This window comes from Cupressus sempervirens, chromosome 4, assembly GCF_028749045.1.
Source record: "Cupressus sempervirens isolate cs-2001-9-10 chromosome 4, ASM2874904v1, whole genome shotgun sequence".
Taxonomy (NCBI): domain Eukaryota; kingdom Viridiplantae; phylum Streptophyta; class Pinopsida; order Cupressales; family Cupressaceae; genus Cupressus; species Cupressus sempervirens.
The window spans coordinates 756,256,279-756,328,367 of NC_143121.1; the positions used below are offsets into that span (position 1 = coordinate 756,256,279).

General features: G+C 32.0%; 2 protein-coding genes and 1 pseudogene across 2 annotated transcripts; all 3 read right to left on the reverse strand.

Moving 5' to 3' along the window:
- Window positions 1-7,129: 7,129 nt before the first annotated feature.
- Window positions 7,130-8,482, reverse strand: LOC149563568 (protein VACUOLELESS GAMETOPHYTES-like). Its single transcript, XM_089826774.1, has 2 exons — window positions 8,194-8,482; window positions 7,130-8,110 (listed from the first exon to the last, which is right to left on the reverse strand). Exons 1-2 carry the CDS (start codon window positions 8,334-8,336, stop codon window positions 7,522-7,524), a joined length of 732 nt encoding a protein of 243 aa, XP_089682900.1. The 5' UTR covers window positions 8,337-8,482; the 3' UTR covers window positions 7,130-7,521.
- Window positions 8,483-8,617: 135 nt separating this feature from the next.
- Window positions 8,618-33,589, reverse strand: LOC149563569 (NAC domain-containing protein 71-like; annotated as a pseudogene).
- Window positions 33,590-45,010: 11,421 nt separating this feature from the next.
- Window positions 45,011-46,046, reverse strand: LOC149563570 (protein VACUOLELESS GAMETOPHYTES-like). The gene is made up of 2 exons (XM_089824029.1): window positions 45,753-46,046; window positions 45,011-45,668 (listed from the first exon to the last, which is right to left on the reverse strand). Exons 1-2 carry the CDS (start codon window positions 45,911-45,913, stop codon window positions 45,092-45,094), a joined length of 738 nt encoding a protein of 245 aa, XP_089680155.1. The 5' UTR covers window positions 45,914-46,046; the 3' UTR covers window positions 45,011-45,091.
- Window positions 46,047-72,089: the final 26,043 nt, after the last annotated feature.

The window sequence follows — 72,089 nt, forward strand, 5'->3', positions numbered from 1 at the left end:
CATTGACAAAATTAGGGCTAGGATCTCTACTTGGAAAGCTAGATGGTTATCTTTGTCAAGCTGTATTTTGCTAGTTAAAGCTATCCTAACAGCTATCCCAAACTATTACTTGTCAATTCTTAATGCTCCCTCTTCTATAATCTTGCAAATTCAAAAGATTATCAAAGACTTTATATGGAAAGGAAATTTGTCAGATAAAAAGAAGCTTCCTCTTGTTTCTTTGCTTGAAATGTCTCATGATAAGGCATCTGGGGGTGTGGGGTTGCATGATATTGCTACTATAAATAAGGCTTTTGGGGGAAATCTTGTATGGAAAATGTATACAAAATCTCATGCAAAATGGTGTTCATTCATGTAAGAAAAATATTTAGATTCTCCAAGTCCTTCTAGAATTTTTACTGTGTCTAATCCTCCTTTAGGTTCAACCATATGGAGCTTTATGATGTCTTCAAAGGATATTGCTTGTAATTATGTTACTTGGGAAATTCATAGTGGAGAGAAAGTGAAGTTTTGGGAAGACTCATGGAATGGATTTCCCCCTCTATGTAGACAAGAAAAGTTGGATGAAGCATGCCAAGTCCTAAAACCTGAGTGGGGTTCCTCTTTTTGGGACTATGTTTGGCTATTGAAATTCATTCAAGAAGGGTTCTCTAGAAAGAACCTCCAACACATCTTCTTAGTCAGCCAAGTCTCCTTTCCTTGAGGGGCTCTCTTGCTGAAAGAATTGTTTTTCTTTCTAATAGGGAAGATATAGTTATATGGGCCCCAACCAAATGTGGTGATTATTCAATCAAGGAAGGTTATTATGGTCTACAATAAACATATAATTCAAGCAGGAATTGTAGAGTTTTTTCCTTTTGTTGGAACTCCACTATGTTGCCCAAGGCTAGATGTTTTACTTGACTAGCCCTTAGAAAAAGAATACTCACTGGCAAATGGTTGTCTAGGCTAGGTATTGCTAAATCTTTTATTTGCAAATTATGCAACAAGGAGCTAGAATCTACAGATCACCTCCTTCTCCAGTGTCCCTTTGCTTATAAGTGTTGGATTTTTGTGTTGAACAAGCTTCAAATGTCTTTACCTCTACCAAATAGTCTTTGGGACCTATTTCAATCTTGGCCAGTTGTATTCTCAAGATCTCTATTTGCTAGTATTTGGAAGTGCATCCTAGCTACTGTGGTGTGGGCCATCTGGTGGGAACATAACAAGATCATTTTTCGTAATGAAAAATCAAACCTAGAATTTGTTCTAGATGAGATTGAGAATGCAATTTCAGAAAGAGTAAATGCAAATATATTCAATTGTATGAATAGTATTTCAATATCTTCTTGGGATTATCTTCTTCTAAAACTCTGGAAACATATTAAGTTACCTCCAAGTTTCTCTGCAAACTGGAATTCTAATCATCAATATGATCGACTTCATATAAAATGGTCTCCCCCCTTTAGAAATTTTCTAAATTTAAACTTTGATGGTTACTCTCGTGGGAACCCTAGCAAGTTAGAATTGGGTGCTTCTATTAGGAATTGGCAAGGTGAACTAGTTGCAATCAAAGTAGATGTTTTACCAGTAGGTACTAGCACCCTTGCAGAAGCTCAAGCCCTATTGGTAGGTCTAATTTTGGCAATGAAATGTAATGTTTCCACCATCCATATTGAAGGTGATTCTCAGGTAATTATAAACTCTTGTCTCTCATGATCTTCTCATACCTGGAAACTAGCCTATATCCTTCAACAATGCTGGGATTTAATTGATTCTTTTCAAGCTACTTGTTTCTCTCATATTCTGAGGGAGGGAAATAAACTAGCTGATTGTCTAGCTAATGTTGGTTGTGAAGGCTCCATATTTGAATCTTTCCATTTAGAGATTATTATTTTGAAATTTCCATGCTTAGTAGAGTGCCATATTTGGGACACAAATAAGATGAATAAAGCTTAATAGAAACTAGTACTATAATTGATCGACATATGGCTATTAGTTTGCACATTCTTTGTGCATGTTCACAAATGTTCCAATTATATAGGAGATTCAAAGCTCTCTTGATTTTAGTTAAATCTTTTAGAAGGAGAGGTTCATTAGCATAATTGGACCCTTATCATTGTTGAGTATTGATATATATCATATTTTTGGTACTCTTGCTTAGTGCAGAGAAATTGTATTTTTTTTTTAGGTATGCCTGATATGACATATCAACTTTTAACACCTTTGTACTTCGACAAAGATTTAGAGTTTTCTTGCTAGTTCTTTCTCTGATGAGCCCTTGAACTAGTTTATTAATAAATATATTATATAAGTGCTATGTCACTTTGTGATTAAAAATAAATAAAAAAATTTGGTCCTTTATTTTGTAATATTACATATGAATTACATGTTGCTACATTAGATGTTGGATATAACAATGATAAGCCTCAAGGTGTTTTGTTCAAGTAGGAAACACTCGATTCATGGAAAATTAGATGGCATTTTTATTGTCATAATCAAGTAAAGTAGGTCATGGGTGATGTTGTTTGAGGACTAATAGAATAGATGGTAGCCCATTGATTTATGTTGTTGCTTCATTTGCTACAGTTTATTTAGCTTCTTTAGTGGATAAAGAAATGGTGTAATTTTTTTTACTGTACCAAGAAATAAGACCTGCATCAAGATAGAAAAAATAACCTATAGTGGACTCACAATCATCTTCACATCCTGTCCAATCAAAATCTCAATAACTAGTAAGTGAAAGATCTCCATGAGATAAATAATAGATTATCATTGTCAAAGTCTCTTTAACATATCTTAGTATTCTTTTGGCTACTATCCCTATGTAACCTTAGCGGAACTCAAAAATCTAGAAGTCACACTAACTACAATAGAAATATCTAGGCGAGTGTGTGTCAAATATGCAAGATTACCAACCAATTTCCTATATAGGGTAGGATCAATATCTTCATCTTCTATGTACTTATTTAACATTAACCTAGAATAACTTGAGTAGAAACACACTTAAAATCTTCAAATCTAAGCTTTCTAAATAACTCTAGGCCATACTTTATTTGAGAAAGATAAGTACCATCATTCTTTTACCGCACTTGTATGCTAAGAAAATAGTGTAGAAATCCAAGATCTATCATGTTAGATGTATCTTACAAGCTTAACTTTATGTTTCTAATTTGATCCATGTTATGTCCTATAATAATAAGATGATCAACATAAAGAACAATAATAAAGATTCCACCATAATCACATTCCTTCACATATAAATTTGGTACAAGAGGACTATTATGGAATCCTTGAAATAGAAAATATTCATCAATTTTAGCATACCAAGCTCTTAGAGCTTGTTTTAGACCATATAAAGACTTCATTAATTTGTAAACCATGTGTTCTTGTCCTGTAATTTTAAATCCTTGTGGCTGAGTCATATAGATTTAATCAATTTTACCATTCAAAGAGACCACTTTAAATGAGGTGGCAATGCTATAATAGCTCCAATAGTAATCATGTTTTTTATTAGGGCATAAGTTTTTGTATAGTCAATTCTCTCTTTTTGTGAATACACTTTGGCTACTAGTCTTGCCTTATGTTTTTCAATACTCCCATCTCACTTGAACTTATTTTTATAAACGTACTTATTTTTAATCACATTCTTACCATTTGGCAACTCTACCAATTCCAAAGTTCATTTTTTATCAAAGAATCATACTCATATTTTATAGCTTGTTCATATTCATGTTTTCCTTTAACCTTTTTCATATATTTGAGGATCATTAGTCTTCATTATGCTTATCATTAAGGCATAGTTAATTTGATGAGATATTTGATAAATATTTTGAATACTCTTGGTCTTTGGAGGAGAACTCAATTCTTCAACCATATCAAAGGGTTCCTTAGAATTTTTACCAATTTCAAAATCATATGAAGCTTCATGATTCTCTTTGGTCATTTGTGGAACATGAGCAAATTTTGACACATCATGAAATGCCACATTAAACTTAACATCCCTACTTGTAAACACATTTTACACATTAGGATCATATAACCAATATCCTTTCCTTTGGTCATCATACCCGACAACGATGCACTTGATATGTTTGTTATCAAATTTCTTTTGTCTAATCTCATCTGGTGCATGAGCATAGGCTTCCCATTCAAACACTCTAAAACACTTAACATTGGGTTTTCTCCCACTCCAAGATTCTTCAAGAGTTATGTTTTCTAAAACACTTGTGGGAGATCTATTCAAAACATGAGATACAGTATTAATAGCTTCAGCCCATTGAAACAAAGCAAGATTTTTGGATTGTAGTATACAATGTCCATTTCCACTGAAGTCATATTTTTCCTTTTAGAAATATCATTTTTTTGAGGAGTATACATAATAGTCATTTATCTCTTGATCCCATAATACTCACAAAATGATTTTAACTTATTGTTTGCATATTCTCCACCATTATCAGTTCTTATTCTCTTGATCTTATTCTCATGTTCATTTTCCACAAGAGCTTTAAATATTTCAAATATGTTAAACGCTTCATCCTTTTCTTTCAAGAAGTAAAACCAAAATATCCTTGAAAATTCATCAATACATATTAGAATATATCTTGCTCCTCCTTTTGATGATTGATTCATACAACCACACAAATTAGTATGGGCAAGTTCTAGACTTTTTCTTAATCTCGATGTAGACCTCTGAAAAGTATCTCTATGATGTTTACCAACCATGCACCCTTTACACACATTTTTATTTATTTTATCCATGATAATCCATCAACCATATTCATGTTTGAAAGAACAGCCAAAATTTGTTGGTTTAAATGACTGCCTTTGATTCCATTACTCACTTACAGGTGATCATGTAATGATATAAGCCTTCTTATGAACACTTCCTAGATATTTATATATTACATCATTCTCAACTCCTCTTGCCACTATTTTGTATTCATCATTAATATTCTTGATTAAAAACTCACCTAAGTAAAATTCCAACTTATAACCATGTTGAGTTATTTGACTCACTAAAGGAATATTCTTGGTCAACCTAGGGACAAAGTTCATATTATCTACTTGCAAATTCTTATCATTATTAGCTTTCATTGAAATAGTACCTATTCCTTCGATGTCGTCTAATCTATCATCACCAAGCAATATTTTTGCACCTTTTGTTTCTTCTAAAGAGCTGAACATGTTTTTTTGTGTGATTCATATGTTCTCTAGCTGTTAAATCAATATACCATATATTACTTGAATCACGTTGAGTAGCCAAAGAAGCTATTGTTATATCATGATTTCCCTCTTCTTGAACAAAATTTGATTACCTTCTTTGGTTAAATCTCCTTGGCCATTTCTTATAACATTGATCACTTTTATGCCCTTCTTGTCCATACTAAAAATATTTGATAGTACTTTCTCCTTTATTATTATAATTTATCCATTTATTTTGTGGCCTATGATAATTTTTCCTATTTTTATTATCCCTTTTTTGAGTCCATTGTCTTTAAGTATTTCTATATTGACACTCTTGATTAGTTCTTTGATTTTGATATGATCTTCCTCGATTTTAGTTCTTGCCTTTTCCCCTAGCTACAAATGATTGAGTCTTTTTAGACTCACTTGTAAACCTTTTAAGATTTTCTTCTTCATTTAACAAAGCACCACATACTTCTTTCAGTGTTATATTATCAAATTTGTCAATCGTGTCTAAAGTATAGATGAAATTATTATACTTCTTTGGAATAGTTTCAATTAAAAACTCTATGATTTCATCATCTTCATACTCAACCTTCATCATTTCAACTTGATTTCTTAAATTTTCTAATTTAGCAATATGATCTTTCATGCTATCTCCTTCTTTCATTTTCAAATGAGTTAATTGCCTCTTAATATACATCACTTTTAACTTACTAGTTCTTTCATGCATTATTTGCAAAGTTTCCCATATTTTCTTTTTTTTCAAACTTTGAACATGAGGCCTAATTCCTTCACTATTTTTTCATAAAAGTGTAGCACATGCATTCATATACATTTGATCTCATTTATCACGTTGACTTCAACCTATTGATTTTTCTTTTGTTACTACTTCCCATAAACCATTCATTTGTAAAATTAACTCCATCTCACATTTCCAATTAGTATAATTAGTACCATCAAATTTTAACTAACCACAAGATTAGACATCTCATTGGTAGCCATAATTAAATATCAATCAAATATTAACACACATACGCATAATCACATAAGCATCAAGTATTTAAATAGTATGCCTCGATGTAGACCTTCTTATGAACCAAGCAAACAAAGACTTCAAAAAATTATAGCTTAGAAAAATTAAGATATCTTTATCATACTCTTCATTTCAAAAATTACCATATCAACTTGCCACTCAAATCCTTCAAATTTCTCTTAAAGAATAATGACTTTGACATACACTTTATTACCATACTACCAATCAATTCTCACAATCTCATGTACAAAATCCCTCTGCATAAATTTGGAATAAGAATATGATCATTAACAACTTTAGAATTAGAATGACACTATTAAATGCTTATTTCAATAAGACAATAGAACAGAGAGCTCAGTATTAAAACAGCAAGCAATATTGCAATTTATGCAGCGATTGTTTTAACAATAGTGATTGTAATTTATGTTGCTGAAGCATTTTTTGGAAAAGTATGTTTGTTAGGGGTAGTATGGTTGATAATGATATTTTGAAGTATCCTATTGCAATGTTAACCATTCGTTAGATAATAAAGGATAACTACTGGCTGGTCTCCAACCTTTTGTACTACAGGGTCAGCTCCCCTATTTTGACCACTATCTAATTCATCAAAAACAAACAATATTGCTCCACACAGCACTATGTTCTTTTATCCTTCAATACTTATCTCTTACAAACTCAAATTTGATTTCTAACAAACAAACAACAATTTTCTGCTCCTTGCAACAGTAGCTGCAACAAAAAATTTTGCACCAATAATCTTTCACCTCACAATAGCAGCCAACTCCAACAGCAATTTCCCTGGTGCAGCTCTCCCTCAACTCATGTAGCTAAAAAGAACATTCACCAATCCTCAGTCATGGCTCTCATACCATGAAAAACGCAGAAATAAAATCACCAAAGTACTCCAAACTTAAGTGCTGCTGTACGAGGCCCAAAATATTCTATTTATAATATTAAAAAAAAAGTAATGTACAAGCACTGTAGGAAGGGAAGCTGATACAATATTTATGAGATTGGATGGGAAATGTTGCTGGGCGGCTACACAAACTGCTACACATGTTTTCTGTATATTTCTCGATGTTTCTTTGGTCTATGCCGACCAAACTAGGGGGGTAATTAATTTAGTTCAACACTTGAGACCATAGAAGAAATGTAATTATACAACCAAGACTCAAATACTAAGTAACGCACAAGTCTTCTAAAGTTGAAAACTTATAGGAGCAATAATAAGGCAATACTAAAAAGCAACAATATACAAAGTTTTATATCTTTATAGCACAGCTCTCAGAGACCATTTCGAAAAGCAGCATGGAAAAAATTTAACGTGGCCCAAGTTTAGCATCACCATCCGAGACGGGAAGAGCCACCTCACGAGTCACAGTATCAAGAATAACATCCCCAACATCTTGACCAAGTCCTTCGACAAGTCCCCCCACAAACATACTCACAACACGAGAAGCATAACGAGCAGCCCTTGCAACCTTGTGCATCTTAGTGGGTGCACTCATCCCATTTATAACACTTTTTGCACAGAGAGCGTGGAGATAGAATTCACAGGGAAGGCAATAATATACCCACGTTGTGCCCTTTTTGTTGCATGCATTGCAAGTGTAAGGCGAGTTGTTGGGTAACGGGGAGGAAGATAAGAGCTTCAGGGAGTGCTGAGGATGCTCCTTCACGGTGAGCTCGGAGGGGAGTTGCAAGCAGCACGGATGAATGCAGAAAGAGCACGTTGGGCAGCGGAAGGAGCAACCATTGGTTGCTTTTCCACAAACCCCACATTTGGGCTTTTTCATTCCGGGTGCTTTGTTGTTGAAGACCAGCTGGTGTTGACTGTGGTATGGGTGGATGGCCGTGGGTGGAGCCTTCGCACAGAACTCGTGCATGTGGAAGTTGCAGTTGGTGCACCTGAGCCAAATAAACAAGAGTGTTAAACCCTCCAGTGTTTGGAAAAACGAGAAAAGGAACCTAAAGAAATGATAAAAGCAAACCTGTATCTAAGTCCTGCTCCATATTCCTTGCACCCGTTGCACATGTAGAGTGATTGCGCAAACAAGAAATTCAAAGCGTGTTGTGGATGACTAGAATGATGAATCTCCTCCCCTACTTTAGACACCATTTGCAGAGTTGCCATCAATCTCAGAAAACGAAAAACTTATTTCAAACTTTATAATATACTATTCTCAGCTTAAGCCTTTGTATTAGCTCGACAATTCTTCCAGTGCTCACAACTCGTACTTACATTCAGCCCTTTATCATGAAAATTTACAATTCTAGGGTTTTACCAGTAGTAATATCAAAACCGCCTGTTTAAAAATATCAGCATTGGGTTGTTGACGATTCTTCGTCACATGTCATATAGCAAGTGACATGTTTAGTGGGTAACAATCAATTTTATATTTTTTGAAGATGACTTCAGGTTATCTGTAGATTAATAAGTTTGAAATGACGCGAATCTTTTCGAATGCGGCATGGACAGGAATTTGCCAGCTGTTCTACTCCGCGAATCAAATTAAGTATTTCCTGCGTTGATCGCTAATTATTATCTTATTCGATGCAGCTTCAAATGTTCACAAGCCAACATTTGTGTAATCTTAAGTCCGTCAAGAGGTTGTATGTTTTCCAGCTATTATTTGATGTATCAAAGATTACATCCACAAAAACAAAATGTTTATTTTTGATAATCATAAATGGTATATTTTTCATATCTATTTAGTGCTATACAGATAGATATCTAGATGTAGAAAACAGTTATTGATTACACATGTCTTATTACGTGTAAACCCTAATGTCGAATTACAGCTAAAACTACGACGCATTATCAAAAACTTTTTGACAAGGTTAAGTGAGCATATGTTATAGTTTGCCGTATTCGAACTGTCATCTATGGTGGCAATTATTTTGCGTGGATTCTTTGAGCAAATCGGAATAAACTGACGGATGTTTTGCAATGTGTAGAGAGCATCCGTGAAGATTTCAGCAAGTATGCAATAGCATCTCTTAAGTGGTCCCCTTGTTAAAAGTATGGCGACTTTGTAATCTGAAGACGAGTCTATAAGACATATTTCTCTCAAACTGTTAAATATTGTAAACGTTGCTTTAAAGTATAGCTTTAGTATTTGTATCTATTTTATTTTATTTTGTGTTTACTCTATTTTATTTTATTTTGTGTTTACAGATGAACTATCCGTGTGAATTTGACAAACAACTAAGAATGGATAACCGGCATGACCAGTTGCAAATGCATGTTTCCATGTATTGTAACATCAAACCCGTTTCAGAATACTATGGATTATAAGCATTTAAATTAATAATAAGCCAAAGGTCTAAAGTTGGTTAAAATATCTCCAAAAGGCAAGCTTTATAAGTACTAAGACATTCTAATAGTGTCTAAAGATGACTAAAATATCAAGTAAAGGTTATATTTGTAAAATATAAAATAAAAAGAGTTATTAAATTATTTATTAATATGAATAAACATTTAAAATATACTGCTTTAAATCATAGACAATTATGTTAGTAGGTTATTATAATTTTATTTTAAAAATTATGTTATTTTATAATATGATATATATAAAATTATATTAATGTTAAAAAATGTTTACTTTTATCATATATTTAGATTTTTTGGTAAAAATTTGTAATTACTTAATATTTTTATTTTATAGATTTATTTGATGATATATATTGTTTATAAACATTTTTTGATAATTTACAAGGTAAATTTCTTATGAGAAATTTATTTCTTATTAATATTCTAGTATTAGAATACACATTTGAATATGGTGACCTCCTACTAAGCACAAGTAAGAAATAAAATTAATTTATATCAATCAAGTGTGAAAAATATAGTATGGATAGGCACTTGAACCTCTATGAAACCCTTATATAATTTCATAAAAGTGTATTGATTTTTTTTCTAAATTACATAAATTTGTCTTAACACATTTTTTTATCTACCTATATTTTTCAATGGCTACCTCAGTAGTGTGAAATTTTAAGTCCTTTTACATAATGTTTAGTTATCACCTTGAAACCTTCTTTCCTATAATATGTTTTCTTTACAAACACGACTTTAGTCTATGTTACGAATTAAATTCTATATACCCTTTTATATCACTAGTTTTGAGTGTTTCTTTGAATTTCCATTGATACAATTGTTTTATTAATCATTTCTTCCTAGTGCACTATCTTACTGAAAGTGAAATTTAAATAGTAGGTATTCAATAAATTGTAAAGTTATTGAAAATAATGAATCACTATTTTAAAAATTGTCATTATAATTAATTTGTGAGTAATCACCTTGAGATATCAAATGTATGTATTAAAGTCAAGATAAAATTATTATGTTTAAAATTCTCCACAATTTCATTCATTAAGAAGTTTCTAGTGTTTTATTGTGATATGGACTACCATAAAATGAAACCGTTTAGATTTGGATAATGAATTACTATTTTAAACATATGTATTATAATTAAAACAAAATTGTTGTTTTTAAGATTTTCCACATTTTTCTTTCATTAGGAAGTTTATAATGTTTTATTATGATATGGACTACCATAAAATGAACACATTTAGATTTGGATAATGACTCACTATTTTAAATATTTTCTTGATAATTAATATGTGAGTAATAACCCTAAAATATCTAACGTATGTATTATAGCCGAAATAAAATTTTTGTTTTTAAAATTGTCCACATTTTTCATTCATTAGGAAGTTTCTAGTGTTTTATTGTGATATGGACTAGGATAAAATGAACCCATTTAGATTTGGCTACTTTTCTAAATGCGTAATTAAATAAATCCAATACTCAGTCTTGTAATTCTAAAACTAAATAGAAGATTCTTTCCTATTAGATATCATATTACTCTTTGGTATTATCAAGTGGTGACTTTTAGTATCTCTATTAAATGTAATTTATTCTCCACTATTTATGACACTTTATAATGAGCACTATTTTATTTTTATCCCAAAAAGTTTAACTCTAATTTGTTTCTCTTTTTTGTTTGTGCAATAATAAATTATTAATAAGTTACCCTAAATATATTGTTAATATATTTATTAAGCTATTATATTTTAATTTTAATATTTCAAACACTTTTTATGGTACTTTGTTTGTACCTTAATGCATTAAACATGTTTAAATGATAATGAATTATGATAATTCTAATAGTGTAACATGAACCTAAATAAAAAGTAAGACTAACGTGATATGAAGATGCTTCAATTAATCATAAATTGCTTTGGCACAATGTTAAAATGAGCCTTTTATTATAGCCAATGTGATGAGCTAGGGTTACAACTATCATTGACACAATTGATAAATGTGTGATGTAATATAATAAATTACTATAGAGAACACATATTATGGTGCTAACATTTATATTGTAATATTCCACCTAGTTTGGCTAACATATACCAAGTAATTTTTTTTGTTAAGGATTAAATAGGTCTTGAAGGGACACAAAATCTCTTTTACAATAAATTGTATACTATAAATAACCTCTCTCTCTCTCTCTCTCTCTCTCTCTCTCTCTCTCTCTCTCTCTCTCTCTCTCTCTCTCTCTCTCTCTCTCTCTCTCTCTCTACTTTGTATGTATGGTCTACTTAAATTCATTAAAGTTAAAGCTATACTTATTTCAATAAATAAAAAATACAAACAAAAAGTACATGGGGTTGTTATCATCATTTGCTAGTTTTTTCAAGAATTTTTCAATGTTTCATTCTATTCATATGATGATGGATTAATTTCCTTAAATATCATACCATTATCCATTCTAAGAAAAATACCATCGATTAGAACATTTTATCAAAAAAAAAGTTCATGAATATTCCATTCAAGAATCTCCCTTCAAAGACTGAGATCTTGAAGGATAATGTTGATCCTTCTTCTAAATTAATGTATCTCTTCCACAAAGACATTCAAGAGACAAATCCTTTACCACACTTTCTTTCTTATTTTCTCACTCATAAGGATTAAGTTTTAATGAAATATAAATATGAATCTTTTAGAGATATTACTCTATGTGTTGATTCGTTTGTTTGGGATGAACCAATGGATAAGGATGTTGATTATTCACTTCCTCATAATTCACCCTTGAAACAAAAATATGATATTTTAGCTGAAATTTCTCCTAAAGATAAAATATTCATTTATTATGGTGATCCTTATCCTAAAGTATATTGCTTTATGAAGATACTTAAGAAAAACAAAAGGATAATAAATTGGTTATACTAATAGCACCTTATGCTCATTTGATAATCATTTTGAAGATGAAGCATTAAATGATATCACACATCCATCTTCAATGGATATCTTGCACAAAGAGATTCATATTATTCATAATTAGCTTCACACTCTCCCTTTTAGTGATGAACCAATAGAGAATCATGACTTCGATAAAAAAAATGTGAGCTAAAGCTAGAATAGCTAGTAAAAATGTAATGAGTATTAGTGGTTGTAATCAATTGAATCCATCTCAAAAAATTAATAATTCTAGAATTTTTTTAAAGGTTTTTCCTCTTAAACTTTTACTACACTTGAAAAAATGGTCAAAGCATATAATCAACAAGGTTCATTTTAAATACACAAAAAGAGAATTACACCTAAGAAAAGAAAAAAAATGATCCTTTTAGAGTATATAAAGGAATATAATTTCCCAAGGAATAATACTTAATAGGTACAAACTAATTTTCTTCTAATATTAGAAAACTATGCTTCACACTCTACCACCTAGTCAACAAAACAACAATTCCTTGTTTCGATCCATCCATGCTATGCATGTCTGAACTAAAATTATGTTTACTCAAGAGGATTTACATTTTAAAGAGGTTCAACACCAACATGATACCCTTATGATGTATATTGTTATAAATATAAATCATATTCCTAACAACATACTTGATACTAGTTCAATATTCAATTTTAGTGGCAATAACATATTTTATAAAATCAAGGCTTATCTTTTAATTATCAAATTTGATCATTTTCATATTCATGACATTTATCATGTTACCGATAAATATCTTGGTGCTATCTTTTTTCCTATATAGCTAGGCCTTGATATTTTACCTACACCTATTAAGGTCATGTACACACCTCTTATCTATTACCTTCTTCTAGCACTCTCATGGTTACATGTCATGCATGTTGTTCCTTCAACTCTTCATTGCAAAGTTATGTTTATCTATAACAACATAATACGAACACTTCCTTTTGATGATAGAATTAATACTTATTAGTGAACTTAATATGGTTCCTATTATATATCTAAAAGTTCTCCTTTAGATGTTTACTAAATTAGTATCCTCTAGAACTTTGATATCCTCTCAAATCTGATTAGCTCTTTATAATTTAATCCACTCCATAAACATGTACATACATTATTTTGATAATGAGAAAAAGTAAATATGCCTAATATACTTTTACATATGCATGTAAACCTAAATAAATCATCAAAACACACAACATAGTGAATTGGTCATGCAAAAACCCTTGCTTAGAGGAAAAAATGTGTTGGGGATGATACCCAAAAATCGTTCACTACTACAACAAAAGGTTGTCTTTTTAGGGCTAAAATATTGTGTCACTTCTTGTGACTTAATCTATTAGGAGTAATACAATAAGATCAGTAAAGATATATATTTCTAAAATATTTTATAACATAATTAAAATGTGTGAACTCTATTAAGAGATTTACAATCAAATTATTAAGTCTACCCTATGAAAGAATTTAACTTCTACATTGAAAAGAAAATAGCAGCAAAACTAATATGTGTATTAGAAAATTGCATTGCTTGTTTAGATCCTTTTTCATCTTAATGATTTATCACCTATAGTGACTGATGTATCAAATCATTTCTTATGCTTCTTGAATCTATGATCTAGAATAGAACTACCTTCTCAATCTTCTAGTGCATCCTTCTCTATGTAGCTTCACAATAGAAAACAACATCATTAGCAAGAATATTCATTATAGCAACAATACTAACCTATTCCTTGCAAGTCATTAAATAAGAATATTTTTCCTTTTTCAGCCCTTGATATAATTAAGGTTTAATAATATTTTATAATTTACTCTTGATCTATATCAAAAATCTAGAATCACCCTTTTTTCTTTCTTTTCCTTTCTTTTACTTCATTACCCTTCATTTTTCCTTGGAATCATGATAAAATAATTTACATTTACCAATGAATCTCACCAAATCCTTTCCTTGATATGTACAAATCTCTTTTCCCATTTAGTGGAATTGTTACATATAAGATTATGTGCCTTGATGTTCAAAAAAATTATATGCTTGCTACATAACTTTGTGTAGACTTTGTTCATGCTTAGTGGATTAAATGTTGTAACACTTCCTATTGAACATAGACTTAACACTTATTGATGATAGACTTAATACTTACTAATGATATAATTAATACTTATTTGTGAACTAAATATAGTTCCTATAATGTATCTAAAAATTACCGTTTATTTGTTTATTAGCCTAGGTCATCTCTTATGGGTGAATAAAATATTCTGAATGACATTGGATATTCCATAGAACATGGTATTTCATTCATTCTCCCCAACTCTCTAAACATTTTAATTCATACTTTAAAAAATCATTTAGGGTATGTACAAATAATTTATTGACAATAGTGAGAAACATTTTGAATCATATTGTTTTGCTTCTAATTCCTTGTCAAAATATTATCCTTTATATATGTCTACATTTAATCAAGACATCATTTTTTCTAAACTTCTTCATGCTAAGACACTTATTTAGCCTAAACACAAAATGATACATATACAAAATCTTTAGAATCTTAGATTTTGCATGTATCATTGATATCACGATGAATCTACTAATAAATTTTATGCTTTACAAAATATATTTGAACAACTCATTGATTACAATTTAATACACATATCTTGTCAAATGAGTTATATTTTAATCTTACATTTTCAAGATAGTATTAAGATACCTACCATTTCTATTTTGAAATGCTACAGGTTTCAAATTACCTCGATGAGAAAAGGACACATCTAGGGGTAGCCAACTCCCATCCTCAACACGTCTTTTCAGACACTATGCCAACTATAAGGCTAGACCCTTCTTCTACTTCATGCTTTGCAAAATCTAGGCAGGTGGACCTCAGATTCAATTAATATGGTACCAGTGCTAAAACATATTCCTTAATCTATTAAAGTAGATAAAACCCTTAATCTCCTATTGACTTATGTAATAACATAGATCTATGATAGCTGAATGTAAATCTATAAAATTCACAAGCTGAGTGAGGGCATCCTTTTTAGCTCTTCAGCATGCAAGGGAAAGAAATTTGATTAATGATATTGATTTCAGAAAAACCTCAAATATGCAGCAGTAGAAATAAGTGATCCTATAATAGATCAGTGCCTTATCTATTGGGCAATTTCACGAATTCAATACATACATCTGTGATATCAAGAATATATTTCATATGTACCCAGACATTAGATCTATCCTATCACTTTCTGAATCAAACGTTAGTGTTCATAAAGACCTCATTCTCATTAAATATCCTTCTCAAATAACCAACAACCCTATCAAACATATCAAACATTTACTTGGTCCTTTATTCCAACAAAAAAATATATCTGACATACAACCTTAAAGGGATGCAAATGAGTCTCAATTTTTTGCCCTTAAACCACATAAGACTATAGATTACTAAGATAGGAGATGAGGATCAGAATGAAACTAATGAAATTCTTGCTCATTTGTATTCATTTCTTTGAAACTATACATTTAGATGCATGAAATAAAAATATGAAAAATGCCTAATAGATTTGAACATTCTGTATTATCTTTCATACTACTTTCATACAAGAGAAAATATGCTGAAGAATGAAGCTAGAATCATAGTTCTGGATCCAACAAAGTGGTCTCACAGAAAGGCTGAAATTTTCCAACCAACAATGGTCGCATAGTGAAAAAATTGGAACCAACCAGTTTCACAGTGAAAATTGGAACCATTACAATGGATGAAAGAAAGAAAGATATAGAAGAGGATAAATTCCCAATCTAATCTAAAGATGACATCTGTCCACTTGAAATTCCATCCCTTGTAGTTTTGAAGCCTCTTTCATCTTTCTACCCATATGATCTAATTTAGTTTTCATCACTTTCTTGCAACAAATTTGAAATATCTCCTATTTAATGATGAAAACCATTATGTTTGCCAAAAATATGAAAGCCTCATAAAATGTTGGTAAAAATATGAATTTAAATTGAATGAAGGTGACCAAATTGACTTTTACTACATTTTTACCATGTTTTACAAAGCTTGTAGCTACATTTTCAATTTTTTCCCATTTCAGTGAGAAGGCCCCAAATTTTACATTTTAGCCTAAAACATGAGGCAATGACTTCATGTGTAAAAGAAAATTCAACAATTGAAAAGTTTGCCTTCTCCCAGTTCTGGGGATATATAATATGCCTATATTTGCCTCTCAAAAACTCCCAAAATCTTAGTTTGAAAAACATACCACCTTGCGAAAGGCTCTGGTTTACATTTTAAATTTTCAAAAATTTAAAATATCCTAAAGTCTAAACTATAGGATATATCAAATTTAACTTTAAAATATGTACTTGCATTTTTTTGAAAAATGATTTAAAAATATTATTTCTTTTTATCATTTTCAAGTTTTCCCACCCTTCAAACTCGGGTCAAACTTGGTGGTTTGCCTCACAATAGGTGTATCATAGTTTGCATGCTCTGGGCCATGTTTAGGAATAATATATTCAACGTGAGGACTATTTTTTGAACTATGAGGTGCATTTAATCTTGTCAACCCAGGGACATATACTTGAAATGGTCGGCATAATATGTGCACTAGGCCTTTAATGAGTCACTAAGCTTATGCTGCAGGAAAGTAAAATGCAAGGAAAAGAACTTACACTATTGATGTAGGAAAGTAACACACTTAACTCTATGAATACTGGAAATACAATGAAAGGCTAACAAATATTCCAACTCAGTTCATACAATATAGTTGTTCTCACATATTCTACAGGAATGTTCACAAAGTGCAATGCTACAGGAAGGAACTTACAACTTCTACTTACAACACTAAGAATGCTTTGAAATAAATCTATTCTATCCTAATATAATCCACCTTCCAAGTGGGTTCCCTTGGTTGGCTTCAACTAAACTAATAACATAGGATAGAAGCCAAAAACTTAATTCATTACATTTAAAAAATTCATTACATAACACAGACCTATAAAGACACAACTCGATGTAAAAGCTAACAGTTTGTTCTCATAAACTATTTCTTCTAACTAGCTAAACTAACACACTTGGGCCAATTCTTATATGTAGGAGATCGATACTTATTCCATAATAGAAAAGTAAATAACCTAGCTATAAATCTGCAGGAGAGAAAGAAGGAAAATAACAACTCAAGGCACGAAGAAGAGATAACGGTTTAAGGTGGGAATAATAAAATTTGAACATCCGCTCACCATAGGAATAAATATAGAGAAGGCAATAAGTCTTCACAGCTCCTCCATACTCATTACCATGTCCTTTGGAACCATTACAACTTTCCTCCACCATGGCTACACCTTGGCATTCTTTTCTCCTTAAATGCTATTGTTGCTCATCTTTGAATTCTTCCAATCATCTTTCAGCTTCATTGCTAATAGGTTAGTTATTATGTAGAGACATGTTTGCAAATAACCATTTATCAAATTAAATTCAAATATAACAATAGACATTTTGATAATTTTATGAAATACTACATAATATATATAATACTGGCAAAAGATGGCATAGTATCTACCCATAGGTTTATCATAGGTTCTGGTAAATGTAGGTCCACAAATATTTTGACAAAGATAAAATAGAGTATCAACAAAGTGTTTTAAAAACTATCATTAAATAAAGGCAATATTTGGGCTCATCACTTGGTTTAATCAAGTTCCCATGTGGCAGTGCCTGATTAGCTTGCCCATTGTCTAGTCAGGTACGCAACCATTTGGACACACCTGCCACATGGCGTGTAGGTGCTTAGATGCTTTACTTATCTACCTTACATCTTCATAATGCAAGAATGTGCCAATAGTCCATTTCACCACATGGCACAATCTGATGCATATGATTGTTAGAGCTTCTATTGATCTTGTCACTGCCACTTGTTAGTCTCAAGTTCGCTCAACAAATGCCACGTGTCACTCTTCTATTTTCTCTTAGGTCCACCTCGTGCTAGTGACAAGATCTGCTATCTCACCACCAGCCTAGACCCGCTGCCACATGGCACCTAGGTGCTTTCCTACATTATTTATCATCCTAGCAACTTCATAATGCAGGCAAGCACCCATTGTTTGATTTGGCCATGTGTCATCATCTTAGCATTTGATCTTTGACATTAGTAGATGCTTTTTGGTTAAAAATTTCCATCAATGCTTGAATTTCGAGGTTTGTCAGCCAACCACGGGTCCCATGCATGCATGTCTAGGCTTCTAAAAGTCATTGTTTTGTGGACACTATATTATTGAAGAATCTTGTATTTAAAGGTGAAGAAATCTACCACACCATGCATGTGGGATAAATGTTTTATTGTTTTCCTCCTACTTCCTTGCGATTTCAATCTCTGACCTGCGGCTCCTTTTACAAATTCCTTCCAAGCATTTACATTATGAGCACTTTCTACCATAGCCTCAACATGAAGTTGATCATTAATCTCCAACATATCAATTGCAAGTTCTTGATCCTATTTTTGTCTTTCTCTGCACTTTTCAACACTCTCTTTCTCCTCTTTATGTGTATTTGGAGGGAAGCGCAAAGCCTTAACAGCTTCATTGTGCATGTTGAGACGAAAATCTATTCATGAATTAAAGGAAAATTGACGCTCATTTGAGGAGTAGATATCACCAGTCTCTTTAGAGAGTATCCATCCATTAGCATGGTCATTGGTTGCATCAATAGCACCATCATGAATTTCTTTTGAAACAATGCTCTTGGCATTTTCTACAGGAGTGTCTAAGTTCAGCCTCAACTTGGCAGCAACATCAACAAGATAAATTTGAGAGTATGAGATACTAATATTGCAAAGTCTAGTTCTTATCACATTGTGGTACAATTGAACAATCAAATTACGTGTTCTATTAGGATTGATGTTTTCGAATACTTATCCACAACCCTGCGAAAAAGTTCTAAATTGCCTATACAAACAACATTTGTAAGTTCAAAATAGGGCCTCAAAGCTATCTTCATTCCATCATGTTCAACTTGTGCATATATTTTATGCGAATTCCTTTCTTAGTCGTTGCCTCTTCTTGCTTAGCGCTGAGCCTCCCCCTTTTTTTGGTGCTTGTGGGTTTTCTATGAGTTTGTCTTCATATACGCTCATCATCAAACTTAAACCACTAGTCTGAGAGTGTAGGTCTGATATATGCATAGTAATGACCACCATGCACCCCTTAGAACACTATGAAGTGTGTACAAATTCCACACACTTCTACCTACATCCAGAGATAGGTACTTCCAATTTTTTGTATCAAGATTAAGTTGTAGAGGGAAGTCATAATGATCATTTATCTTAACCATTGTATCCCACATGAAATCATATTCAAAGTGCTTTAGCAAAAGTTGTAGCATAGGAGGAAAGTCAATGAACAAAACACCCTTCTTTGCATCCTGTAAACCATGTTAAGCTCAACAATTCAAGCTCAACATGCCTCCAAATTCCTTTACTTCATTGTGAATAATGCTTCTCCTAATAAATTTTCTTCAGTATTTGGTATAAGATCATCAAGAACATTCGTATCTCATCATCAGGGGTTGTGAATCTTCTTAGCATTTGTGAGTATCCTATTAGGATTAAACCATGGACAGAAATAACAATTACATGCAAATATAACCAATAACATAAAATAATAGATCACACAGAAAATAACACAAGGCACCAAGATTTAATGTGGTTCACCCAATCTCTAGGCTATGTCCGCCAAACAACAAGTCCAATATTTTTATAATCTAGTGATTACAACCTAATTACAATCAGTAATCCCTTATAGCTCAATATTGCTGCAAGAACCAATTTCGTATCACACCTTATGAAACAATCCCTAACCCTAAGCCCTTTTATATAAGTATTTTAACCGCTTTAGGGTTATAATTATTAATTACATGTCAGCCCAAAATCACGATTAAATAGGGCCCAATTTTTTTTTCAAGGTGATGCCCTAAAATCCAAAGAATTTATGAACTATGTATAGTACTTTCCTAATTAATCACCACAATCTAACAATCTCCCTCTTTAGGACTAATCAGGCTCCACACTAAACAACAATCTCCCACTTGGAGACTGATCCTATAGCAATACCACTACCACATGGGGCTCCCACTAGATCAAATCACTTTTGTCTCTACTATTCTTTTATTCATATTTAGTATAGAAGGCCAACCAAAGCTAAAGAGAAGTTCAGCTTCTCCCTTGTTACTACCTTTGTCAACATATCTGCTAGATTATCATTAGTATGGACCTTCTCTAGCTTTAACTATCTATCCTCCAAAACTAACCAAATGAAACGGTACCACAACTGTATGTGTTTGGTCTTTGAATGTAGAGCTAAATTCTTTACAAGATGAATGGCACTCTAACTATCTATGAACAAATAATTATCCTTCTGAGGATGTCCCAATTCTTACAACAAGAATTGAAGCCATATCATCTCCTTGGCTGCCTCTATAGCAGCTACATACTCTGTCTCTATAGTGGATAAAGCATTAACCTTTTGTAAGCTAGAAACCTAGCTCATGGCTGCCCCACCAACAATAAAGATGTAACATATAGTACTCTTCCTGGTATCAATATCCCCTACCAAATTTGAGTCAACATAGCCCTGTAAATCAGTAGTAGAGCCCCCAAAGTGTAAACACTTATTGGTTGTTCCTCTCAAATATCTAAGAATCCATTTGACTACATTCCAATGCTCAATTCTTGGATGACTTATATACCTGCTAACAACTCCCACTACATGTGCAATATCTGGCCTAGTACATACCATAGCTTACATCAAGCTTCCTATAGTTGAAGCATAGGGTACCTTCAAAATCTTATCCTCCTCTTCCTGTGTCTTGGGACACATCTCCTTATTCAACTTCAAATGACTAGGTAAAGGTGTGTTGACAACTTTAGCATTCTGCATAGAGAAACGTTGCAACACCTTCTCAACATAATCAGCTTGAGATAGCATCAATGTTATGTGTTTCCTATCTCTGCAAATCTTCATACCAAGGATTTGTTTTGCTGCCCCCAAATCCTTCATAGCAAATGTATGTGCTAATTGTCTTTTTATCCCCTTAATATGATTCATGTTAGACCCAGCTACAAGCATATCATGAACATATAAACATAAAATAATGTAGCTATCATCATCCAACCTCTTAAAGTAGACATAATGATCTGAATGAAACCTACTATAACCATGCTCACACATAAAATTGTCAAATTTTAGATAGCACTCTCGAGGTGCTTGCTTCAAGCCATATAAACTTTTCTTCAATTTGCACACTAAGTTCTCCTTATCTTTGACCACAAATCCTTGTGGCTGAGTCATATATATCTCTTCATCTAAATCACCATGAAGAAAGGCTATTTTAACATCTAGCTACTCTAAATGCAAATCTCCAGTAGCCACTAGACTTAAAATTGTACGAATAGAAGTCATTTTAACAACAGGAGAAAATATCTCATCAAAATCAATTCCCTTTTTCTGTGAAAATCCTTTTACAACTAACCTAGCTTTAAATCTTTTCTTACCTCCATCCTCTTCTTTTAAGCTATAAACCTACTTATTCTATAAAGCCTTTTTACCTGCAATCAACTTGCACAAATCCCATATCTTATTCTTTAGCAAAGAGTCCATTTCATCTTTCATTGCAGACTCTCACTGAATCTTGGTATCCACCTACATAGCTTCATCATAACTTTTAGGTTCACTGGTATCAGTAAGTAAAATAGAATACAAAGAGGGAGAAAATCTTTGTGGAGGTCTAATTTGCCTTGTTGACTGTCTAACATTCATAGGTGTGTGTGGTGTTTGTTGTTGCAGTTGTTGCACATCATGAGGAATGGCTGGAACATCATCTTTTTGAGTATCATCCAGCACTACATAATCATCTTCTTTCTTATCATGTTGCTGCAATAGATCTTTGTACAACACTTTCTCATTGAATATGACATCCCTGCTTCTTACAATTTTATGATTTTCAAAATCCCAAAGCCTATAACCAAACTCATTAACTCCATATCCAAAAAATACACATTTCTTTGACTTAACTTCTTGCTTGGTTCTATTTTCAGAATCTATGTGAGCAAATGCTTCACAACTGAAGGTTTGGAGAAAAGAATAACTCACCCTCTTACTAGTCCATGCCTCCTCTGAAATACTATAGCCCAAAGGAGTAGAGGGACCTCTATTAATCAAATATATAGTAGTATTGATAGCCTCCACCCACATGTGTAAGGGAAATCCAACATACAACTTCATGCTCCTTGCACGTTCCATTATAGTCTTGTTCATGCGTTCAACCACTCCATTTTCCTGTGGAATCCTTGGAACAATTTTTTGTCTATGAATACCATTAGTGGAGAAATAATCATCAAATTCATGACTACAATACTCACCACAATTATCAGATCTAAGACATTTTAATTTTTTTCAGTGTCATTTTCAACCAAGCATTTCCATTTCTTAAAAGTTTGAAATACATCAGATTTTTGTCTAAGGAAATAAACCCATACTTTACTAGTTGTGTCATCAATAAATGTAACAACATAATGAGAGCCACCAAGGGAAGATACCTGAGCCGGTCCCCATACATCAGTATAAACAAACTCTAATTTGTCCCTTTTATTTTCCTTCCCAATCTTTGCAAAATTCACTCTCTTTTGTTTTCCATACACACAACTTTCATAGAAATCCATATTAACACATTTCAAACTTGGTAAAACTTTCTTTGAATGAATTACTTTCATACCTTTCTCACTCATGTGCCCAAGTCTGTTGTGCCACAGTGCTGTATCAGAATCTACTACAACTATTTGTTCTCCCTACTCAACTGTAGCAATTGTTCTTGAACATTCATTTTTCTTTAAAATAATTAAAGTAGAAGGAACAATATGACCTGTACAAAGATATACGGTTCCTACTTTCACACCTTTTGCTACTACAAGGGAACCTTTTGAAACCTTCCAATTTTTATCATTAAAAGTAACTATACAACCCTCATCACCGAGTTGCCCTACTGAAATTAGATTCTTGCTTAGCTTTGGAACATGTCTTACCTCATGTAGTAGCCAATGATTCCCATTCTACAACTTAATCTTAATTTTCCCTTTCGAAAAGTCTGATAGGGTTCATTATCCCCCAAATAAACAAGCTCAAAATCCCCTTGGACATAATCAATGAAATAACCTCTATGAGATGTAGCATGAAATGTAGCACTAGAATCTACAATCTAGGAATCATCAACACTTTCTAAAGATAGAAGCAAAGCATCCTCTTCAGATTTGTTACTTACCACATTTGCCTCCTTGTCTCCATCTGATTTATCTCCTTCATTTTTATTTCAATAGCAACAATCTTTCTTTTTGTGCCCTAGTTTCCCATAGTACCAACAGTCGTTTGATCCTCTCGATTGAGACCTCCTCCCCTTTGACTTTCCTCTTGATTTCCCATGATTTCCATAATTACTTCCTCTCTCAGTCATTTTTCCCCTACTTTGTGCAGTGAAAGAACTTCCTAATGTGGATCCACTTGAGGTTTTCCTATGAGTTTCCTTACTCAAAATAACACTGATCACATCATCATATTTTAGTGTAATAGATCTAGGAACAGAATTAATCACAACCATTACCAAGCCATTCCAACTATCAGGAAAAGAACACAAAATCAAGAGAGCCCAATTTCTTCTTCAAAATTGACACCCATAGAAGATAACTAACTAGTAATAGTATTAAACTCATTTAAATGATCTATGATAGATCCACCTTCTGCCATTTTCATAGTAAATAATTGCTTCATGAGAAATACCTAGTTTGAAGTAGAGGGCTTTTCATACATGTTGCTAGGGCTTTCATCAATTCTTCTGTCATCTTTAATTTTGTAATATTAAATGCCACTGATGGTGCTAGGCATAATCGAATGCTTCCAAGTGCCTTTCTGACCAAAAGATCTCATTCATCATTTGACATAGATCCTTGATTCTTGGCTTTGCCTTCCAACAGCTTCGATAAATCCTTTTGATATAGATAGTCTTCCATTTGCATCTTCCATAACTGGAATTTTTGCCCATTAAACCTATTAACCCTCAGCTTACCCTCATTTTCCATTGCTCCCACTCAACCATGAGACTCCCACTCAACTGTGAAACTTTCTTATAGAGGATAACTAAAAAACAACTAGGCTCTAATACCACTTGTTAAGATTAAACCACAGATAGAAATAACAATTACATCCAAATATAACCAATAAAATAAAATAATAGATCACATAGAAAAGAACACAAAGCACCAAGATTTAACATGGTTCACCCAATCCTTGGGCTATGTCCACCAAATAGCAAGTCCAATATTTTTATTATCCAATAATTACAACGTAATTACAATCTGTAATCCCTTACAGCTCAATACTGCCGCAAGAACCAATTTTGCATCACACCTTATGAAAAAATCCCTAACCCTAAGCCCTTTTATATAAGTATTTTAACTGCTTTAGGGTTATAATTAATAATTACATGTCAGCCCAAAATCTTGAATTTATGAAGTATGTACAGTATTTTCCTAATTAGTCACCACAATCTAACATATCCTCCACTAGAGTCTTCTCTTGATGAGAATTGTAATCAAAATTGGGATTGAGGACATCCATAGGCTATGTAGTAAGAGGATAACTTTCCACACCCAAAGATGACCTTGGTCCAACCTCTATACTAATAGCTTCACTCGTAGACCCTTCATCACTTTTGGGTGTAACCTTTTGGAAAACTTTACACAGAACAAATGAATCCTACAAGGGCTTTGAATCATCATGTTCAAGGATATACTCATGCATCCTCCAACTGGTTTTTCCTCCATACTTTATGTAGAAAATCTTAGTCTTCTTAATTGCCCGTAGACTAAAATATGCAGAGATAGTTTGATCTCTTCCTATGGTAGTCCAGTAGCTTACTTCTATGGGCCAAACTAACCTATTCCCCTTGGTGTAACATCCATTAGTAGGGCTAAAGAAATACAACTTTAAGCCTCTCCTTCATATACAAGATTTACCAGGCAACTCCCAAGGCTCGCATTTGTATGGATCCGCTCAGTCTCATAATACTTGTTTCATATATTGAGAGTTTATAATAATTAGAATCATTATGATCATTCTTTTCAATACATCTTAAATCCTTATTAGCTTTCGCAAATTTGATGAATTTAGCCCCGCCGCAAAGTGAGTTTGGCTAATTTTATTTTTGTTTTCAAACACCTGATCATTTAAACTGATCCATTCATCATTTGATACTGATTGGAAACAAATTCAAGTACTACTCTATCATTAAAACTCATTTATGATTAATCTGTAAACTAGTCAACTTTGTGCTAGGAGGTCGTTTGACTGGCTTTAAAATTTGATCTGAACCTCTAACCGATCTCTAAAATCAAACACATTGATTCTTTGTTCAGAAATCTCTTACCCTATCAAATCTCATCTCATGAAGAATTCTCAATCAAAAGATATTGAATTTTGAAGTTGCCCTTTTAGAACTACTTGCAAGAAAACAAGCTAGAAAACCAGAAAACATGTTCAGATTTGCCTTTGAAAACTAGGCAAATTGACATTTGGGAAAATGAAAACTAGGACATTGGTTCATATCATGAGGATATTATAAATACCCAATTTGGGATCATGATGAATAATAGGACACAAATGGCAAGCGGTCAAAGTGGGCTACTAGGAATTGCAGATTGGAAACACTATTAGAAAGCATTTTTTGGCAAATGGAATGGACCTAGGAAAGTGTGCAAATGGATTCGTCAAAACTTGCAAACTGGTAGACTTAAAGTATTTTTAGAGGAGAAAATAGTGGTATAAGTCATTTGATTTCACCTATCACAAATTTCAAGTTATAACATCAGGAATAGCTGTACCAACAAATTTGCATGTGCTGACACCAATAAAACTTTATAAATTGCATTTGAAAACTAATCAAACCGATTCACCATAAGCTCAAATTTGAAATGTAGCGAGTCTCTAACCTTTAGAATGTAGTGCAAAAGTAATTTTCCTATTTTGGTCGATTGGGTCAAAGTTATAACAAGTCAAATAGGGCTTCCCAAAATTCAAAATAATTTACATCAGCATGACATCAATAATTGACCAACTTTGAGGGATTCAAAACTTAGTCAAATGAATTCAAAATGACTTGAAATTTGAAACATAGGCTCTCAAATATGGACACTAAACACTCCCAAAGTAGTGAGTCATAAAATATCACTGGGTGCAAGATATTCTGTTGCAAATAGAGCCTCTTGTTGCTATTTGACACTTAGGGAAAAATGCAAATTTGGAAATTGTTCAAAACGAGACTTCACAGAATGGCTTAGAATGGCAATTTATCATTGTAGGATGAGTGGACATATTGAATAGAAGGTGTTAGAAACATTGAACACATCTTAGGCATAAAATGGAACGCTGTGTACACGTGCATCAAAAGGAATTTATAGGGCTTGATTTTTCAATGGTACTCAAAATCAGGGCTTAGATTTTCAGTCCCAACACCTACTATGTTGTTGTGAAATGCATAAAATTCATGGTCTATTCATTGAGAGATCATTTCTTAAATGGCCCACTTTGTGTGTGGTATAATAATTCCCCTCTTCCATTGTTCCTACATTTGGAAGGGAAGCATGTATCATATCAATATCTCTTATTTCATTAAAGGATATACTTTTCCCTTGGTTAAGCATTATTTATTTATCACGTGGCATCTAATCATACATTAAGGATGGAAATCATTGTTTGTAAGCTTGTCATTTTTGAAATTGGGCTACCACACTAGATAAACCCTTTATATTGTACCCTAAATAGTGTGTCATCCATTACTATATTTTTATTTCACACTTCCTATATACTATCTCATTTAATTCTTTCATTTTATGGCCTTATACGAGTTATGACCCCTTTTTCTTGAACTGCATGTTTCTTCCAAATATTATATTAATGTTGAATTTTACTTATACTTGTACTAATTTAACAGTAGAATTTTGGAAAATAAATTACTACATTAATAAAACCTTTAGTCACACAACTAAATATTTCGGTGATGTGACTAAAAGGAATCAAATTGTAGTAATGTTTTTCAATTTTTAAGTATAAGTGACTAAATAAATGAATAAGTTGCTCCTTGGGTGAAATAACAAGGTTATACAAAGACAAATTACAAAATAAATGATCAAATAAATGACTAATTGGTCACTAATATTTAGTCACCCTAACAAATGACTAGATGAATGATTTATGATTTTTTTACATATAAATAAATTTTTTTCACCTTTTTATATAAATTTAATTACTCACTAATTAATTGTTTTCCTATCAATACATCATTATAAGTTAGCTTTCTTAAATATCCTCTCCATTAATATCAAGCTATAAAGTAACTCAAAATGACCCCTATTTGCACTCAAACTACTCAAAATCTATCTATAAACTTTTGAAGAAAATTAAAACCCTCTATGCACTCAAAATAAAATACCACATCTATATGTACATATCAATCACAGAAGAAAATAATCTGTATAATGCATAGTACTATCCAATCTACCACACACTCCTATTAAGAATATTTAGAAGAACTTTTTATTAATTTTATTTCTTCTCTTTAAAATTATAAACTTTTTATAGTTAGTAAAATTACAATAATTGGTTGAAATGACATAGGCAAGTTCTTAAAAAAAATAAAACATTAATACTTACCATAATACCCTCTCCACTAATATCTACTTATAAAATAACTCAAAATCACCCCTATCTACACTCAAACTCCTCAAAATCTATCTATAAACTTTTGAAGAAAACAAATACCCTCTTTGCACTCAAAAAAGAAAACACCAAGTTTATCTGTTCATATCCATTGTAGAAAAAAATAATATATGTAATCGATAGTACTATCCTATCTGCCACACACTCCAAAGAATATTTAGAAGAAATTTTTATAATTAGTAAAATTACATTAAATAATAAAAATGACATAGGGATGTTCATAAAAAAATTAATTTTTAATACTAAACATAATATTATTAAAACATAGAACTGAGATAAGTTATGAGCTCTATAAAAGTTAGACTTTGTTTAGGGTTAAATTTGATGTTTCTTTTAAATTAAAAATCTTGAAATACATGTAGGGTGAATATTATTATGATATGGAATATTTATATTTTAAAGGTTTTATAATTTTTTATATGAAATAAATTATCTATCATGATAAATGAAATGGTTAAATCCATAAAACTTAATTTTAAGAACTCATGACTTTATTCAGAATGCAATGTAAATGACTAATATTTTTCTACATGGATCACAAAAAGAACATGTTATTTCAACCATACATATCTTAACAGTGGTTGATATATTATATATTTTTTCTATAACTATTATTGAATTAAATAAGATTTTTAAAAAAAACTTATATAATATATTCTTAAATCATTTCATTATATATTATATAGGTTATAATATAATTATTATTAGAATAAAGAATAATTTTATAAAATTAAACATATAAACTATTATTAAAACCTTTAAATATATATTTAACTATTAAAATATACTATGATACTTATATTTTGGAAAAAATATAAGTAAAATAGATGGATACATATAATAGAGTAAATATATTCTAAATTTAAAATCTAGTAAATTTAATTGAAAATCAATTTTTCTTTAATTATAATAATATTTTCAATTAAAATGAATCATTAATAATAGTAATAATATTATACAATTCTAATATAAATAATACACTTATCTAATTTAGTACTTAATGTAACATATTTTACTTGTACGTATTGTAAGTAAAAAACACTTATTTAAAATATTAAATGATAAACCATATCGACCCTAATGAATTCATAATTTTTGAGTCTTTGGATTTTGTTCCAGAAGGATATGGATCAAACCATAAAAAAATGAAAATTTTCATTTTCTCAATTGACTTTATTCTTCTATAGATCTATGCTTGTTGATTGTGATGAAATGAGAGATAGGGTTTTCATATTTGTGTATGCCATTACAAAAGGATGATTTTATGCTTTTGGTAAATAATAGAAGAGTGTGTTGCTGGAAATTTATTCAACATATCTATTAGTATGTCATCCTAGAGCTTCATTTTTACAGAAAAATGATAGAATAAAATTACCCATTTTTGTTTGTGCATAAATGTGCACGTATCATGTTTGTTAATCCCCTTTGATACATCCCTTTATATAAAATGTTGAAGATGTTTTTTTCTCTTTGGAATGGGTCATTTTTGCAAATCTTAATAGTGGATATGTATTTTTTAAATCATTGTTTGATACTATTATTATAGATATTTATTATCCTAAAATGGGTGCTACCTATAACTTTGTATAGTGACCATGTGGGACTTTGAGTATGTCTTGAATAAATATAGTTCTCTCTTTGATTAGGATTTGGGTACTATATGTTCCTTCTACTATGTATATAGATAATGACTCTAACCCTCCTATTAGGTTTGTTTAAAATTACTCTTCACTCTACTTATCATTGTGAATTTATACAAAATGTTATCCTATAAACAAAAAGTAAGGGATTTTATTTTTATATGGTGCTAGTATCAAATGGTTACTCTATAATTTTATTTATAAAAAAATTAGGTCTCATTTTATTTGTAAAGAAAATTTTTATTTCTTCCTTTGTGATGTGGATGCATTCTACTTTTTGAAAGAAGTTTCCTTTGTTAAATGGATCTAAATGATCATATCAATTTCGCTAAAAAATCTCTATAATCTATTTCTAATTAGTCCACCTTGAGAAAAAAAGGCACAATTACATCTATCCTTTTTATTTGGATAGGGGGGGCTCTGATAATGTAAATTTATTACCAACGATGTCATGAATTGTTCTCTAGTGATCTCCTGTAATAAAACTTTAATATATTTGTTTCTTATCAAACCAATAACTTTTTATGCTATATTTTTTCATGGTAATCATAAAACAACAATCAATACTTTAAAAATTTGTGCTATTCTTTATAACTTTATATACTATGACTATTGGGTTGTAATCTCCTTGGTCTTATTATCTCTTATTCTCTAGTTGATTACATACTTTATTTCTATTGCTTGTTGGTACATGTTCATGTAGGCTTTCCTATGAATAATACCATTAACATCTACTAGTTAAAAATAATTATAGCTTTATATCTCTGTTAGGTGGGACATTGACTCCAAATGAGGGCTTTCATTCAATAAAAAAGTAAAATATTTGATGAGAAAATAACCCATAGATCTAGTGGAACATTTGCATACAAAAACCTATCAAAGAGAAGAAAAAGATAAGAGAAGTCAAGGGTTTGGCTCTAAAAATATGCATGAATACATTATTAGACTAAAAAAATGAATAGAAATATAAAATTGATCAATCCTTATAGAAGGAGATTGTAAGACCTAAAAGAGAAACACTAGAAGGTAAATGATATTTAATTATTATATGGGAATTTATGTGCATAAAGGTAAATCTTAAGAAGGGAGTAAAGGTAATTTAATAAAATAAAATGAAATTAACCCTTTCCTATGATACCCTCACTTAAGATGAGCAACAATGGAGCTATAAATAATGCATGAAAAAGAAAGGAAACTAAAATGCTGAAAGCATAAATGGGTCCCAACAACATGGCCTAATGAGGCACCTAGCACAAAACAAAAACTGTAATAAATAGAGAAATAGGGAAAACAATGTGGCAAAAATCTTAGTCCAAAAAGAAATAGAAAAATGCTAAAAAAAAAATAAAGAAGGAAGAACACATCATTGAGACCCCCAAAGGACAAATTCCTTAACCAAAAGAATAGAACATAGTTGAAGATACCACATGGATGCAAAATGTTTAGAGAAGATATATGCAACCTGCTCAGTAGTGGGAATATACTTGCAGCTAAGAAATCCATCCTAAATAAAATGCTTGATAAAGTGCATATGAAGCTCCATGTACTTGGTGATGCTCAAATGGGTTGCAAAAAAGTGTATAGCACTCTGATTGTCAAACCAAAGAAAGGTGGAACTATAGGGGGGAAATCCAAACTCTATTATCAATTCTCAAATCCATAAAACCTCCTAACTAGCTAGTGAAATTGCTTTGTATTCTACCTCTATAGATGATAATGCATGTGCATTCTTTTTATTTTAAGACCATGTGATAGAACTAGAACCAAGACAAAAAAACAAAACCAGAAGTAGACTTATGATCATCAATATCACTAGCCTAATCTAAGTTTGTATAACCAACAATGTGAGGATGCTCTAATTTATATTGAATTCCATAACATGTAGTACATTGAATGTACTTAAAAGTATATTTGGTAGGTTACCAATGACTCTCATGAGGATCATGTGAGAATCAATAGACAGGGCCAATTGTAAAGTAAAGATTAGGATGTGTGTGTGTGTCAGGTATAGCAAACTACCTACAAGCTATCTATATAAAGTGTAATCCATTGTAGGAGTAGAAAAAGTGGTAGATAAAAGAATAGCCAACTAGAAAGGTGTGGGAGAAGGCTTTCAATCAAGCATGTTGAATCTTTGAAGCATATCAAGAGCATACTTCTATTGGAATATGGCTATCCCATCCCAAGACTAAACAACCTCTAGGCCCAAAGAAAAGTGCTGAAATCCAAGGTCTATGATATTAAATTTATCTCTCAAATCTCATTGAATGCTCTAAATCATAGATGGTGAGCTACCCAAAATAATGAGATCATCAACATATAGCACAAGTATGAATAGTTCAACCCTATGATGTTGAATGTACACTATAGGATCAAAATGATACTATGTTAAGTGATTTGCAAGAAACAAGGAATCCATCTTCTCCTACCAAGCCTAAGGTGATTTTTCAAGACCATATCAGGACCTCTAGAATTTGCACATCATAGAACTATCCTACACAAAACCTTGAGGATGCTCCATATAGATGCCCTTATGTAGATCTCCATGCAAAAAGGCACTATTTGGATCCATCTAAAATGTTATCCATCCTTTAGAAGCTATAAGAGAGTACAAGGAAAATAGAATTCATCTTGGTGATAGGAGAAAGGGTCTTAGAGTAATCAATTCACTTCACCTGTGAAGAGGCATTTGCAACAAGACATACCTTATTCCTATGAATAGAACCATCTACATAATACTTGGTATAGTACACCCACCTTTACCAAATCATCTTTCTTCCCTTCAAAAGAAGACAAAGATCCCAAGTGTGTTTCTTCATTAAAGAACAGTACTCCTCATCCATAGCCTTGTACTAGTCTGAGTGTCAAGACTATCACCTATGAAAAAATTTATGGATCATCTAAAATGGCATGACTAGAAAAGTCAAATGCTAGATTTCTAAATATAAGTGCAACAATAATCTATAGGATCTCCTACCATAGGTGTAGCTACATCAATAGTATCATGAGCCCACTTGGGTACTCATGGAACATCAAGAGGAGGAGAGGAAGGTGGATTATCATCAAAATCTTCTTCAAAGGATAAAGAATTTTGTAGATAAGAGTAGTGAAGGAGAAGCTAGTGGTTGAAGCTTAATTAGAGGATAATACTCATAAAACAAAAAATCTCACTGAAATAAGACTTCTATAGAATAAGTTTCAAACAACTTGTATGCCTTTACATCCACATACTAGCCAACAAATATAAGTAATTGACTCTTCCTCTTAATGCCTTTCTACTATACATATGAAATAAATTCCAAAACCTCACTATAGAAAATACAAAATGTAGAAACATCAGGCTTGACATGAGTCCAAGCCTCCTCAGGAGTCAAATGGTGCAATGCCTTGTGAGTGATTTGATTCTAAATATAGTTGGCACAATTGATAGCCTTAGCTTAAAAAAAGGACTCATATCTTAATACTATATCATATAGTTGAGCATCTCCCATAATGTTTGAAACGATGTTGCAAACCATGCTCGGTGAAAAAATATTTGAAAGACTAATTCACATATTCCCTTCCATTGTAAGTGTATATAAGCTTGACAAAAGAACTATACTTCTTCTCCACAAATGTATTAAAAATTCAAAATGATTCAAAGACATCATACTTGTACTTCAACAAGTACACCCATCTATGACTAGAGAAGTCATAAATGAAGGTAATTACATATCGAGCACCCAATAATGATGGAGTGAGGAATGACATAGAATCACTATGTATCAACTCCAGTGTCTCTTTAGCATGTGTGGATCTACTTGATGGAAAATGATCACTGTGATGTTTTTCAAGTGCACAACCTTAACAAATATACAAGTACAAGAAATTTGAGGTAACCCAATTACTAGCTCCTATACACTCATCTCTTATAGATATTTGTAGTTGTAATGGGCACCCCTGGATGTCCCAAAAAACTAAACCAAATTGCTGAAAGGAATTATGTCAAACAGTTTGCATTCAACTTCTTAAAACCCCTTATAACTCCGAAAATCAAACGTTTATTTGTTTGTTGTGTTTCATGCATGGAATTGGTATCATACAACATAAACAAGAAAGGAACTACAATAATATGCAAAGTGGAAATGAACTGCTGCTAATAAAATGTTATTTTCAGAATTCATAAAACCAAATACATGGCAGATTTATCAACTCACTAATTACTTCAGCAATATTGTCATAATACTCCAGCCCATGCTTACGAATTTGCTGCTACAATACTTTGTCCTTCAATCAGTCTACTACCTTTGTAATACCATTCCCTCAAAGCGGCATAAGCGTCGGACAAGTAGTGAAGAAGATATGAGCAAAATACCAAATCTGCCTGTAGCCGGAAATGCAACTAAACTGCCTGATAATGAAGCCAAAAACAAAGAATTCCAAAGGCCAAACCCCAAGGGAATGACGTCTAGAATGTTACAAGAGAGGATAGACGTCCTCAAATGCCAAGAACTGAGCTGCAACTCACATACCAATTTCTTCTCATATTCAACCTGTCTAATGAAGCCACGAATGCTTCCTTTTATTCTATTCCCACGGGTCCCCTCAACTCATATGGGCAATGTGGGATAAAAGATGTGTAATATAAAACATATATTAAAATACCCCTTATGTCTCCCTTGGGTACACATCACCATAAAATAAATATTAAAGTAACACTTTAATATTTTACAATTAAATTGGACGTTACTTTAATAAAACTTCAGGCGTTAAAATGTATTAGCAATCGGACTCCGAATAATGCAAGTGATAGCTCATCGAAAAGCTCTCACCGAGGAGTATCGAATCCAATCACCAAAATTGACCTGCACTGTGTCCTGCCGACTTACTAAAAATAGTAAGTATGCCTGAAACTAAGTAAATCAACTTCGTTTTGGCCCAAACTGGAAATGACTAGGCCAAAACACTCCAAGATCTCATTAAACCCTTCGTTAGCCCTCGGGACCATGTAGAACAAGGCTAAAGCGCACACACTTGGTCAACTGCTAAAATGGGGACATTACAGTCCGCCCCCCTTGAAATTGCTTGTCCTCAAGCAACCTCAGTCCAGCCTGCTGAATAACCTGCTCACTCTCCCATGTAGAATCTTCCTCCGGCAGGTCTTTCCATTTGACCAAATACTCCTTCACTATCCTGTTTCTAAGCTTCCTCTCTCTGGTATCCACAATAGCCTTAGGTACTAACACAAGCTTCCCCTCCTCATCCAAAGGGGGTAAATCTGTAGAAGGCACTACACTCTGACCAATGGCTTTCTTAAGCTTAGACACATGAAACACATTGTGCACTCGATTGCCCTCTGGAAGCTCAAGCTCATAGGCGACTTTGCCCACTTTGTGAATCACCCTGTAGGGACCATAAAATCTAGGTTTCAACTTTTCAGCTCCGCTCTTCTTGAGCGATGACTGTCTATATGGTTGTAGCCTCAAGTAAACCATATCCCCTACCTCGAAGCTACGCTCTATTTGGTGCTGATCAGCATACAATTTTTGTTGATTCTGGGCCTGTTGTATATTCTCTTTGAGTACTTTCAGGATGTCCTGACTATCCTGCAATAAGTTTTTGGCTTTGGGCACTCTACTGTCCCCCAAAACTAAATCCATGAAGCTAGGTGCTTCATAACCATAGAGTGCCATGAAAGGAGTCATCTTGATGGACATATGATAAGTGGTGTTATAACAATACTCTCCCATATGCAACCATCTGATCCAAGCCTTTTGTTGTGTAGTTACATAGTTCCTCAAATATCCTTCCGCCCATTTATTCACAATCTCTGTTTGCCCATCTGTTTGCAGATGATAACTAGTGCTAGGTGTAAGATCTGTACCACACAACCTAAACAACTCTTGCCAAAAAACACTCATAAACTTACTATCCCAATCGCTGACAATGAATCTGGGCAGCCCATGTAACCTGAATATCTCTTTAAAGAAAAGATCTGCCACCTGTGCTGCTGTGTAAGTGGACGGAATAGCAAAGAAGTGAGCAAACTTCATCAAGCGGTCCACCACCACATAGATGCAATCCCTTCCCTGCACTCGTGGTAAACCAGTGATGAAGTCCATCGAAATACTTTCCCATTTCCTATCAGGAATGGGCAAGGGCTGTAATAAACCTGCAGGAAATGTGTGTTCTCCCTTATTCTGTTGACAAACCATACACTCCCTGACATACCTCTGAACATCATCCTTGAGCCCTTTCCATGAAAACCGCTCTCGGATCTGCCTGTAGGTCTTGAAGACCCCCGGATGTCCTGCTGTGGGTGCATCATGAAATGCCTTCAATATCGCCTCTCTCAAATGTGATGACAGAATCAAATAAACCCTGTCCTGAACTCTGATCAATCCATCTATCACCTCATAGTGATCATCCTGTATGGTACCTGAAATCAATCCAGAAGCCCAAGCATCTCTGACATACTCTGCTATAATCCGATCTCTCCAATCTCCTGAAATCTCTGCCAGAGCACATAAGTGAGGTCTCCGAGATAAGGCATCAGCCACCATATTTTTCTTACCTTTGACAAACTCTATGTCAAAGTCATAAGCCTGCAATTTAGTCACCCATTTTTGTTGCCGGTCATTAAGATCACGCTGGCTCATGAAGTATTTAATACTGTTGTGATCAGTCTTGATCACAAAACGTCCACCTACCAAATATGATCGAAATTTGGCCAATGCATGCATTATGGCCAACATCTCCCAATCATAGACAAAATAACTTTTCTCAACTCCTCGGAGCTTCCTACTCTCGAATGCAATGGGATGCTTCTCCTGCATCAATACTGCTCCAATCCCATCACCTGATGCATCACAATGAAGCTCAAAAGGCTTTGTGAAATTCGGTAGAGCTAGAACTGGACATGAAGACATTACCTGCTTAAAATGCTCAAAACACCTCTGTGCTGCCCCTGTCCACACGAAGGCTCCTTTCCTGGTAAGATCTGTCAAGGGTGTAGCAATCTGTGAGAATCCCTTAACAAACCTTCTATAAAAACCACATAAACCAAAGAATCCCTTAAGTTGTGTAAGGTTTGTAAGCTTTACCTCAATCTAAAGTGCCTTGAGCTCATTGACTATATCAAATATGCCTTCTAGGTTAGTCCACATATCTCAAGGAGTAGTGCACCCATCAAGATGAAACTACAAATTGTTGGATATGTACAAAGAAATCAGCCCCATGGCCTCATCCATCTTGTTCCTATGATACATGACCTCAAAGGCATTTTGTAAAACTAGTTGTACGTCATCTAAACAAGAGCAAAAGCCTTTTGAAAGAACAAACCATGACATTAGTATTTTCCATGTGTGATAGTCATGTGGGGATAGAAGTGCTAGATGAGAAGAGGTATCAGACTAATTTTTATAAGGTTTTTATTTTTATATAGTTATGTTTTAATGATGTAAATGACAAAAACAAGCATATAAAACACCTCCCATAATGCAAAAAATTGAACCCCAATAGCTAGCAAGAAATCTTATACAATGAGAAGAGGAAAAAAATTCAAATTAGAATCATGCATACCTTTGAATTTTTTGTGAAAGATAATAGAGAATATACACATAGATTGAAGAGAGTTTTCTGGTACTTCTTTTCAATCGAAAAAAAGAGCTAAAATGAGCAATTTATGTCCTCCAAAATGCAAGAAATATCATTTGAATTCAACAAAAAAAAAATGGTATCATATTGGTAAAAATGTATTAGAAAAACCTTGCACCATTAGATCTATCTTGGAATCATCTTTCCGATGATATCTTGGTTTCCCAAAAATGATATTGTATGCTCTAGTTGTCATGAAAAAGCAACAAGTACTGCGAAGGAAAAAAATGACATGAAAAACATCTTTTGGGATTAAAAAAATAACAATGGGTTGGGTAGTGGTGGTGCTTAGTTGGGAAGTGTTTTTTTTTGAAAATTGAAATCACACAATATGATAAGAGCATTTTTATTTGTCAAAGTAAATATGCAAAAGATCTTTTGAGAAAGTTTAGAATGATAAATTTTAGTCAATTTTCCACACTTGTTGGTGAATCTAGAAAACTAGTCATCCTATATGTGGGGAGAACACAAGGTATGTTAAGACTTAGATCATGTCTTATTATTAGCAATATAAATGATAATAGAAAATTATTTGCCCAAAATTATAAGTATTATTTTCATATGGAGGCTACATGATTTTTTTAATATACATACAAGTTATGGAGATTCATTTGTTCTAAGTGTTGAGAAATTTATATAGCCAAGAAGATTGGAATGAGACGTCCAAAATTTATGTATTAAAATTAGATATCATAATCGATTATAGCCAAAAAATATTTAACCCTAAAATTAATTTTAGGGAAACCATGCATTACTATGCTATTTATAATGATAGTTTTCCATGTAACTTTTGTCAAGTTTTCATAGGATAAATATTGCAATCCCACAAAAAATGTGGGAATAATTTGGCAATTCAAATTACACTTATTTTGTTAAAAGTTTTATTTTATTAATTTTTTTCTTCATTAAAGAACAAATCATTCAACAAAACTTAAGTCATATTTTTCAATTGGACACCGTGTCTCAATTTTCATACCATTCATTTTATGCATAGAAGAAAAAAGATATCAGAATGGTGTTGTTCAACTTTAATGACAAAAATAATTCTATTTGTGTTTAGAATTTGAAGATGATGTAAACTAATGAAATGTGTAGAATTGAATGAATTTTATGCCTATAATTTTATTTTATTTTTGGAGCAAGAATTTATTCATTTTTTAAACAAATTTGGAAGTCCCTCTTTTAATTGTAGAAAATATAAGGTGTAGTTCCCCTCAAACAAGTATATGCAAATAATCTTTTTTTCTTTTGATTTGAAAATATCTTATAGATGACATGTATAGCTAGGAGAAAATATATATTATTATTTTTTATGTATATTTTCTTTGTTATAAGTGCTCAAGTTTGACCTTATCAGAATCCAATAGTTTTTCCCTCCCATCAAAACTTCCCTATGAAATCTACACCTTTTTGAAAAAAAATTACATTTTCATGAAGAGGACTCTCTCCTCTAGAAATAAATATAGTTTATAATTATATTTTATATGTTTTACTTTTTCTTTTCTTTTTTGTGGGAGCATCTTTTGAAATGTTAAAATATCTATTTATAATATTTGGAAACTATAACATATTATAACTAATCAAAACACTCATAAATTTATATAACGATGATATTGAATCTAAGATCTATAAAATTGTATTTTTATTTTTTGAAGAAAATAAGTTTTGATAGAGAAATGAGATTTAACCAAAACAGGTTTTGATATCCTAAAAGGTGACACAAATCTTTGCTTTTATCCTTCAACTAAACATTTTGATCACATTCTTTTGTATGCTTTCTTTAACTTCTTAGTTCAATATGAATTGGGAAAAATGTAAACTTATGAAGTGAAGAGGGGTTTAACTTGAAAATGAAGTTAATATGAATAACTTTTTTTTTATTAAGTTGACATGGAGACAATATTGAACTTGCACAATAAGTCACATTATAGAAACAATGTTATAGCAAAGGTGGAGTACAACAAGAAGCCATCATAGCTTGAATCTCACTTACCAACCATCAATAAAATAATTATAAACTTGATATCACTAGAAGTAGTATAGGCTAACTTCCACAAGTCACTATCAAACAAAATAAGAATTGAGGTTTTTATGCAACTATTATCTAATAAAGCATTATCATCATCATAGCTACTATAACTACTAATAGATCTCACAGTCATTTGATTTTTAATAGAGAGAAGCTAGACACATAATAGAGTATCTATGGATATTGTATTAAGAAGAGTCTTAAAACCAAATAGAAAGAACAAAATTCTTTCAAAACTTGTTTATAACCTCCCACTTTTTTAAACTTCTATGTTTTTGGTCATGGCATAATATATAGGATTTTTTACAAGCCTTATGGTGCTTCGATTGTCACATAATATGGTAGTTTGATGGGTTTTCTAATGATGTGTCTTTTAAAGTAGGCTTCAAATCCATAGAGTTTCTTGAGATACTTTTGATGCATCAATATACTCTAACTCTATTTATGATAGTGACACTATTGATTGCTTCTTGCTGCTCCAAGAAATTAGTCCTGATCCAAGATGAAAGATGTATCCTAAGGTTGATTTTCTATCATTAATATCACCTACCTAATTAGAATCTATCTGACATAATAAAATAGGTTCTCTTCCATAGTTTTATCCAATTCCAAGCTTGTCTTGTACCTTTGATGTACCAAAAAATCATTTGAGCAACTTTTTAATGATCAAAATGTTGATTTTCCATGTACCTAGAAACAACACCAACATCATATGCAATATTTGGTCTAGTTGTGGTAATAAATAAAAGGCTTCCCATAAGCTACCTATACAATTTTTCGTCCACCTTCCTTTTAGTAGAGTGAGGACTTAATTTTAATCCTACTTCACATGGTGTATTGGATGACTTACAATCACCTGAATATTGATTTTTTTTAATATTTCAAGAGTATGCTTAGTTTTGAGAACACATTATCCTTCCCTCTTCTTGCCAAACTTGTATATCCAAGAAATAGTGCATTAGGTGTAGATCGGTTATCTCAAAAGTTTTCTTGATTTGTTTCTTGGTGTTCTTAATATATTATGGTGAATCTACTCTAATGATTAGATCATCCTCATATAAAATAATAATAAAAATTTCATCATCAATATGCTTTATATACAAATCTGGATCAGTTTTTCTTCTTTCAAATCCATCTTTTATTATGAATTCATTTATTCTAGAGTATCATGCCCTTGGTGCCTGTTTAAGAGGTCATATAGTGATTTTGTCAATCTACATACTAGATTTTCTTCACCATCATTAACAAATCATGGTGGATGTTGCATGTATTTATTTTGTTAAATCACCATACAAAAAACACTTTTAAAATTGTTTTGAAACATTATCAATCCACACATTGCAAGAAATGAAATAATGGTACAAATGGAATTCATTTTAACAACTAAGGAAAATGTATTAATGTACTCAATACCTTCTTCTTGCAAGAAAGCTTAAGGTAATAACCTTTCCTTGTATCTTTCAATGGCTTTATTTAATGTGAAATTTGTTTTGTAGGTCCATTTGCAACTAATCTTTTCATGTATGTTTCCTTGTGGAAGTATAACCAATTTGCATGCTCCATTCTTTATCAAGGAGTTATACTTTTTTTGCATAGCTTCTTCACATTCATCTTTTTATCTTGCTTCCTCAAACGTACTTGAAATCTCAACCTGTATCACGTTAGCCATAAGAGCATTGTTAGCAAAATTCTTAGGGTCTTCTCAATAGACTTCTTGAATTCTTTGAGCCTTCCTTATGTCCTCATCAAAAGACTTACATGAATCTTCAATCTATATATCTTCTCTTTCTATAAGAGGTTTAATATTTTAATCTATATCATTAGTATCAATAGATTTTTTTTTTTTCAGGAAAAATTGGAAAATGAGAAAATGTGGAGATTTATTAGTTGTAATATCTTCATCAAACTAAACATTTCATTTAACATAAATCTCTCTTGTTTTAGGATATATAGCCTCTATCTCTTTGAATCTTTAGTATATCCAACCATTATAATCTTCACTTTTTCTTTAGATAATTTACTCTTTCTTTCATTAGAAATGTGAGCATAAGTAGTGCATAAAAAAATATGGAGATGAGTCATAGTAGGATTTCTTCAACTCTAGTGTTCTATAGGTGCTATGTCCAAAGCTTCTTTAGTAGCTCCTGAGTTCTATTCAAATTATAAATTGTAGCATGAATTGCTTTAGCCCAAAGATTGTCTTTTATATTTCTAGAATGAATCATACACCTAGCCATTTCCATTATAGCTCCAATATTTCTTTCTACAATCACATTCTATTGTGGTGTGTAGGAAACATTTGATTATTTTTTTATGTCATTTTGTTTAAACAATCCCAAGAATACTTTATTCATGTTTTGTTCCTATATTTGTTCTTATGATTCTTAGAGGTTTTCCACTTCGTTTTTTAGTTAGAATCTTAAAATCTTTAAATTTATGGAACACTTTTTCCTTCTTTTGTTAAAATAAATCCAAATTATTCTAGTATAGACATCTATGAATGAAATAACATAACTTGCACCTTCAAGTGAAGATTTTTTAAAAGGACCCATTACATCACCGTGACCTAAATGTAAAGAGGTTTTGGCCCTCCATGGTCTTTCTTGTGGAAAACTTTCTACATTTTTCTTACCCATTGCACATCCTTCACATACCTTTTTCCTTGGTGAGATTCTTGGGAAACCATACATAACATTCAACTTCTCCATAAGATTGAGGCTTTGATAGTTAATCCATCCCATAAGATCATGCCACAACCTATGCACATCATCATACTTGCCAATAGCAAATACAATTCTATTTCAAATAAATTCTTTATATTTATACAACCCATCCTCACCTTTACCAATTGCAATCATTTCATAGTTATTGTTTACACCCTTGAGTAAGCATTTATCATCACAAAATTCTATTTTATGTCATTTACTAAAAATTTAAACTATAGAGAGAAGATTTATTGATAATTGAAACATGATTCATAATTTTAAACATTCTATTATCCACTTGAATATTTTCACTTTAACTTCTAGAGGACTATTATCTCCCAAAACTATTTTTTCACAATTGATTTTATTTAGTAACTCAAATTGCTCCTTATTGTGTGGCATATGTTATGTACAACAAGAATCAATTATCCATTCATCCTTAAAAGAGTTATTTGCAAGTGCTAGAAAAAAAGGATTTCTCTTAGAACCAAATGATTTTTTGGATTTATTCTTTTATGTATCATTAATTATTTTGTATCATTCATTACTTTTGTGTCCTTGTTTACCATAGAAATTGCATTTCCACTTGCTCCTATTTGGATTCTTAGATGCAATATATTTATCTACATACTTTCAATTTCTTTCATTAGATTTATTATCTTTTACCTTTTGATGATATTGTTTTCCTTTTATTACAAATGATTGAGAGTCAGACTCAACAGTATAAGATTATCTTTCTTTTATTTGACATTTTTCTTCTTGAATTAACACATAACTCATTAGATATAATATCTTTTAGTTTATCTAGACTTTGTAATATTATTTGCACAAAATCTTTATCCTTTATTCTTTCCAAGAGAAACCAATTAATTTTTCTTTTCCTTTAATTTAGTTAGATGAGACACTATTTCTTGATACAGCTATTGTGTGAGAGATATAATCCATACTGATGACGGGCCGCACCACCCGTACCAACTCACAACGAAAAAAAATGCAACAAGATGGAGATAGAGGGATGACAAAATGCTTCATAAAGCATCCATTAATACTTGAAATTCATTAGAAGAGATTACATTTGAAGAGCTTACAATTCAAGAACTTCTACTTGAAGAGTTAGAGCTTTCACACCTTGAAGTCTTTACACCTTCTAGCTTCTACTTGAAGAGCTTCTATTTCTCGAACTTGATTACAAATGATAATAAGCCTTGCTTAAATAGGCACTTCTAACCCAAGACATTACAAACACAACCAATGTGGGATAAAAAGGTAAATACAACTACCTTTAAATAAATATTAAATTCCCACCCAAATACAACTAAGCACCCAACAAATATTAAATGCATGATTTAAGGAACTTTCCACAAACTTCTAAGATGCCACCTACACACCTTGATTAATGGAATGACAACTATTTTTATTATTTTCTATTTATGCCACCCATGCACCTTGAAAATAGAAATTTCTCTTTTCTCCACTTTTCCTATTTTCTATTTTTAATTATTTTCCTTCCATTTTCATCACTTTCTCTCTCCTCCACAATTTTTTTTTTTTTTTTTTTTCTAATAATTTAATTTTTCCATGCAAGATGCTCCTGCATCACATACATCAATATCAATACAATTTTTTTAAAAAAATTGACACTTGTAGTCCACTTCTTTCATTTCAAACTTGAACAAAAAATTCTTCTAAATGGCTTAATTTGATCAAAGTTGTTGTCTTCCTGTCTCTCATATCCCATTCATCTTATTCTCTTCTGCAATCTATTGATCTTTTTTCACTACCAATAACAATATCATAACAATTTTGTAGAGTTTGAGATATTTCTATTTGTGAAACTCAATCATAATAATTCTTTCCATTCAATCTGTCTGAAGGTAGAGAACACCAATAGAATCCATTAATCAACTACTCTCCTTTTTGGATGACGGAAAAAATGTTATTATCATTAAATCTTAAATTAACAATTAAATCTTATATTAACAATTGAAAACACGACTCTTAAAAATGCTTCTCTCCTTTTGGATTGAATCTTCAATACCCAAATTAAGAGATTGAAAAAATCTCATCAAATATGTGTAGCAATGGCTTGCCGACGAACCGTTTGATGCTGCTCTATGAGCTTAACCTGTAGCAATAAATCACAGAAAAAAATGCATACCACTGCCCAAGGATAAGATTTTCTCTGATACCATGAACAAAAGAGAAAATATGGAAATCAAATATGTGTAGCAATGGCTTGCCCACCAACCGTTTGATGCTGCTCTATGAGCTTAACCTGTAGCAATAAATCACAGAAAAAAATGCATACCACTGCCCAAGGACAAGATTTTCTCTGATACCATGAACAAAAGAGAAAATATGGAAAAAAACAGAGCAGTAGACTATGACAGAACAAATAATAGAGAAAAGAAAATCTGTATATTAAAGGCAGCAATTTTATTCATATGATTGCATACAAACGTATTCAATGGTCTCTATAGATAGAGGACCTACAGCATGTTGCACTAGGAAAAGATGTTTCTAGAGTGAAATCTGGATAGGAGAGCAAAAGGTAAGACTGAGCTCTTCATTGCTGTCTGGCTATGTGCTCAACTGTTGGAAATAATTTAGGAAACGTGTGTAGATCAACTGTAACAAATTGAAGACATGGAGATTTTTACTGATTCTTCCACCAAACATGTGAATCGCCCAAAATTGATTGATTTAAGGCAACAATGAGGCAACAAGCAAAATCAATACTATACAAATCATATATATATCTTTATACCGCAGCTGTTACAAAGCATTTTGAAAAACGGCGGGGGAAAGTTTAACGTGCCCCACATTTAGCATCACCATCGGAGACAGGGAGAGCCACAGTGTCGAGAATAGCATCCCCAACATCTTGGCCAAGTCCTTGGACAAGTCCGTCCACAAAGATCCCAATAGTTTGAGAAGCATAACGGGCGACCCTTGTAACCTTGCTCATCCTAGGCGGTGCACTCATCCCATTAATGACACCTTTTGTACAGAAAGCATGGAGATAGAATTCGCAGGTGGCGCAGTAATATACCCATGCGTTGGCCTTTTTATTGCATGCGTTGCATGTGTAAGGAGAGTTGTTGGGTAACGGGGAGGAAGATAAGAGTTTCAGGGAGTGCCGAGGATGCTCCTTCACGGTGAGCTCGGGAGGAAGTTGCAAGCAGCACGGATGAATGCAGAAAGAGCACGTTGGGCACCGAAAGGCGCAACCAATGGTTGCTTTTCCACAAACTCCGCATTTGGGCTTTTTCATTCCGGGCGGTTTGTTGTGGAAGACGAGCTGGTGTTGGGTGTGGTATGGGTGGATGGCCGTGGGTGGAGCTTTGGCACAGAACTCGTGCATGTGGAAGTTGCACTTGGTGCACCTGTGTCAAATAAACAGGAGCGTTAAACATTTCAATGTTTGGAAGAAAAGAGGAAAGGGACCCAAGGAAATGATAAAGCCAAACCTGTATCTGAGGCCAGCTCCGTATTCCTTGCACCTGCTGCAAGTGTACAGTGATTGTGCAAAGACGAAATTCACAGGATGTTGTGGATGACTAGAATGCTGAATCTCCTCCCCTACTTTAGACACCATTTGCTGAATCTCCTCCCCTACTTTAGACACCATTTGCTGAATCTCAAAAAAGTAAAGCTTTATAAACGCTATTAATCCTAGCTTTTAGTCTTTCTATAATAAGCTGGATAATTTGTCCAGGGCTCACAACTCTTACTTATATCAACCTTTTATAATGAAAATCTTGAATTTTAGGGTTGAACTTGATGCCATAAGAAATATCTAAACCGTCCATTGGAAAAATATCAGCATTGGGTTGTTGAAGATTCTTCGTCACATGTCATATAGAAATTGGAATGTTTAGTGCCCGACAATCATTTTTCATATTTTTTGAGCAGAGGACTTTAGATTATCTGTAGATTAATAAATTTAAAGTGCTGTGAGTCTTTTCCAATGCGGAACATGGACAGGAATTTGCCAGCTGTTTTACTGGATGAATCAAATGACATATCTCCTCCATTGATCGCTAATGGTCTTATTCGATGAAGTTTCGAATGTTCACAAGCCGATATTTATATTTTCTAGCTAATACTTGATGTATCAAAGATTACATCCACACTAACAAAAAGTTTCATATTTGATAGATGATAAATGGTATATGCTTCATAGCTATTCAATGCTATACAGATAGATATGTAGGTATGGTAAAAGATTGTACATTGTACATGTCTTGGAGGTTTAAATCATTATGTCGAATAACAGCTAAAACCGGGATGCATTATTAAAATCTTATTGACAAGGTTAATACAGCATATGTTATAATGATGAAATTCAAATATAATGGTCATATATGGTGGCAATTATTTAAGATGGATTCTTTGAAAAAACAGGAATACATTTAACAACATATCAGTAACTGTCGGATGTTTTGCTTCAATACGCAGAGGCAATCCGCCTAGATTTAAACTAGTATGGAATAGCATCTCTTACGTGGTCCCCTTGTTAAAAAGTTTGGTGGCTTTCCAATCTGAAGAAGAGTGTATTGGACATATTTCTCTCATACTGTTTAATATTGTAAAGGTTGCTCTAAAGTATAGCTTTAGTGTATACATCTATTTTGTTTAATTTTGTGTTTACAGATGAACTAAGCGTGTTAATTTGACAGCCATGACCGGCACAAACTATTTAACCAGTTGCCACGAATGCAAATGTATGTTTCCATGTATTTTAACATCAAACCTGTCCGAGAATGCTATGAATTGAATATTTCTCATTGAAATGGAATGGGAATCGGATTATTAAGCTAAAGGTGAAAAAGTCCGAAGTTTGTTAAAATATCTCGGAAAGGCAAGCTTTATGAGTATTAAGATATTCTAATAATATCTAAATATGGCTAAAATGTATAGTAAAGCCTTGACATATAAAATATAAAATGAAAAGAGTTATTAATCTAATTATTATTTTAAATTCATATTTAAAATATTTTTGACAATTATGTTGATAGGTTATTATATTTTTTAATATAATTTTAAAAACTATTTTTTTAATATAGTGATATATGAAAAATTGTATTTAGACAAAGAAATATTTACTTTCATAATATTTTTAAAAATATTGGTGAATTTTTTAAAATTACTTAATATTTTTATTTTATATAGTTCTTCGGTGACATCTATTGTATATAATTTTTTTAAAAATATTTACAATTGACAAGAGTAAGTCTCCTATGGTAAATTGATTGATTAATGAAATTTCAATATTAGAATACAAAACTGAATATGACATCCTCCTACCAAGTAGAAATAAGAAATGAAATTAATTTATATCAATCAAGTGTCAAAAATACATCATGAATAGAAAGTTGAGCCTCTCTTAAACCCTTACATAATCTCATTAAAAAAATACAGTTCTTTCTAAATCACATAACTTTCTCTTAATATAAAATTTTACCTACTTATATTTTGTAATGACCTCCACAACTGTGCTAAATTTTAAGTTATTTTACATGATGGTGACAAATCTCCTTAAAACCTTCTTTCTTTTAATATGTTTTCTTTACAAGACATGAATTTAGTCAATGTTACACTTTAGAGTCTTTTTACCCTTCCATATCATTAGTTTTGAGTGTTGGTTTTAATTTCCATTGGTACAATTGATTTATGAATCATTTCTAGCTAGTCCACTATCTTTTTGAAAGTAAAATGTTAAATAGTTGATGTTCAATACAATGTAAAGTGATTGAAAATAATGATTCACTATTTTAAACATTCTCTTGATAATTAATTTGTATGTAATAACCCTAAAATATCTAATGAGTGTATTAAAGTCAAGATAAAACTAGATTTTTTTTTTTTAAATCATGTTTTTATTGACTATGTCATGTCTAGTGTTCTATTGGGATGTGGACTACAATTAGATGAATCAATATAGATTTAGTTTCTTTCCTAAATGTCTAAATAAATAAATCCAACAATTAGTCTTCTACTATGAAACTAGATACAAGACTTTTTTGTATTAGATATTCTATTCCTCTTTGACCTATTATTAGGTGGTGATTCTTAGTGTCTCCATTACATTTAATTTATTTCTGATATTTCACATTATAAAAAATACTATTTTATTTTTATACACAAATTTTTAACTCCCACTTGTTAATATTTTATAAAGGCTATTATATTACCCTATTATAATTATCCATATATAAATTAAACTAAATATATCATTAATACATTTATTAAGCTATTATATTTTAACTTTAATTTAAAAAAATTAAAAGTATGGTAGTTTTTTTCTACCTTAATGAATTCAAAATGTTGGAATGGCAATCAATTATCATAAAGATAGAACTTGGAAACATTAGACAAGAAATATGTTAGCCATATGATAGTATTGCAACATGAACTTGAATAAACATTAAGACTAAAGTGATATGAAGATGCTTCATTTAATAATAAATTGTTATGACAAAATGTTAAAATGAATCTTTTTTATAGTTAAGGTGATGAGTTAGGGTTACAACTATCTATAAAACAAATACAAAAAATATGTGAGATGACATGATAGATTACTAAAGAAAATATAAAATATTGTGTTAAAATTTATATTCTAAAGTTACACCTACTTAAACTATCTTGATCATATGTCAATATTTAATAGAGAGCTATTGCATTAACTAAGGACAAATTACATATACTGACTAATATGTTTTATTAGGGATTAAATAGGTCTTGAAGGGACACAAAATCACTTTTACAATTATTTTCCTATAGTAAATTCATAAGAAATAAATAACCAATCATTAACAAAATGTACGAAAAATAAAATGTAGAGAGGGCATAGGTCATCCCCATATGTAGCCTAAAAGAACACTTGGTTAAAGTCATTGGAACTTACCATGGTTTTGTATTTCTTACCAAATAAATTGTACAATTATATTGGTTGGAAATGACTCAAAAGATATTATTGAATGCATAATTGGCAGGTGGAGTAATAGTAATAGCCATAGTATAATTTTCAAATATTTGGCTTGTGACAAGACCTTGCAAACTTATAATTATACTTTTTCTTGACAACAATTTAGAGTATTTTCCTTCTTGAACAATAAATAGTTTTCTTATATATTGGTAATATATAAAACATTTGTAGATGAAAATAAGGGGAGCGATAAGAAACTTGTTGAACATGTGCATTTTGTAGGTATCAAAGCTAAAACAAGGTGTGGCATATGTTAAAAGTGGCTCATCTTCTACTCACTTGGAGTTTCTCCATAAATGTGACCCATCAATACTAAGCTCTTCAAAAGGAGTTGGGAGAACAAAATTTTTGGTCTCTTTAGGAGGGTGCCATATTAAAATCTAGCCACCATTAATTTGGAAGCTCTAAAGACTTCTTAAGCCCCATTTTAGTGACCTCTTACAACATTGAATTTTTTGTGCTCAATCTAATGTATTTCTTTAAGTTTATGTCTTTAAACCATTTTCCCCCTGTCCTCACGATCATAGAGAGCATCACAATTTAGGAGATGTAATAGGTTGAGGTCAAGTGAAGAAAAGTTTTTACATCTCCATTCTTGGTTTTGGTATTATATTACCTTCTCTTTGTATATCTACTTTGTTACAATGTATACATCTAGTTATAACCCTTTCATGATTTATACCTTCTCATTTGGTCATTAGATCTCTTTCACATTGCAATTATATATGCTTGTATGTATTTCATTGATAATTTTTTTTAATTTAAATTTATTATAGCTATTGTCATTGCATTATTACATGTTTTTAAAGTATTAGATAGAAGCCAAAAGAAACGTGGGCTGACCCCAGAGTATAAAAAGGTTGAAGAAACATTCATAAATTATCTCTCACTTATCTAACTAATACCAGTTTTATACCTCATAAAATTATTTAAAAAAAAAAAAAAAAAAAACTAGCTCCAAAACAAAGTAATACTTACCACCAATCCTATTCCTAAAAAACATATTAAAAAAAAAATTATACTAGCAAGAAGGAAACACATTGTTGCTATTAGTATAAAAGCTATGTAGGACATCAAATTTAGAGGGATCTAAAATAGAAAAACCAAAAAAAAAACAAACATAAAACTAGGGGCATTGTTACATGTTTCCAAAAACAATACAAAAAATATTAATGGGGTTGTTATCTTCATTCACTAGTTTCTTTCAAGAAAATTTAACTATGTTTAATTTCATGCATATGATGATGGCGTAGTCCTTAATTTCATTCAATATCATACTATTATCCTTTCTCAAAGTAATCCCATCCATGAGAGAAATTGATCAAAAAAAGGGTTCACTAATATCCCTTTGAAGAATCACCCTCTAAAGAGTGAGATCTGGGAGGATAATGTTGACCCTTCTTCTAAAATGTATCTCTTCCATGAAAATATCAAAGAGACAAATCCTTCACCCCACTTTCATTCATATTCCCTTCCTCATAAGGATTTATCTTTAGTGAGTTATAAACATTCCACTCTTAACGATATTGTTCCTCTTGATGATTCTCCTATTTGGGATGAACCAATTAAAAAGGACATTGATTACCCATTTCCCCATAAAGCATGATTGATACAAAAAGATCAAAATTTAGTTGAAATTTCTCCCAAAGAGATGATATGTTAATTTATTATGGTTACCCTTTTCCTAAGATGCAATCTCTTCATGAATATATATTAGAGAAACCGAAGGATAGTGTAAATACTTTTCCTAATATCACCTCACATTTTTTTGATACTCCTTTTAGAGATGAATCATTAAAGGGTATTCCACATGAATCTTCAATGGATATCATGCACAAAGAAAGTTATATTATTCATTATTACCTTTATGTTGTCCATTTTCGTGATGACCAAATGAAGAATCATGATCTTGATAAAATAAATCTTATTGCTAAAGCTTAACCCATCAAGATGCAAGTCATGGTGAATCACCAATGATATCATGACTTGACTAGAATCCATAGAAGGGGAATTTGGTGGGGCATGTGAGCCATGAGGGAGATAAGGTATGGATAGATGTTAACAAGGATCCAAACCACCTCTTGGAGGAGGGAGAATTTCAAAAGGAGACCGATGAGGCAAGATTTCCACAAGTTCTTAATATAGTCAGTAATGTTCCATGTGATCCCTGAGAGATAAGTAGGTTTGACATGGAGTCTAGGGGAAAAAGGATGACTCAAAATACTAAGATATCATCATCTCAGACTACTGAGAAAAGGGTGGCACAAGCTCAATCAAAGGACTATCGGGTGAGGATGTTTACATCAGAGAAAGATGGGTTGTGTTGCTCCTCATCATGTGGCTCTCTTATAGTTAATCTCCCATGTATTGAGCTTCAAATGGTATCAGAGATGGGATCCCTACCCTCAACACTGGGTACTCCTCTAGGGATGGATGGGGGTGGTAGGAACCCAAATGAAAGGGTTGTAGTAAACCCCAAGGCGGATGTGGGATCAAAGAATGGATTAGAAAGTCCCCCAAAAAGGGTCACAAAAGCCACAGTTACCTCCCAGGACATAGCTAATGGGTCACAGAGGACCTTGGAGGAGACCTAAAGAGGTTAAAATGTGAAATTAATCTCTTGGAATATTAAGGCTTTAATATTTTAAGAAAGCAATTTGTTTTGAAATTTATGATCAAGGATCATAACGTAGATATATTTCTCATTTAAGAGGTTAAAATGAATAATCAAAATGTTGAAAAAAGACCAAGGTAAAAGCACAAACATGTGTCACCCTTTTACAAAGGAAAAGGCTCACAAAAGTATAATTGTTCAGCTTCAAAGAAATAAAACTGGTATTATTATTTAGAATTTAAAAATGAATTAAACTAATGAAATGTGTAGAAATGGATAAAGTTTAGGATTATAATTTTAATAATTATTTGGAATAAGAAATGATATATTTTTCTATTTTTAAAGATAACTTCTTAATTGCTAAAAAATGCTGGAAATTAGGGTCTAGTTCCCACCACAAAATGACATGGAAATAAATGCATTTCCCTTTGGTCTCAGATTATGTTATAGATAACATATGTAGCTAGAAAAATAAAAAATAAAAAATCACTTTAGACCTATATTTTCTCATTTATAATGATTCACATATCAAGTTATTTAAATCGATAGTTTTCATCTCCCACCACATTTTTCAAAATAAATGTATTCCAATAAAAAATTTTTATAGATTCTAGAAGAGGAATCTCTCCTCTAGAATTTCATATAATTTTAAACTTTTTGGATATGATTTAATATTTTTTTCTTTCTCACAATTGACATCTTCTCGAGTGTTAAAATACGTACTTGTAGAATTTTTTAATTACAATATCCTATATCTAATTAAAACGCTATGAAATCTCTATGAAAATATTCATGACTTTGAGTTCTATTAAATGGTGTTTATATATTACTTTAAAAAATAGTAAGAGTTATTGAAATGTTAGTTTTCTAAAATAATTTTATTTCTTTAGTAATTGGATACTAACTAGTAGAAAACATGCATTTAATAGAGATTTCCAATTGGAAAAGTTTGAGACCATATATAACTTAGCTATAATAAATCTATGAAGATCATGTGTTTGAACAAAATTGATTTTAGGATAGAAATACTCAAATTAAATCATTATGATAAGTTAGCTTTAAAGGTGACACAACTTTGTACTTGTACCCATCAACTATTTGTTGTCAGGGGAAAAGTATGCCTATGGTGAAGTACTTGAATCTTTTAGGTGGATTTATACTACGTGGAACCCCAAAAAACATGAAGGAGTGGATCTCCATTGTCACTCACACTTCGTGGAAGTTGCGGTTAATTAGGAAGGTGAAAACTAGGTGCTTCTAAAAGTCTACACTCTAAACACTAGGGGCAGAGTCCTTCATCTATAGGATGAGGCCTCTAATTGTATGAAGAATTGGAAGGATACTTGATTCATGTGTGCATGATATTTTAACACCCCCTTATAGCCTTTAGAGAGGAAGGGTAGCATGGATGACTTCTCAGAAAGCATGCAAGATTTGGAGGGATTCTTGAGTGGATATGACCTCATGGATATTTCAGTGGGATGGGATATCTTACCTTACACCTCCCTCCAAGGATTCCCTAGGTCTATCTATGATCACTCAATGGTCTTATTTACATGGTATTTCAATATTCATTACTAGAAGAAACCTTTTTGATATAAAATCATGTGGTATTTAGATCCCTAGTTTATAAACAAGATCAACTATTACTGGAGCACAATAATACAAGGACCAACTATGTATTGTATAGAGAGAAACATAAGAATTAAATAAGAACATAAGTTTTCAACTAGAGATTAAACTACTTTGGTATCTTTGAACAAAAAAGGAAACTAAAATAAAACTAGAACAATTACAAGTGAGGATGGAAAAACACAACCTTTCAATGGATACCTATGAAGAAGAGTAGGGATGGAAGAGGAAATGAAAAATGCTGATTGGAATAGGAGAAGTTGTCTAAAATAAAACATCTAGGGTTCAATGGTTACTAGAAGGAGACAGGAACACTTTTTTTTTCATATGTCAGCCTCCAAGCATAAGATGGAAGCTAATCAATAAGGACATTGAAGAACTTCAACATGAAGAGGATCTACAATAGTGGACTACTAGCTATTTTTAGGAGATGTACAATCTCCTTAATGTTCTTGTTAATCCCTAAAATATGTCTAACTTCCTAGAAATTCTTTATTTGGTCATTGATAATGGGACTAATTAGGAATTGGTTAGGAAGGTGACTAAGTATGAAATTAAGAAGGTGGGTTTTCCCATGGATGCCTTTGAGGCCCCTAGACTAGATGGTTTCCATCAAATATTCTTCAAGGTATTCTAGAATATTATCAAGTATGATATTGTCCATACAGTATAGGACTTCATTAGGATAGGTAAGTTTAATAGAGAACTTAATGAGATGGTTTTGATTCCTAAAACTAATGAATCTTCAAGACTAGAAGACTTCAGAATGGTAAGCCTTGATAATACTATTTACTTGAAGATTTTGTCAAAAGTGATGGACAATAGAATGAAACTAATTCTAAACACAATTATTAGTCCAACATAGAATCAATTTTTTCCTGAGAGATAAAGCATGGATATTTTCATTACTTCCCATGAGCTCCTGCACTCCATGAAAAGAAGGGGTAATCTTACTATGGCTTTGCAACTTGATAGCTCCATAGCATATGACAAAGTAAGAAGAAAATTTCTTTTAAGACTCTTCAGAGACTTGGCCTTGGGGAGCATTTGGTTACCCAAAATGGAGACATGACTAACACTATCAACCTTTTAGTGTTTGTTAATGGATCACTGGGGTCTTTATTCTTGGTGAAGTGGGGGATTAGACAAGGGGACTCGTTGTCACCTTATCTCTTCATAATGGTTGCTAAGATTCTTGATAGGAACCTTCTCGCTTTGGTGGAATGACATGAAATCATGGGGACCAAGCCTTCTATGACTCTTCCCCACAAGGTTCTCGACTAGTTTGTTCATCACAACTTTCTTTACAAAATTTCTTCCATGATAGAGGCAAAGATTTGGAAAAGGATGCTAAATGGATACGCTGAAGTGTTGGGGAAACATATCAATCATTATAAAAGTAATAAATATTTTTGTAATACAAAGATGGATATTTAGCAAATAATTACCAAGGAATTGGAATGTTAGGTTGCCACCATCCTTGATACTTATGGAATTTCCTATGTTCGAGAGAAAACAAAAAGAAGAAGCTAAGTCTAGTGAGTTGGGATAAGGTTTGTAAGACAAAATTCCAAGGTGGTTTGAACTTGAGAAGAACTAGAGATCTTAATAAAGTTCTTATGATGAAAGTTGGATGGAGGCTGGCACAAAATGTTGCCTCTTAGTGCCACATTATGAGCCCTAAGTATTTGAATTATCATCCTTTTACCTAGACTCTTTTTGGTGAAAGTCTACCAATTGGTTCAAGGATATGGAACAACATCAATAGGATAAAGAAATATTTGAAAGGCAGCATGAGATGGACCTTAATAGATGGTACGTGGATTAGATTTTGGAAGGATAAATGGATTGGGGAAGGTTTTTTAGTCGAAGCTAAGTTCACTATGTTAAAAGGAAGGGCAGAGATTGGGATGGGAGAAATGATGAAACACTACATCCAAGAAAATGAGTGGAAGACCTTCAACATAGATAAACTTTATGGGATGGATAGAGCCTTAGTTCAAGATATAAATGTTCTTCTAAATAGGACCTATATTCTCTCCTTTCCAAAGGATGATAGATTGGTATGTGACAAAATATCAAATGGAAAATTTAGCTTGAAATCATCTTATATCTCCCTAGTCAACTAAATGGGAAACTTGAAGTGGAAAAATGTGTAGCACTCCCACTTTATTCCCAAATTAACTTCTTCTAGTTGTCGATTATGCATAATAGTATTCTCACCATTGATAACATCAAGAGGCATGGCTTCCAAATGTGCAATACGTGTGTGCTATTCTACTAGGATGAAGAATCCATCTCACACGTTTTTATTCATTGTCCTTACTCTATCCAAGTTTGGTAGAATATTTTTTGGCAACTTGGATTATCATAGTTTTTCCATCATCTCATTTTCCAATTCACTTTTGGGTGGAAGTTACTTCTCCAACACCCCACAAATAAATTGGTTTGGAAGGCCATTCCTCACTTTCTGCTAGAACTTGTGGAAAGACTGAAAAATTAAATTTTTTAGATATATAGGTACTCCCATGGGGTAGTCATCCATAAATGTATGGGAAGAATAAGGGAAGGAGCCCTGAATTTATAGAGTCATAAATGGTCCATGGCCCACATGCCAAGTGCACACTGTACATTTTACTTGTACTTGCCTATTCATTAATCTATTCAATTAATAATGTTCTCTTTTTATTGCCAACTTGGTCATCATCACTTTTCATGTTATCATATTATGGTGAAAGGAAGAAATTTGGACCATTCATGTAAGATAGATCAATGACCTTAGCTCTATTTCAAGCCTAATTTGAAATGTTATTACATAAAGTCTAATTATTCCCAAAATTAGGACACATGTCCCAAAGCCCAAAAAAAAACTTAGTTGGCTAAACAAGAATAATTGGAGACACATGTTAGTAAAATGGTTGGCGATGTACACCCCCAGGGAATATATTATTTTATTCCTAGGGAAAAATAACGTTGTCCAATAAGAAAACATTAGGGAAAGGTTGGTAATAATTTTAAAATAATTGTATGCTAAATGGAGATTACATTGGTGATTGGACTGGGATTTGGGACCAATTATGTGTAAACTAATGAGTGATTATCCTTGGATTTGAACCAAAATTATTTAATACCTCGGCGATGTGGTTAACCCCATATAGATGTTTTATTTTCCAAAATGTGATTTCCCAAAAAGATGGAATCACCAATTCATGAAGATTTGCCATTAAAAAATTCACTTAACATGTGTTCATAGGCCCTTGGCAAGAGTTTGGGGCATAAATCAAATTATTGAGAGAATCGATAATTCAAAGATTAGCCAAAGAATATAAATGAAATGACAATGACCACCCCCTCCCCCCAACTCACCCCCTCTCCAAACTAGTTGAAGATGAATTTTGATGGTCCAAAGTGTTATAAGTGGGCTGTTGGGGGAGGAATAATAAAAAATTCTCAAGGTGTTCACTTTGGAGGATACTCTAGGAAATGCATTAGAGTCTCAAGCAATAAGGCTAACACGTTTGGGCTTCTATGGCGAGTCAAGTTAGATAACAACATGAGAATTCAAAATTTAATTATGGAGGGAGATTCAATGCTACTTATTAAAGCTATTAGGGGGGAGAACAAGATGAGATGGAATGCCACATCGATCGTTAGGACTACCCAATAAATCTTGAATGCAATCAATGATGTCAGGATATAACTGACTATAAGGAAGGAAATCATGTGACTAATAGCCTAGTGGGATAAGATCCTGAAGTTATTAATGCTCAAATCTAGTCAAATAAACAAGACCTTCCATTGGCAATCAAATCTCTTATTAATAAAGAATCACTTAAATAATGATGTACAACTTAGTTTACAAAAAGGGTTTCCCTATCATGATGGGTTTCATAAGGATCATTTACACAACCACTAAATGTCTTGCTATCTTGGTTGTGTCATGATGGTGATATTTTTAGGAGAGGCCTTTATCTACTATAGTACTACTTCTAGCAAAAAAAGGGTATAATATTTTTTCGTAATGAGAATGGAAAAGGTGAAACTTTAAGCAATATTTGGGAGGATTTTTTACATCACCCAAGATCGATTAGAAAATATTAAGACTTGAAATTAATGAGAAATAAAAAATATTTGGTGATCTGGCCTTTCAAGATTAACATAGTCGCTACAACTCAAAAAGGACATTTATTCATTTGGGGTTTTCATTGTAATAGACATTACATGATCTAAAAGGAGTTGTTTGTAGTTTTTGCAAAAATCATGGTCAATCAAGTGGAGAATATGATGATTGAGCTCAAGGATAGAGAGGACAAGTTAGTTGTGGACCTAGATGATGAAAAGGTCATGGAAGGGGAAAAATTGAGAATTGAACCATTGAGAATTGATAAGATGGTTAAGGATGAAAAGGTGGTGTGGTCTTATTTGGAAAAAGGTAGATTCATCCCTTTCATGGAAAGCATTGAGGACCATAATGAGATTTTCACCTAGCAATTCATAAACTCCTGGAAGAAGAAATGGGTCATTATTAATAGGGTCTCATATGAAATAACTGAAGAGATGATAGAAAATGCCACCACCCTATCTATAGAAGAGAATTCATGGAGGATTAAATCTAGAGTTAATGATGAAATAAACCTCAAGATCCTTTTCTGCTCTGATGAAGTCCCTGTGTGATTCTGTAGTGGTTTTACGAGGGAAAAATTCCAAAACCATGGAATATGGTCTTCTATGTTATCATGCACTATGTTAACCTAGAGGATAAAATCAAAGTCTATTATTACTACTATTTCCCTTTTTTGAATCATTTTTGGATCAGAGATTGTATTTATTTCCCTTTCCTCCTACTTCATTCTATGGAGGACTATGTGTGGAATACAAGGAAAAAACACAAGGAAAAAATTAATTTTTATTTATCATCAAGCCTTGATTCTCTATCTATTTAAATTTTACAAAGGCCTCCACCCTCAATTTATGAGCCTTATCCCTTCAAAATTGAAATAATTGACCAAATCACCTCTCCCCCAACTAAACACATTTCTAAAGAGGATGCCATGGGCATGCCTAGGAGAATTAAGGAAGAAAAAATTAAAGTTCTTGAAGTTGAAAAACTTAGAGCCATTAGTAAGGGCACAAACCAATCGAGTAAGATGATGAGAGAGAAAAAACCTTACTCTAGCATGCATAAGCTCTAAAACTTTGGGAAAAATATCAGCCCCCTACATAAAACATATGGGTACTAGAGGAAACTATAGGGAACATGATGAAGAAGAAATAGAAAGTAAGGATAAAATTGAGGATATGGAGGAAGGCTTGATTAGTCCTTCTCCATATGAGGTTTTTGATATAGCTAAAACTAATACATCAACCCAAGATTTTGGAAATTTTAAGAATGTGGAACATGGCACGGCCACCTCACTAGTTAGGATAGTCACTCTTGGTAGTTATGCCTAGGTGGATATCACTGAGGGAGAATAGGATGTTAAGGCCAAGGAAAAGGGGGAGACCATACACAATAGGAAGAGGCTACAATTAAAAATTATAAAAAAGGGCATGAAAAATAGAAGGTGGAGAAACTAAAAAAGTCCATTCCTGACTTGATAAAAAAGAATTCAGATCTAGAGGAAAAGTTTGACTGGTTCCTAATTTCTTAATGCACATCATGCACTCGGTGGCTAGTATGCTCTACCTCATGAAAACTAGTAAAGATGGTGAGAATAATAAGAAGGATGTGGAGAAAAATTTCTCCTTGTATGGATTCATGGCAAATGACTAGCTTTGCCTTCCTTTGAAAAACTCAAGGAACCAATGACTTTTCCTCTGCTAGTATGCTTGTTTATAGTTTCTTTTTTATGTCACTTAGTTACTCTCTGAGCCTTTGGGATTCTTTATTCTTATTACACTTGATTGATAGTAGGGCCAATGTTTATCTAATGGCCATGTTTTTATTTATTATCAAGACTTTTTCTACTTTTGGTAATATTTACCTTATTATTATTCTTGTGCTAGTATTTTTGAAATTTCTAGAGGGGGTGGTTTATCTTTTGGTATTGAATGCCAACTAGTCTCTAAATAGTTTTTCTTTTCTATTATAGGTCAACCCCCATCTTGATTTCTTCTTAATTTCAAAAAATTATAGTAGCCAGTACACTTGTCATAATTGCTAATGGATAGAATCAATCATATCCATCTCACAATTCTAGTAAATATATGGTTTTTATTAAGGTTTATCCTTTAAAGATTTCACTGCAGTTGAGGTAATGGTAATATTATATAATCAACAAGGCTTATTTCAAATACCGACAAATAAAATTATCTACCCAAGAAAAGAAAAACAAGGATCCCTTTCAAGTATATTAAGATATATAATCACACTAGGAATAATAATTAAGACATACTTAATGTGCTTTTCTTCCAAATTTACCAAGCAATACTTCTCACTCCTCCACCTTGTCAACATAACATCAATTTATTTTTTTCATGCATGCATACTAATATTTTTCTAGGTCAAATTAATGTTACTCAAGATTATTTACTTTTTGAAGAGGTTCAAGACCGACATGCTACCCTTATATTGTATATGTTCTTATCAATAGTAACTGCATCTATGAAACCTTAATTTATATTGATTCAATACATACAATTGGTAGCACTAAATTTTTTCTTAAAATTAGAGCTTAATTTTTATCTAATAAACTTGATCCCTATCATAATCGTATAATTTGTGATGTTACAAATAAATATGTTATTGTTTTCATTTTAACTATTTCACTATATTATGATATTCTACTTACACCTATTAAGGTATTTCATAAACCTCATAGTTATATCCTTATGCTACCATTCCCATGGTTACATGTCATCCATGTTGTTCCTTCAACTCTTCATTGAAAATTTAAGTTTATGCATAACAATGTAATATAAAAGCTTCCTATTCATAATAGAATTAATAATTATTTGTGAAGCAAATCTGGTTCCCATAATGTATAGATCTGCAAATCACTATTTACATGTTTACTAGGGCTCATCTCTGGTGGGTGAATACAATATTCCTAATGACAACATTTGATATTTCCCATAACATTGTATTTCATTCATTCTACGTAATTATCAAACTATTTCAACTCATACTTTAAAACATTACTTATAGTGTGTATAGATAATTATTGAGAATAGTGAGAAACAATTTTAATCATAAAGTTTTGACTATAATTCCTCATCTAATTCTTATCCTTTATACTTTACTATCTTGATGTTTAAATTTCTTTATTCTTGTTCATTATTTTTTTAGGATGAGAAGTTCATTTCATTTGTGTACCTTAATGTGGGGTAGTCATAACATCCTTTTTACCTAAATTTTAGTCACTTCAAGCATAAAAGGTAAAGTTCCCTATCACAACACAACTTTCTAGGGTGAGATACTCTCCCTTTCACAAATCCTATCCTTTATCCTTTACTATCTTGATGTTTAAATTTCTTTATTCTTGTTCATAAATTTTTTAAGAGGAGAAATTTGTTCATTTTTCTACCTTAATGTGGTGTATTCATAACATCGTTATTGCCTATTTTTTTTCACTACAAGAATAAAAGATAAAGTTCCTTAGCACAACACAACTTTCTTGGGTGAGATACTCTCCCTTTTCAAAAATCTTATCCTTTATCCTTTACCATTTTGATGTTTAAATTTCTTTATTCTTATTCATCTATTTTTTAACATGAGAAATTCATTTCATTTTTCTACTATAATGTGGGGTATTCATAACATACTTATTGCCTATAATTTTGTCACTTCAAGCATAAAAGATAAAATTCCCTAGCACAACGCAACTTGCTAGGGTGATATACTTGCCATTTTAATATATTTAGAATTGGTTGAAAAAGGAAACACATTTTTTTATACCATTTCACCTAGCCTTGAATATACATATCCAATCCTCATTGATACAACAAATGAGGATCCATTCATGAGGTGAAAATATCCATGGACATAGGTAAATCCATGACAAGGTGGAAGGGTTTATAATAGGATTAAATATCATAACACATAAACCTAATAGAAATTTTGATTCTATTTTTTTGTTGTCCATAGTAAAAGGCACTAATATTACTAGGTCATGTAATTGCACCCCTTTTTGTGTCTCCTTTCATAGCTTTTGATATAACGAGGACAAATGTCTATTAGAAATTCCATTTTTTTGTGGTCTCCTTAGTTTTGGCAAGGTCATCTTATGCATTTGATCTACATTAGTATAATATTTTTGGCTCATACTTTCACTAATGTTGGGGCCAAATGTATCATGGTAAAATGTAGTAGCCATCAGTTTGGAAGATATAAAAAACATCTTAGTAAAATATGAGGAGTCTTTTGGAAAACTAATGCATACATGCTTGATCCATTACCTTTCTTTCAATTTTTTAAATTATCTTTTCCCTATCCCCATTATCCAAAAGGGCATCCAAACATAAGATATCTTCTAGCTTTACATCAAGGTCAACCTCTACCAAGGTGTTTTTCATCAAGATCCTAGGCTAAATTTGGGGTTTTAATTTATTTCTCATCTAGTGTAGTGTTACCTTTCTATTTTGATCCAAAAATCACTTAAAAAATAGGTGTATTCACTCAATTTCATCATCCATTCTATGTGAAAGTAGTTGAACTATTACATATACAAGAAATCTATCCTTTGTGGAAGTGATTCATACTTTCATAATAAATAATATATTTAATCCATTTTAGTTGGAAGTAAGATTTAAAGGTTCATATGAGGAGTTAAATTCAAGAAACAAATGATTGGTTGAAGGCTTTCATTCCATGTCATTCATCACACATTTCCTTTTTTATCTAGATTATTTATTCATAGAATATAGTGGACTTTGTCATCAAGAAAAGAGATCTACATTCATCAAAATTTCAAATGTATTCATCATTCAATAATTCAAGAGAACATTCACATGCGTGGATCTATTTTTTTGCACTTCTAAATCTATCACATCTATCGATAATTATGCATCTTACACATATGTAATTATAAGAATTCATACATCTTCATGCATTGCAGATCTAGATACATCCATGAAGATTTGATAAGTGAGTTGAATACTAGTATTTTTTTCTCATTCTTTCTCATTTCAACATTAATATGTAAATGTGGGCTGGACCAATGATCACTAATCTAGGGTTTCTCGTATTTTTAAAAAGTCTAGATGTCATATTTATGTATAAAGAAAGTTGAGGTTTAAACATTTATATAGATTAAGGTTTCCTTAAGATGAATTTATGCCTTTCTAAGAACTCCCTAGCCCCATAATTCTAAGAACCTACTACTAATGTTTCTCACATTAAGGTCAAAGTTAACCTAAACCTTCCTTGTTTACCATTATCTAGAGAAATGAAATCTTCATTGTCTTAGATTTTTCTTTTTCTTTTTGTAGTTTTTGCTTCAATTATTATATTTAAAGTAGAAGCTTCTTATTTCTCCTAAGGTGATTTTGATTATTCATTTGTCATTTATTACCACTTACTTTGATGTATTTGATATGGTATTTTCATTTTTATACTTATCATGAGCATTTCTTAATGTCTTGTCTTTCAATTAATCAATCTACTTTCATTACATGATGATTCCTTATCTCTAGGAAAGAAGAAAATATAGGTTAGATTCCATGAAAATGTTATACCCTAGATCAAAATGTCATTGCAAGTTGTAGACTTTTGACCCACTTTAAGTGACATTTAACATGTTTTATTCCAAAATTCCTCAAGTGTCCAAATTGATGCATCATTAGGACATGTTAGGTGATAATATTTCTCTAAAAAATTGAAATTTCACAACATTTCCATTGTGTTAATTTTGAAACCTCTTTGGGCAACAAAGGAATGGCTTTTTCTTTTCATTTAAAGTTTACATACCAAGAATTTTAGTAGCTTTCTTACATCATTAGTATTATAAGTTAAATTTGATGTTTATATTTCCATCATTTTGTTTTACTATGATAATTGTTTGACCATAAAATTTAGCTCACTAATTTTTCTAATGACATCAATTATTGAAAAATTGGACCCCTCGCCATATACAATTTAGATTTGGTATCTAACTTTGGGAGGCCATAACTGGGTCATTTAGGCTCCAAATTGACTCAATCATTTTTTAGTTTGTCTAGAATCTTGTATATTTTACATTGGTACAAATAGTTTTTGGTATTAGTGAATGGATTTTGTAGAAATTATAGTTTTTGATGAGTTATCATGTCCAATCCCTAATTTTTCAACTTAAGGGGATTCATTTTCTTTTATAAAGATACATTAGAGCATTTTTTATCTACTTTGTAGATTTGGCGTCTATTTTGAAAAATTAGGAGTAGACATAGTACTTCTAGATTTTGGTCCTTTTTTTCCTTTCTTGGCACTTGTAATTGATAAGATCCTTGAGTGATATCTTTTCTTTCTTTCTTTCTTTCTTTTTGAGTCTTCTATAGCTTCATACTTTTAGTTGTGATCATAGAATCAAAAGCCCACTTTAGGCTATTTTGGAAAGTGCCAAAATCATCAATTTTTTAATATTTATTTTTTTGGGTGGAGGTGGGGGGGTGGGGGAAGGGGTTGGGGGTATTATTTGATTGAGTTAATTTGTGGGAGTTCCTTGAGTGACTGTGCTTCTCTTTTTCTCTCACGCTCTTTCTTTTTTCATCATGGGTTCTCCAAAATTTTCACTTTTAACTTATGATGATTATGATACTTGGAAATTTGATGGATGGAGTAAGATAATGAGAAGAGGATATATTGACTATAATGATGGATATATCTATGTATTTATGATGATATACAAGAATGGAAAATTGTAAATAAAAAGGTGATTAGAATTTTGGGTTAATATGTCACAAGGGATTGTAATAGAACAATGTATTAAATTAATTTGAGTCTTGTTACACACCACCTATTTTAATGTCCAGTCATAGATACATGAATTTGGGTTGAAAAGGAGCTATTGATAAATGGGAGATAACTTTCAAAGATATCATATGTGTACCTCACCTAAATTATAATATTCTTTCTATCGATTAACTTGATAATATGGTGACGAGGAGGACTATATAATTCACACTATGATTTAATCAACAAGATCACTTATAAATATGAATATTATAAAAGTAATAATAATTTTAGTAACTACAAAAATACATAAATTCATGGTGGTAGTTTATTGATGTTAAATAAACCTAAACAAATCTAATACAATAAATCCTACATTCTCCCCCTCTCCTTATTAAGTTATTTCAAATAATAATGGAGATTGCAAGGGTTTCAACCCAACTTTCTAGATACTATGATAAAACACCTTCACCTACTCTCCTTTCTCTCTCAAGAAACATTGAACTGATCAAATGAGGGGATATCTTGAACCATAAAACCTAAATCCTACATCTCCTCTTAGTTTTTTTAATCCCTACTCTAGTGCTTAACATGAAACATAGTTTCCTCTAAAATTACTGATCTTCAAGTGTGCTTAATGCCTCCCCTAGTGTTGTGAAAACAATCACCATTAATATGTATTCGAATGAGATTTATTTCCTCTAAAACTTCACCTCTCCTCCATGTATGTCTAATCCCTCCTAAAGTGCTTGATGTATTGCCAACTAAATCATGCCCTACTCACTCCTTCAAGGGATAATTATGATGATATGTCACCTCTTCTCTTTAGGGACACAAATAAGTCAAGCCCTGTGTTCTCTTGATGAATAAATCTGCCAAGCCCCAAATTTACAGGGACAAAACTAATTATTTCTCATACAATATTGGTCTTTGAGTGAGAATCTAGCTTGAGATGATAAAAAATCTCTTATCTTTGTTTCCTCTAGACTTTTTTAATCTTGATTATTCTCTAAACATATGAGTTTCTATGTGAGATTCTAAAAGAAATGTCAAATATATAGGTGGGAGTTTTAATTATACAATGATATACCTTTGATAATATAATTATCTTCAATAAAAAAATTATTTTCAAAAAATATATTACAAAATATATCCATCTTCTAAAACTTCCACACCACATAAAAATTGGTTCCTTTTCCAAAGTTTCAACTCCACATAAAATTTGTATAAGTAGTTATAAAAATAACAATTCAACAACATAAATGTAGCATCTCCATTATAGACATAGATTTATGTTTTATGTACACCATTTATTCTTACACATATTTAGAACTTGAGCCCCTTAAAAGGACAAAAGTAAATTAAAAAAATTTGCTGCCAACTTTAACATATGATTTTGATTGAGCCAACTATGATAACCTTTACTCATATCACCAGATTGTAGTAAGATAAATCACATCCTTATAAAATTGGTGTTGTTCATTAACCCAAAATATAAGATAGAAAATACATAGTTTATTTCATCAAAAAACTTGTATTTTTCTATATATTTAAAATATGGGTATAATCTCCTCAAATTATATAATGATTATTTCCTATCACTTACATCTAGAAAGAATCAAGGACCAATACAAGATTTGAAACATCTTTACCATTATACAAAATTACAAAATGACATGTAATGAAATGTTCTTGGACACCTTACAATATCTCCAATGTAAAGTATGTCCCCACAAAACCAATGCCACATCAACAATCTCCCTAAAATGTGGAAAGTCTAAAAGAGTCAAATTCATTTGAATATTAACTAGTCACCATTAATCAATTTTTCTTAAATTTAAAAGAAATACATAAATCAAATATCAGATACCAAGATGGTCTAATTAGAATGACCAAGCTGAAATGACCTATAGAACCTATACAAGAATGTAAGAGGGTGAGAATATTGTAGGAGTGCTTTACCACCCTATCACAACATTGTTAAGCTTCCCCAAAATCTTTCAGAACATGAAAGATACCCATCTCGACAATGAAAAAGTATAAATAGGTTAAACTAAGAGAGCTAATGGAATTGAGTAACACATTATTAATAATATAATTTGATAGTTACCATCCATCCAAAGTTCTTTCTACCATGCTATGAAATTCATTCCATATTGACACGTGGTGATGATCAAAATAAAAGATATCATAATGCAATAAACGCACAATAGCATTGGAATTCTTTAGAATAACTACGTGGGGTGGGTGAATCAGTTTTCCAAGGTCCAAATGTACAAATAGATGTTTTAATTCTTAGTAGACCCATATCCATAAAACTTTATTTGCATACATCCATTAGATCATACAACACTTAAACTTTGTAGGTTACTATCCTAGGTAAAAAAATCTTTGTAGAAATATAACCATGAAATATAAAAGATTTAACAACACATTTGAAACATGAATTTTACATAGAAACCTAATTTGGAAAAAATGACTAGTAAAATGCTAATAATTCTCACTCTTCTAAAGTGATTCACTGTGAATGGCCAACAATGTTAAAGGTAACCTTGTTAGAGGATTTCAATCACCCTATTAGGAGTGAACCATGTTAGAGGACTTTATAACATTCAATTGGAATGTCACTATTAGATCAACCTTAATCCAAAGGATTTACCCTAAACTAATATAATGATTACAAAGTGACAACTTAATGCTTGATCTGATAACAAATTACAACTCACTTGCATATTATAGATCTCTATTTTAGTCCTTCATTCAATTTAGCTTTCATAAACTTTAGCTCTAATAGCTTGTTCACCCTTCAAATATTCATACTCTTATGCATTCTTTCTTTGCATGCTAATTGTAGTCTCATCTATTCGGCCAATGAATGAAGCAATACCCTAGATTCCTTATCTTTCTTAGGTTCTCACACATGATAACCTATGCTTCTAACCAACACTCTCTATAAATAGAGATTTAAGATATTTTGCCACTTAACCACAATCATCTATTTTAGGATTAGGTTGGATTAGGCAGGATACAATCAATCTACCAACTTTTCCATTTGGTTCCTTTAAAAACTTCTTCCTTAATTTTTTTTGAATTCACTGCAAAATGGTATACCTTGAATTCTATGCCAATAGCTCAGCATAGTTATCTTCCACATGCTTCATACAATTCAAGAAAATAATATAGTTGGCTCATATTCATCAAATCCATTACTTAGCATGAATACTAGCACTTGGCATCAATATGTTTTCACTAAGCTTGTATACTATTCTTCCACTTGTTCAATACTAGTTAACTAATTCTTGACACCAACTAAACTTTACTCAACTAACACTATGTTCACTCAATATACACCGAATCTTCTATTTTCTTGGCTCCACCTAATTTGTGCTCATCTTGCACTAACTTTTCTCATAACCTACTATACTCTCAGTCAAGCCTTGTAGACACAATTCTTCTTACTTGTTCTTCTAGACTTAATCAATGCATCCAACCTTTGTAGCCTTAGGTAGATAAACAATACACTATATCATTGATATCTTAACTGATCTTTGTTCTTTCCTTTTTCATATCGTAACTCAACCTTCCCTGTAAGTGCTCTTTTTATCTCATTTGGTCAAGTCCTCTTTATCAATCAAACAAATAATAGTACTTAAATCAACTAAGCAATTGTCTTACGAGAAAGTAGCACGTTTGACATTAGTGAGAAAATAATGGTTGAAACACATCCTCATAATTGTACCAATATTTTTTCAACAATCTCCCTCTTTAGTATTAATGAAAAACCAATACTAATAATAATACCAAGTAGATAAACAATACAATATATCATTACTATCTTAACTAATCTTTGTAATTTCTTTTTTCGTATCATAACTCAACCTTTCCTATAAGTGCTCTTTTTATCTCATTTGGTCAAATCCTCTTTGATTAATTTAGATAGCTCCTAAAGTAATATCCACTGCATAAATGTGTAACATATGTCATTCATCTCAATTGATGCAGGGCACTTCTCATGCTTCTTAAGAACCTTCGCATAGGGGTATCACCCCTAGTTTACCTCTAGGATGCTCGTGAGCATCCTTAAGTAAAGGTTTTTTGAAGATATCAGCTATCTGATCTTTTGTATTTACATATTCCATCCTCACTTCTTTGCCTTAAACTAGCTCTCTCAAGTAATGATACTTGCTTCCAATGTTCTTAGTGTTTGTGTGGATCATAGGTTTTCTTTGATATATTTATAGTACTTATATTATCACACTAAAGTACTAGAGGTTCAATGATTTCCTCCTTCATACCTTTGAGTAGTTGTTTGATCCATAGAATGTTTGTACAATTTACTACAGCAACCACATATTTAGCTTTAGCAGTACAATGAGATATGTAATTTTGCTTCTTGTTGGTCTGAGTGACCAACCTCTTTCCTAAGAAGAATTCTGTTCCACTAGTTCTCTTTTTATAATTAATGTCTCCAGCCCAATCAACATTAGTGTAGGCTCTCAACTCAAATTTTCCTATATTCTTGTAGTATAGACCATAGTCTTCTATTCCTTTAAGATATCTCATAATTCTCTTAACAACCATCAAATCATTCTCTTTACGATTAGTAGAGAATCTTGCAACAATCCCAACAAATAATGTAATGCTAGGTCAACTATGTCCTACGTATTACAATTTTCCAATCTTAGACCATACAATGTTTGATTCACATTAGTTGAATCATCATTCTTTCACAACTTATGGCTTATCACCATATTTGTGCTAACTGGCTTTGAATCTTCAAATCCAAAAAAATTCAATATTTTCTTCAAATACCTAGATTGAGTGATGTATGTACCATATTTCATCTGATATACTTGCAAACCAACTAAGAACTTGATCTCTCCAAACATAGACATCTCAAATTTTTACTTTATTTCATTTGCAAATGCCTTACATAATCCATCTTGACCTTGAAATTAGATTTCATCAACAAAAAATTTAGCTAATAAAATACCTTTACCTCCTTTTATCATCAAGTATAGATTATTGTTATCATCAGTCCTCTCAAATCTAATATTTACAAGATAAGTATGAAGTCTCTCATACCATGCTCTCGAGGAATTCTTTAAACCATATAAAGCTTTGTATAGTCTACATACCATGTTCTTTTTGTTAGCATCAAAAAATCCTTCTAGTCACTCTATGTAAAGCTCTTCTTCTAATATGTCATATAGAAATATTCACTTCATATCCATCTAAAAAAAATTGAAACCTTTGTATGCAAAGTAAGAAATTAGAGTTCTTACTCCTTCCAATCTTGCAATAGGGGAAAATATTTCTCCATAGTCTATTCCTTCTTCTTGTGCATATGCCTTACAAACTAATCTTGCCTTATCTCTTGTGACTTCATCATTTTCATCTAACTTGTTTATGTACACCCACTTGGTTCCAATTACTTTCTTGTCCTTTGGTTTGGGAACTAGACTCCATGTCTTCTTCTCAATCTACTCAATCTCTTCTTTCAATGCTTTACTCCAGTCCACTATTTCTAAGGCATCTTTCATTGTTTTAGGTTCATGCATGCTTAGAAAACATGTATCACTTCTCAGCCTATTCCTTGTCATTGGTCTACCATCTTTGTCTCCAATAATTTTTTTTACAAGGTGATGTCTTTTGACATAATTTGACAAACTTATTTTTTCTCTACCTCCCTCATTAGCTCTATCAACTTTTGAATCATTGTGTACTTCTCTATTAGGTAATTCAACATCTCTTTCATGTACACTTAATCTAGAATCAGAATGTGCCTCAGCTTCAGTCTAAAACTATTAGAGTAGGGTTGTCATTGCACTAAAAGACTGATCCCTTAATGCTCGATACAACCACTCAATTTATATTACATATGTGGTGGTTAAGCCCTTGTCACAAAGCTCAATTTATATCATCAATCCTCTCAAATCTAATCTTTACAAGATAAGTATGAAGTCTCTCATACCATGCTCTCAAGGAATTCTTTAAACCATATAAGGCTTTGTATAGTCTACATACCATGTTCTTTTTGTTAGCATCAAAAAATCCATCTGGTCGCTCTATGTAAAGCTCTTCCTCTAATATGTCATATAGAAATATTCACTTCATATCCATCTAAAAAAAATTGAAACCTTTGTATGCAAAGTAAGAAATCAGAGTTCTTACTCCTTCCAATCTTGTAATAGGGTAAAATATTTCTCCATAGTCTATTCCTTCTTCTTGTGCATATGCCTTGCAAACAAATCTTGCCTTATTTCTTGTGACTTCATCATTTTCATCTAACTTGTTTATGTACACCCACTTGGTTCCAATCACTTTCTTGTCCTTTGGTTTGGGAACTAGACTCCATGTCTTCTTCTCAATCTACTTGATCTCTTCTTTCAATGCTTTACTCCAGTCCACATTTTCTAAGGCATCTTTCATTGTTTTAGGTTCATGCATGCTTAGAAAACATGTATCACTTATCAACCTATTCCTTTTCATTGGTCTACCATCTTTGTCTCTAATAATTTGTTTTGCAAGGTGATGTCTTTCGACATAATTTGAAAAACTTATTTTTTCTCTACCTCCCTCATTAGCTCTATCAACTTTTGAATCACTATGTACTTCTCTATTAGGTAATTCAACATCTCTTTCATGTACACTTAATTTAGAATCAGAATGTGCCTTAGCTTCAGTCTAAAACTATTAGAGTAGGGTTGTCATTGCACTAAAAGACTGATCCCTTAATGCTCGATAAAACCACTCAATTTATATTACATATGTGGTGGTTAAGCCCTTGTCACAAAGCTCAAGGGGAGCATTTAGTAAATTTCTAACAATCTCCCACTCAACATTACCTAAGGGTCTTAGGATTTGAATATGTGATCAAGCTCTAATACCACTTATTAGAGTGGGGTTGGCATTGACCCAAAAGACTAATCTATCAATGCTCAATACAACCACTCAATTTATAGTACATAGGAGGTTATTAAGCCCTCATCATGAATCCCAAGCGGAGTACTGAGTAAATTTCTAATAATGATTATTAGAAACAATAGTGCACCAAGATAACTAAGAGGGGGGGGGGGTTGAATTAGTTATCCAACAATTAAAACATTTATCTTCTTTAAAAAAACTTAACAATTCATAAAAAGTAAACAACCATAATAAAATCCATGTAGACAATTACACTAGATACGTTTACTAGGGAAACCATTGATTAGAGGGAAAACCCTAGTGGGAATGATGCCCATAAGATGATACACTAATATAAATGTTACTTTTTAGAGGATGGACCCTTTTAGGAGTATATTATAACATTTAGTACATAAACTCCCTGTTAGGAGATTCCAACCCTGTTAGGAGTTGTAGTACAGTGGATGCAAGAAGAGCCCACTACCCAAAAATGCAATTTAAACTATGATAAGATATCACTGCTCAAACATGTAATTTACTATTATTTTCTTCTTTCCTTTGTTTTGTCAATTGAACCAATCACTATTAGACCTTGTAGACTAGGTCACAAACCTTAGATCCATATATCAAACTTTGGATCACTTAACAAAACCTTGGCAATGAAGTTTCCTTCACTTCTACATTGCTCTTCTCAACTTTACATTTTTCTCTTTCTCTGCTTACAATCTCTTCCCATCAATATAATTCATGTCATACTTGATAAGGGTAAAAGTACAAAGTTGTGTCACCTTTTAGGC

Excerpts from the sequence above, each read along its gene's own strand:
- LOC149563570 (XM_089824029.1), bottom strand. The coding sequence starts at position 45,913 with ATGGTGTCTAAAGTAGGGGAGGAGATTCAGCAAATGGTGTCTAAAGTA. Across the intron at positions 45,669-45,752 it reads GGAGCTGGCCTCAGATACAG|GTGCACCAAGTGCAACTTCC; the intron begins GTTTGGCTTTAT and ends TATTTGACACAG.
- LOC149563568 (XM_089826774.1), bottom strand. The coding sequence starts at position 8,336 with ATGGCAACTCTGCAAATGGTGTCTAAAGTAGGGGAGGAGATTCATCAT. Across the intron at positions 8,111-8,193 it reads GGAGCAGGACTTAGATACAG|GTGCACCAACTGCAACTTCC; the intron begins GTTTGCTTTTAT and ends TATTTGGCTCAG.